The sequence below is a fragment of the Myxine glutinosa genome, chromosome 7, assembly GCF_964187855.1.
Source record: "Myxine glutinosa chromosome 7, kmMyxGlut1.1, whole genome shotgun sequence".
Lineage (NCBI taxonomy): Eukaryota > Metazoa > Chordata > Myxini > Myxiniformes > Myxinidae > Myxine > Myxine glutinosa.
In genome coordinates this window covers 114,973,834-115,045,922 of record NC_136267.1, presented here as the reverse complement: position 1 = coordinate 115,045,922, position 72,089 = coordinate 114,973,834, and the positions used below count along the sequence as shown (strand labels likewise).

At 44.9% G+C, this 72,089-nt stretch overlaps 2 protein-coding genes across 4 annotated transcripts in view; one reads left to right on the top strand and one right to left on the bottom strand.

Annotated features, from left to right (window-relative positions):
- Positions 1-18,404: 18,404 nt before the first annotated feature.
- Positions 18,405-36,746, bottom strand: LOC144893083 (protein FAM200C-like). The gene is made up of 4 exons (XM_078782723.1): positions 36,669-36,746; positions 20,038-20,160; positions 19,272-19,943; positions 18,405-18,968 (listed from the first exon to the last, which is right to left on the bottom strand). The coding sequence occupies exons 1-4, from the start codon at positions 36,744-36,746 to the stop codon at positions 18,405-18,407; spliced, it is 1,437 nt and encodes a 478-aa protein (XP_078638849.1).
- Positions 36,747-63,980: 27,234 nt separating this feature from the next.
- The window catches only part of LOC137431539 (ADAMTS-like protein 1), a 322,494-nt gene continuing 314,385 nt past the window's right edge, over positions 63,981-72,089 (top strand). For 2 of the 3 annotated variants that reach the window (XM_068122959.2, XM_068122957.2), the window contains exon 1: positions 64,013-64,273. The gene's annotated coding sequence lies outside the window, so the exon portion shown is untranslated. Of the gene's footprint in view, positions 64,274-72,089 lie in introns of all 3 variants that reach the window. The other variant, XM_078782172.1, reaches the window with a different exon arrangement.

Sequence of the window (72,089 nt, the reverse complement as noted above, 5' to 3'; positions counted from 1 at the left end):
CCAGAAGTTGAAAAGCCAGCTGGCACTCTTCCCATAACTTATCAGATTAAGCTTGTAGAAAGGTTATAAGGAGTAGTTCATCTTCCCTGCAGACAGCCTGCAGCATGGAAGGAAATATAGTTGACACGCTACAAGAGATGGTTGCTGTAGGGCACATCACAAAGGTAGACTGCCCGACTGAGTGGGTGTGTTCCATGGTAGCAGCTTTCGCAACGACAAAGTCTGCATTTGTATAGACCCCAAGGATGTAAACAAGTGCAGAAAGCGTGAGCTCTATCCAATGATAACTGTTTGTTTTTTTGCATACCGAGTCAAAGCTCATGTAAGAGCTAGAACACTGAATGGATCAGGATTTTAAAGGAGGTGGGGGTTAACAGGGTTAGAAAAGATCATGGTTTTGAATGGGGGGTGAACAACTGTCTTGAAGACTTGGAGAGAAAAATGAAATTGAAGAGGATGTGGAAGTTGGTTCCACAGGTTGGGAAAAAGAGGAATGAATGAGTGGAGGTGAGCAGTCATTCTGGAATTTAGGAGTTTCACCCGAAGGGGGTTGATGGTGGACCACCTGCACCCTGCTGAAACCTGGGGGGGACAAAGCATGGGAAGAGCAGAGGGTGCAAGACCAGAAAGGCAGTTGAAGACAGAGAGACCACCGACCTGTCTGCGATGGGAAAGTGATACACCCATAGAATCAGCTTCATTGTGGGATATTCCAATCTTTTCTGTGCTTGTGGCCGCAGTGGATTTAAATAAATCCATCTTGTCGAGTCATCATCATTCTACACCATGTTCAATACACCTGTGGGGAGATACCGCTGGTTGAATCTTCCCTATAGTTTGAGGTGCTCACCTGAGATATTCTAGCGAATTATGGACCAGATGCTAGAGCAGATATAAGGGGCAACAGCAGTCATGACATCAAAGTCGCTGGTCGTGACATCATCCAACACGACTATGTCTTGAAGCGAGTTATGCAATGGGCCACAAGTTTTAACCTGCGGCTAAACTTCAGGAAGTACCAAATCCGGCAATATTCTGTTATTTATGTAGAGCACCTGCTCACAGCAGGAGTGCGGCCAAATCGACTCAAGAGAAGGCAGTTGTGAAAATGCCAAGTCCAACAAACAAACAAAGCATCAAGTGTTTCCTTGGGTTTGTACAGTATTTATGGAAGCTTATCCCCAACCTAAGCGACATAAGCAAGCCTCTTCACAATTTCTGGAAGACTGATTTTGGATTCACCTGACAGTTCAGGAGCGGTCCTTTGAAAAGGTGAAGCAAGCGCGTATTTTCTGCCTTAGTCCTCCAGTACTATGATGTACGTCAGCCAGTTAAAAGTCCAACGCCAGCCAAAACGCTGTGGGAGCCTGTTTGCTCCAGAACGGCAACCCCATAGCATTCACATCATGCAGCCTAACTGATAATGAGTGTTGCTATGGCATGATTGAGAAGGAAATACTCTCGATCATCCAAACAACAGAGGCGTTTCACTGCTACATCTTTTGGAAATTAGCAGTAGTATACAATGACCATAAGCCTCTCGAGGAAATCTTCAAGAAACCTCTCCTGTCTTCTATGTGTTTGCAACGCATGTTGCTCAAGTTTCGGCAATATGATTAGGAGGTTAAGTATTGGTGTGGTTCCGAGTTTGTGCTTCCTGACACATTGTCCAGTGCATCTCCACCAGACACCAACTCGGCAGATTGTAAGAACCTTGAGTCTGTCGGCCTATTTCAGTTCCTCGCGATCATGACAGAGAATTGATCATGACAGAGAATTACCGCAAAATCCAGGAAGCTACTCAGAGAATTGAGGCTTCTCTGTGATGTAATTAGGAGTGGAGGTCCCGATACCAGTCCGTCCTTACTTTGAATCCAGAACACAATTGGCATCCGAAGACAGTGGCCCCCTCCCCCTCCCCCTACCCTTCCCCCTCCCTTCTTGCCTCCCCTTCCCTCCTCCTCGCCCTCCACCTCCCCCTCCACCTCCCCCACCCCCCTCGCCCTCCCCCACCCCCTCGCCCTCCCCCTCCACCTCCCCCTCCCCCCCCCCTCGCCCTCCCCCTCCACCTCCCCCTCCCCCCCACCCTCCCCCTCCCCCCCAACCCTCCCCCTCCCCTTTCCCCCTCCTCCTCCCCCCTACCCTTCCCACTCCCTTCTCCCTCCACCCTACCCTCTCCCCTTCCCCACTCCCCTTTCCCCTCCTCTCCCCCTCCCCTCCCCCTCCCTTTCCCCATGCCCCTCCCTTTCCCCTCTACCCCTTCCTTTCTGCCCTACCCCTTCCCCATCCCCCTTCACCCTCCCCTCCCCCTCCCTTTCCCCCATGCTCCTCCCTTTCCCCCCTACCCCTTCCTTTCTGCCCTCCCCTCCCCCCTCCCCTCCCCACTCCCCTCCCCCTCCCCCCTCCCCTCCCCCCTGTTCCCCTCCCCTTCCCCCTTCCCTCCCCTCCCCCGCCCGGCAATGCCGGGTACTTCTGCTAGTCCACTATAAATGGATGAGTTGTGTGTGTGTGTGTGTGTGTGAGGCATACTCTTTGTGTCTATTAATTACGTACAGTGCATTCAGAAAGTATTCAGACCCCTTCACTTTTTTCACATTTTGTTATGTTGCAGCCTTATGCTGAAATCGTTTAAATTCACTTTCCCTCATCAATCTACACTCAATACCCCATAATGACAAAGAGAAAACAGGATTTTAGAAAGTTTTGCAAATTTATTAAAAAGAAAAAACAGAAATATCACATTGACATAAGTATTCATACCCTTTGCTATGACACTTGAAATTTAGCTCAGGTGCCTCCCATTTCTCTTGATCATCTTTGAGATGTTTCGACACCTTGATTGGAGTCCACCTGTGGTAAATTCAATTGATTGGACATGATTTGGAAAGGCACACACCTGTCTATATAAGGTCTCACAGCTGACAATGCATACCAGAGCAAAAACCAAGCCATGAGGTCGAAGGAACTGCCTGCAGAGCTCAGAGACAGGATTGTGTCGAGGCACAGATCTGGGGAAGCCTACAAGAAAAACATTCTGCTGCATTGAAGGTTCCCAAGAGCACAGTGGCCTCCATAATTCTTAAATGGAAGAAGTTTGGAACAACCAGGACTCTTCCTAGAGCTGGCCGCCCGGCCAAACTGAGCAATCGGGGGAGAAGGGCCTTGGTAAGAGAGGTGACCAAGAACCCGATGGTCACTCTGGCTGAGCTCCAGAGATCCTGTGTGGAGATGGGAGAAACTTCCAGAAGGACAACCATCACTGTAACACTCCACCAATCTGGGCTTTATGGCAGAGTGGCCAGACGGAAGCCTCTCCTCAGTGAAAGACACATGAAAGCCCGCTTGGAGTTTGCAAAAAAGCACCTAAAGGACTCTGACTGTGAGAAACAAGATTCTGTGGTCTGATGAAACCAAGCTTGAACTGTTTGGCCTCAATTCTAAGCGTCATATCTGGAGGAAACCAGCACCGCTCATCATCTGCCCAATACCATCCCAACGGTGAAGCATGGTGGTGGCAGCATCATGCTGTGGGGGTGTTTTTCAGCAGCAGGGACTAGGGGACTGGTCAGGGTTGAGGGAACAATGAACAGAGCAAAGTACAGACATATCCTTAATGAAAACCTAAAACAGAGTGCTCAGGACCTCAGACTGGGCCGAAGGTTCACCTTCCAACAGGACAATGACCCGAAGCAGACAGCCAAGACAACGCAGGAGTTGCTTCGGGACAACTCTGTGAAGGTCCTTGAGTGGCCCAGCCAGAGCCCTGACTTGAACCCAATCGAACATCTCTGGAGAGACCTGAAAATGGCTGTCCACCGACGGTCTCCATCCAACCTGACAGAGCTTGAGAGGATCTGCAGAGAATGGCAGAAAATCCCCAAATCCAGGTGTACAAAGCTTGTCGCGTCATACCCAATAAAATTCGAGGCTGTAATCGCTGCCAAAGGTGCTTCAACTAAGTACTGAGTTAAGGGTCTGAATACTTATGTCAACGTGATATTTCAGTTTTTCTTTTTAATAAATTTGCAAAACTTTCTAAAATCCTGTTTTCTGTTTGTCATTATGGGGTATTGAGTGTAGATTGATGAGGGGAAGTGAATTTAAACGATTTCAACATAAGGCTGCAACATAACAAAATGTGAAAAAAGTGAAGGGGTCTGAATACTTTCTGAATGCACTGTATGTCCATTAATTAGTTATGTACCATTGAAATGTATCTTTTAACCCTTTATACTGCTGAGATCCCTTCGACTTTTGAAGACCCTTAAAACAAATATAATCCAGTTTTGTAGTTTTAATTAATATTCTGAAATTTGTAGAATTTGTTTTTCACTTGGAAGTTGTGGGTTCCGATGTGTAAATAAAGGTGGGGAAAAGTCTGATTTAATGCAATTTAATTCCAGGCTATAAGGCAACAAAAGGTGAAAAATTTGAAAGGGGGTGTAGGCTTTCTATCGGCATTGTATGTCAGGTCTGCCACCACTTCAGCCCCATTATACTGATGGCTGGCTATGTGTTGAGAACCTAAATTGTTACCATGCTGGAATGACTTGTAGTAGTTGTTGACTGGTAGAAATTTCAATATTGAAAACAGTGTCAGTTGCTAAGAAATCAAACGCCAATGTCCCACGATGACATATCATGGCTTAAATTGGAACAAAGACAAGGGAATTCTGGAAGTGACAGGCATTTACATGTGATTAGGGAGGACGTTTTCAGAAAAGTTCAACTGGTGCAACAAATTCGAGTTCATGACCGATGAAATACAGACATCTATTTCAACAAGAACAATGCACATGGACAAGAAAGAGAGTAGGCGTAGCCCCTTCATCAAGACACTTGCCTTAACTGCACACAAAAACGAGGGTTTTCAATGGGACCTATGGGAGTGTCGGGCATTGAAACGAATCACAATAACACTGCCGTGGACAGAATAAATGTACGAAAGGGTGAAAACTTGTAGACAACCCCGTGAGGTTATATTATGGACATGCTTCGCTTTATTTCATTTTATTATCTATGATGATCTATTAATTACGGAAAACTGTGCAGAGCATATACTTCGATCCTCTACTACGAATTATTTCCCAGTTGATATACTTATTTGGCTACTAGGTCATCTACCATATAAAACACAATGTCAGTTTGTGTGTTTGTACAGATGTCTGCCCCCCTTCATAAGGGTAGATGTTAAAGGCCAATCTTTTAACACGAATGTGTGTTCACTGCGGTCTATGTTTGAGGATAAAACAAACTTGAAAAACATTTTCTATAAAAGCGTAATTATGTCTCTTTAATTGGAATTGTAGAAGATGGCTTACAAACTGAGCCTCAAGGGCGGTGTACAGAAATGTTTTTTATATATATATATATATATATATATATATATATATATATATATATATAACAATAAATACAAGGCGAAGGAAGGTGAAATTCGCTGAACGTGATGTGCAATGCACGCAAAGTAAAACGTGTGTTAATTTGCATCCGTATGATGTCTAATAAATAAAGATAATAGCACACCTGACACTCAGGGTGACCAGGTCCGAGGAAAAAAATACGGGACACTCGGGCATGGGTCATGCGGGCTGCCGTAGACCCTGTTGCCCATTGTACCATCCTCGGCACCAATGTGAATGCACAGGTTATTGTGGGAAACGTACAAACAATATTACTTTGTTTTAAAATAGATTCAAACTTTTGAGGGTGAAACTCTTTAATCTATCTATAATTCCAGTAATCTCTGTGTGTGTGTCTGTGTGTGTGTCTGTGTGTGTGTATGCGACCGCTGTTTCTCGACAACTACCGGTCCGATATACTTGAAACTTGCCAGGTATATTGCTGGGGACCCGAGGATGTGCCTTTTCAAGGTTTTAAATTAATCGGACAAGTAGTTACCGAGCTATGGCGATTTCTTTACCAAACTCCGCAAGCCGTTCGCTTTGGACCAAACCATTTCATGTAAATAGAGGGGGGGGATTGTCACCGTATTCGCAAGCCGTTCGCTTTGGACCAAACCATTCCATGTAAATAGAGGGGGGGGGGGGGGGATTGTCACCGTACTCGCAAGCCGTTCGCTTTGGACCAAACCATTTCATGTAAATAGAGGGGGGGGGGGGGGGGATTGTCACCGTACTCGCAAGCCGTCCGCTTTGGCTTTGCGAATGGACCAAACCATTTCATGTAAATAGAGGGGGGGGGGGGGGATATAATTTTAGATATATATATAGTACGGGCATGCCCTAGTTAAAAACAATTACAGCTTGAAGTACATTTTTAGCTTTTTGACAAAATGCAGAGCAAGACCACCATGCTTCACAATTTTCTGGAGGTTTCAGAGTGGAATTGGAATATGACAAAAAATTCAAGCACAACTTGTAACCATACCAAAAGGTAAATTGAACATTGCTCAAGCATAACACACTGCATGTCTATCAGATGGTTTGTGCAGGGCTTGTGTGTGTTTGTGTATGCGACCAGGCTTAGATTTGGCCAAGGCCATGAAATCACTACATGGCATATGGACATTGCATGTTACCTGCAGTTCAGCTTTCATGAGATCAACACAACACTACAACCATCCCACTTTTGTCCCATTAGCGAGAACACTCGTTCAACATGAACATTTGGTGGGGGTATGCTCAAGGCAAATTAAATCAGAGTGTACAGGTTTTTCAACTCAGTGCTTGCTGCAAATACCCGGCTGCTTCCATTTCTCTGAAACCATTTGATCTTGATCAACACCCTTCAACAGCATTGGTAAGCAAATGCAATATTCATCATAGAGACTATGGGAAATGGATAACTCCACGAGCATACTGTACGGTGTACAGTAAGCTCCATGACAATTTTCAGTATCCTTCATCAACCAGTCATAACTGGTGGAAAGCAGCCATTCGTCATGAAAGATACACATCCTTTTTGTGGTCGCCTTTCTCTTTTTCAGTGAAATTTGGCCCTTCAACATATCTGTACCAAGTTTGAATTAGATCACTTCAGCCATTCTCAAGTTATAGACATATTACAGACTTTGACCTTTTGACCGCAAAATCTAATCAGTTCATCTTTACATCATTCTACATAACTGTACCAAATTTGGTCAGAATCCCATTGCTGGTTCACAAGTTATCGCAGTAACAGGATTTTTACCTAACATGACCTCTTTTAACAGGATTTTTTTTACCTAAGCCTGGTGTTGGCTTAGCGGTTAGGGTGCCGGCTTGGGATCCTTGGATCCTGGGTTTGAATCCCGGTCGATTGCTAAATTAACACCAGGGGGGTTGACTCAGCCTGTCATCCTTCCGAGGTCGGCAAATCGAGTACCAGCTTGCTGGGATGAATTATCCCGGTGTGTACCCCGGCTTAGAATAGGTACACCGTATCCCTGCGCATCGTAAGAGGCGACCAAGGGTTGGCGCCAGGAAGGGCATCCAGCCATAAAAACATTGCCTCAAACAGGGAACCATGATTGTCATGGGGCCCGCAAGGCTAACCCCTGCTCTAGCGGGGAAAATGGCCTTAAAACGATCATTCATTCATTCATTCATTTGGCCCTTCAAAGTTTGATCACTCCCAGTCCTATGTAATCAGTCCCATGACGCAATGACAGGATTGGCAGTGTTTCGTTTCTGGCTGCTGCTTGCCCTTATTGATAGCATATTGTTGCATGATGGAAGCGTATGCGCCGGGAAGCTTTGAAACGGGGCGCGGGACATTTAAGTAAAAAACAGGACGATCCCGTAAAATACGGGACACCTAATAGTCAGCCTGCTGACATTTTAGGTCGAGGCATCACATAGTTATTTCCATAATATACTGTTGCGGATCCCGGGTCTGTCGACGTACTAAAGGGGGCGGGGGGGGGGGTGAAGTCCCCGGTTCCCTCAGACCCCGGGTCCATGGGGTCGTCGGCTGCGACGAAGCTCGTGCCCAGTGGGTTGCGAGGCAACTTCAATTGCCAATCTCCCAATCGCGGGTGAAGGGTTATCGACCATAATCCGAATACCTTCAAAACCACGTGGCCGGGAAGACCGGGAATTGAACCCCTCGCGATTCCACAGCTTTTTCAATCAGGCGCGCTGAGCGAGTCGTGCGGTGTGAATCGCGGTTTTATATTGCATGATCTACAGACCTAATCGAGCAGCCGAATTTGGTTCAAACGATGCTGGGCCAATGGATTAAAGAACGTACACAAGCAGGTCGAAAGGAAACAAAATGTACACGTCTTTTATTCACAATAGCACAGGAAAAAGGCCGAGAAGCGGACTTAACAATCCTTACCTACCCTAATCCAACATAGTCGCCTGGCACACTCACACATGGGGTGAATCACACACCGGTTAGACTCGTACCGGTGGACGGGCCGACGATGACTTGGGTTCGGCAGTTCCCGCGCGTGGCGCACGGATTGATCTGGCAGACAGCATGAAGGAGGATCCACTCGGAGGACGATCCGGCACTTGAAGGTCAGATCAGCACGGACGACGAACCAGCACGGATAACGAACCAGCTTGAGGACTAAGGAGAAGCGCAGCACGGATGAACCAGCTCGGAGGACAACCAGCTTGAAGGACGAACGAGGAGGGAGAGCTCGAAGCACGATTGGTACGGGCCTTTATCGGATGGAATTTCCTTCTAGAAGTTTCCACGGCCTCCCATTGGCCGAGGTTGGTCACGTGCGGTCATTGCGCTCACATCCCCCCTGGAAGGTTTCATTCCCCGCTTCCTTTTGGAAGGTTTCATTCCACACCTACCACTGTCGCGGTTGATCACGTGGACTGTTTCTCCCTGCCCACAAACCAACGTCTTCGTTCAACCATAGGACGGGTTGGAATCCTGCCTAACTCAACGCATATCTGCTTTAATCACTACACAACGGGAAGGGAGCTAATCTTTACATTTAATAAGAAATAACCGACTAATGCAGGCTACATGTTGTCGTGTATTAACTATAGGGGGTGTCTTTTATTGCAAAACCATAACAATATGATTAGAGTAGTTCCTTCTTTTTGTGTAATGGGTTAGTCTGTGATATGCATTGGTGAAGGGTTAGAGAAGTTTTCCCCTTTTCTCCCCATTTCCTTGGGGTTAATTGTAAATCCTATACGAGCTTCGTGGTGCGTGCTGTGCAGTGCGGGCGCTAATTTGCATATCGCGCCTAAAGCTGGTTTGAATCGTGCGCCGGAACCCAATGGCCACTTTCCCTTATCCCCACATAATCTTCTTTTACTAGACACCATAATTACACAACATTTACCAATAATTAATACACGTTTTTATTTGCTAGGGTTTTATTCACACGTGATGTTCCATTGCATTAAGACATTGTACACGCCATTCATTACCACCCGACCCGAAAGCCTCAGCACTCCACTCGCCACAACCTTTGCTTTGACCACACATGACCAACCCACATTATGTCATCAACTTCACCTCATCCACTAACCACAGACGCCACTATAGCTCGGAAGCACCGAGAGGAGATCACAAGCGGCAGAAGCGCCTTCATTCACCGGACTGTATTACCCCTCAGAACAGACAGGTGCTAATTTGCCATTAGCGACCCATGGAGATTTAATCGATCCTATCATCCTTAAAAACAATTACGTGCTCCAAATATTCTCCCAGTGCCGACAACACAAAGAACACATCGTTAGCCCCCACTCATGTTAATCGCAGAGCTCTGTCCCGTGAAGGTGAAGCCGGAGTTGTGCTTCTGCATCTGCGAGTCTGCGAACATTCACTGGTTGCGCCCACAGACGTCCGCATGGGTGTTTGCCAACGTACTTGCACGTAACGTAAACGCGTGCACTACGGAGCAGTGTCGCATTTACTAAAACTAAAGCATGTACAGAAAACGAAGAAGAACCCAGAAACGGAAACCCGTTTTCACCCACGGTAAAAGTGTAAACAAAGAGACATGCTAGTTGCATTGTAGTGGATCAATTTCTGGAGCCTACAGAAATGGATAGGAGAAGGATATTGAATGCCTTAAGGAAGAATTTATTTGGCTATGCTGTGCTTGAGGATCAGTTGTGGCAATATTATGCTGAAATCTACACTTAAACCCATGGAAGAAGGCGCAAAAGGAGATGGTCTGTGAGGCCTCTGCACATATCCAGGTCAGATGAGGTGTCATACAAATGTTTGTATTTGCTGACCTCATCTGAGAGTCGCTCCTCAAACTGCTCCATTGCTATTCTCTGTTTGAATGCTTTGGTTCTTTGTTTTAGGTCCGTTTTGGGTCTGGGCCCAACCTCCAATGCTACCGGATATACTTCTCTGCTCAACCAATCAGCGTTTGTTTTGACACACATGACCACAACTATGCGCGACGTGTTGTTGAGACTTTGGAGGTGTGCGTGTCGACCCCTCTGCGAGCCTTTGCAGGCTACGGTTACCCATAAACCCCTTCTCTGCGTAGCTACGCAGAGACGTTTACATGTGTCTTCACAGAAGCATAACTCCGGCTTGACACGGCTGAAGGACCGTCTGGAGGGATTCGGTTGCGAAGGTCTGGTGAGGGCAGGGATAAGTGGGGATCCACCAATCTGCATCCCCGGATTTTGTCAAGCAAATTCTAGATCCACTTTCTGGCCCCGCCCTCGCTAAGGTATTATAAAAGAGCTACAGGGCAGTACTTCGGCGTGTTGTTTCTTGGCTTTGGTCCTGCACGTTGTTTCTTGGCTTTGGTCCTGCACGTTGTTTCTTGGCTTTGGTCCTGCATATTGGTTCTAGGCTTTGGTCCTGCATGTTGGTTCTAGGCTTTGGTCCTGCATGTTGGTTCTAGGCTTTGGTCCTGCATTGGCTTGGGGTCGGTACTTGTCCTGTGGTGTTTTGCAAGCAGCAATTGAGACTGGAGAGGTGGCATTGACGTTGGTGGGGTCGAGCTGGGAGGCAAAGCATTGGGACGGATGGAATGAGCGCATTGTCAGGCGTATGTTAGGGCCGAAGCCAATCCACACTTGCACATATCTTTTGGGCTCTTCACACAGTTGGTTATTGATCTCATGCATTATTTTCTCAACTATTTTTATGCCTCCGCCGACGAAGTCGGCATTATGTTTTCAGCTTGTCCGTCCATCTGTCCGTCCGTCCGTCTGTCCGTCCTTCCATCCATGATAGGTTTTCGTTACTGCGATAACTTCAGAACAGCTGAAGGGATCTTAGTCAAATTTGGTGCAGGTATGTATAATGAGGTAAAGATTAACTGATTAGATTTTGGGGTCACGAGGTCATAGGCCAAATGTCAGAGGGTATAAATCCTGTTACCGCAATATCTTGTGAACCAGTGATGGGATTCTGACCAAATTTGGTACAATTATGTTGAATGATGTAAAGATGAACTGATTAGATTTTGGGGTCAAGAGGTCAAAGTCTGTAATAGGTCTCTCACTTGAGAATGGCTGAAGTTATCGAATTCAAACTTGGTACAGGTATGTATAATGATGTAAAGATTAACTGATTAGACATTGGGGCCCTGAGGTCAAAGGTCAGAGGTCATGTCAGGTGAAAATGTGATGACTTGTGAACGGCTGAAGAGATTTAAATAGAAACTTGGTACAGGTATGTATAATGATGTAAGCATGAACTGATTAAATGTTGGAGCAAGAGGTCAAATGTCAGAGGTCATGTCAGGTAAAAATTTGATAACTTGAGAACAGGTGAATGGATTTAAAGCAAACCTGGTACATGTATTATAATGATGTAATAATGTGGGCGGAGGCATATCAGTTGACGTCGTGACGTCAAAGAGTGTCGTCCAGTTATTTATCGTTCTCCCTTAAACGCAGACTCACCATCAAATTCAGAGGGCATCAACGATTGGCAGCGTTGCTGTAGCCCCCTCCTCTGGAGTGACTGACCACCACTGATAAAGCACCTTCGCAGTTTCTCTTGCACCACATGCATTTACAAGCATGACACACATGACACCCTGCACTCTCTATGGCCACGCATCCTTGACACCACAAATATTGGTCCCCTCCTTATCCCCTCCTTTAGTGTCTGGGTCATGGAAGCATGACTGCTTTCATCTGGTAAGCAAGAGGCAGTTGAACATCGTACTTGCTCTATCTACTGTTCCTTTCTGCCTCCGCGGATGGTCTGATGGGTACCCTGTATTGTGTATAGCCGGTAGGTAAGGCATATGATTAAGTCTGCATCTCTTCCATTTACTTGGCTTTGTAAATATTGCTGCACTCCCCATTGCCTGCGATCGCTTGTACATTTTGGATCTGCATTCCCCCATTGTACCGTTTGTGTAAACCCTTTCTCCTCCCCCCTCCCACCACCCCGGACATTAAAGCCCTTGAGTTTCATCCCCCCCTTCTTTTTGCATAATTAACCCTGTTTTTATATACAATAAATCCCTTGTTGATGTTCTTTCCAATCTGTCCGTGTTCGTCATTTCCTCCATTGATCTAGCACTGTTCGCAAATTAGGTTAGACTGGAAGATTATAATTCCCCAATTAATTGGTTTGTTCAATCCGGCATGCACCAGCGGCAAAGCTCTGCTGCCTTAATTAAAATCCAATTTAGAGAAGAGTGATGCATAGCAGTGCGTTCCCCGTTTGGAAAGCCATGTGGCACAGGTAAACGGTGGTAAGAAGGAGAACCCTGGGGCCACATGGTGGACCAATTGGCATTCGCGGTTGGCTAGCAACCTGCCGTGGTACGAAGTTATTTTTGCTGGGTAGCCTCAGGCATTGTAGGCTCGAGGAGAACTCGGGATTCCTCCTCGTAGTATTGTGACTTCACAGGAGACATCTCAGTGTGTCGAATGGTTCATCGAGACGAGATCCGACACGGAAGTTCAGCGTAATTTCCATACAAAGTATGGAAGGAATCCGTCACTGTGGACTAGTATTAGAGAGTGGTACAAGAGGTTTAAAGAGACTGGAAGTTGTCAGAAACAGAAAAGTACCGATCGACCAAACACAAGTGCAGCAGACGTTGAATGAGTGGGTGAATCATTTCATCAAAGGCCCAGAAAATCAATCCGATGCACATCCATAGAAGTAGCGCTCCCAATCACCAATGTACACATGATTTTTACCCTGCGCTCGCGAAGCGAAAGGCAGGGTTAAGCATTCGGGTCCGTCCGTACGTGCGTGTCTGCATTAAAAAAAAAATCATTTTCTTGGCAACCGTTGGTCCGATTGACATGAAATTTTCACCATAGGAGGGCCTCCTCCTGTATAATTTTTTAATGATAATTATGGCATCACAGGTCACGTGGTACAGGCGCCATCTTGGAAAAACCAAAAAACTTTGCATCTCTATATCTCAAAAACCACTGCAGAGAAATAATTGAGACAGGTCTCATTGCCAAGAACTCTCCAGGCGGAATAGCATATGTGAATGATGATGTCACAGGTGCCGCCATTATGATGTCATAATTCGACAAGTAAAAAACGTTATCTGATCGGGATGAAATTTCTTGAGCATCTTCTCGGTATAAATTGATGCAGAAATAAAATTATAATGACGTTGTAGGTCACGTGGTTGTGGCCTGCCGGCTTGTGAGTGTTCATTAAAGCATGGCTTACTTGCCGCTCGGCAATGTCCGGGTACTGTCTGCCTTTGTGGTGGTTTAATGGAGGTTTTGCATGGCCGGCCTTGTAAATGTAAAACGTAAAGGAAAGCGACAAAGGGAAATCACATACTGGGGAAAACTAACCTTAATCCCTAACTAGTTAGCACAGCTTCACCCCTCGTGTGAAGACACATAACCAATCTTAAGCTACAGTTTCCCTACTTAAATGCATCGAGATGTCTCCTACGTGTCCACGATCCATGCTATAACTATACAATCCCATCTTTACTATGGGATTGCTCTATCTACCCCCACAAACATAGCATTATTTTAGAGCATTCAGTGAAATTTTTAATTATCTACATTTAAAAGGTTTTGCCATCCAAATGCCACAAAGCCGTAAGTAATGCAAAATAAAATTAAAATTGTACATGATACTTTCTTAGCTTTCTGTTTCTCAATCCATGCTGTCAATATCATCACAACAGAAATTCCTGAAACATGCAGCGACATTGCTGAACGGTGATCCTGTGGTGGTGCCAGTCCAAGCACCAGCAATGCTTCACTGAGTCTGGCATGCTTGGAATGAGCACGACGATGCTGCCAAGGCGAGAGGAGGGGGCTTTCACCTTCCTTCGCACACAGACAAACAAGACAGGCTGTTCTTTAGTAATGGTTTCTTTCTATTACATGTGAACTATTTGTTTCATGCTCAGCTTGGCTGCAGATAGGTCCACCTCAAAGCCTTGCATTAGTCTCATGTCCCAGGTGATAGCATCCCACCTGTGATAAATACATTTGTTGGTATCGCCAGGGTAACAAGTCACGTGGGTGGCTTTTTTGAGTTTGGTTTGTGTTGGTCAGCGCCTACTGTTACAATGAAAAGGGTTGTGTGATGTTGGGCCGAACAAACGGTAGGTAGCATTGTCAATCATCAGGGGTGTAGGCTTATTTATGTCAACAATCACAGTATCACTTTGCAGGTCATGAGAAAAGTTTGAATTTGATTCAATAATGCATTATCATGATTTCATTCAATAATTAATTCCTAATTCAATAATTCATTCATAATTAATTCAATAATTAATTCAATAATTCACTAATGAACTCATTAATGCATTCAATAATTTAATTCATAGTTCATTTAGTAATTCATTCATTCATTATTGTGCAGCTTGTGGCTGCTGGGATGCAAAATTACTGCAAGCATGGCTTTGCCTTTATGCAGTGCCTACCCTCCCTCCCCCCCACCCTCTCCCCCAAATACAGACGAGAAAGCTCAAAGGAAAGAGCACCAACTCTGCACCATCCTTTCAGAATTACCGAATAGCAATAACAACACAAGAAAGTATCTCAAAACGCAAAGCCTGTCCATGTACTCTTTGTACTCAAACTAAGCGTGACGAAAACAACAGCTTAAAAAAGAAGAAAATTATTAATTAGTGTTTTCCATTTTCTCATAATGAACGTTTGTTGGAAATTTTATGATCGAAGTTTGATTCGTAAACTAGAGCAGTGCGACTGTCGCCAATATGTCTCTGCATAGTCCCACAATGGGTAGATGCCCTCGTTCACTGTCCTAAAAATAAACAAGTTTGATTTTATTTCCTTCAGCTGTTTTCAAGTGTCAAATTTTCACCAATCATGACAGGTTTCGCATTGATCGGTGAAGTGGTAGCAGAGAAGGGATTTTAAAAATATATATCGGCTTTCAAGCTAATATGGCTGCCACACTACGTGATATATGACCTTAAAAATGTACAGTCTGCATATGTATGGGTAGGGGATCATGTTTGTGAAGTTTCATGTTGATCGGATAAGGTTAGTTTTTCTTTCCAAGATGGCTGCCAAACCACATGACGTATGACATCATCATTTTCAAACCATATGCAACAATGGTGATAGATGACATTTGTTAAATTTCGCATCGATAGGGTAAGCGGTTTCAGAGATATAATTACGAGTATTTAATATTTTCCTTCAATCCAATATAGGAGCCAAGCCTGGTGTTGGCTTACTGGTTAGGGTGCCGGCTTGGGAGCCTAGGATACTGAGTTTGAATCCCGGTTGATCGCTGAATTAACACCAGGGGGGTTGACTCAGCCTGTCATGCTTCCGAGGTTGGGCACATTGAGTACCAGTTCACTGGTAATTCCCTGTGTGTCGCAAGAGGCGACTAACAGGTTTGGCGGCAGGAAGGGCATCCAGCCATAAAACATTGCCTCAAAACGGGGACCACGGTGCCCGAAAAAGGCCAAACCCCTACTCTGCGGGGAAAAAATGACCTCTAAAGGTGGTTGTAATCCAATATAGGAGCCACACCATGCGCCCAATGATATTTTCGTGATCATCTTTTGATTGCTATGCCTGGTCAATGACACATGTAAAGTTTCGAGTCAATCGATTTGGTGGTTTGGGAGGAGATTTTTAAATAGGTTTTAAGTTAAATCCAATATGGCTGTCAAACCATTCTACCTATGATGTCATAAATATAATACTGTATATTTTAATAAAAATGAGTCATAGATCTTGTACATGCAATTTCAGATTTTTAGGATAAGGAATTCGATTAAAACATTTTTGGCTGGTATACCACTTCACCTATGACGTCATCATTATCATGCTTTTGTTCCCAAATGGGACCACTTGACAATGTGCCAAGTATAACATTTTTCCATTCAGCAGTTTCCGAGAAATAATTTTTTACTTATTTGCGTTTAATCCAAGATGGCTGCCATACCACGTGAGCTATGACGTCGCAATTATCATAAAAACATTCTGCATGGGTGTCACTCCTACCCTGAAAGTTTCGTCTCAATCGGACATGTGGTTGCTGAGAAAAATGAGGTTTAGCCCGTAGGGACGGATGGATGGACGGACCGACAACCCGAAAACATAATGCCTCCGCCACCTTCGGGGGCGGAGGCATAATGATGATATTTTACTGTTAATCATGTTGGGGAGGGCGTTGTGAGGACTGTTATAAAATATTTTTTTTGTTTGGTTCTGGGGCCACGAGATAAATTATGCTCAATTTTTGCATCTATTTTTAAGTGTGTGTGTGTGTGTGTGTGTGTGTGTGTGTGTGTGTGTGTGTGTGTGTGTGTGTGTGTGTGTGTGCGCGCGCGTGCGCACAACTCGAGAACCCTTGATAATGCTCCAGCTGCCATCTCCTCAGTTGTTTCGAGCAGAGCGGCAATCTGACCCGTGGTCGAAGATCGCTGCCTTCACTCGACCCAACTACGCTGAATACTGATATTGCTTTGATGGGTTGACTGACTTCGTGAATGCAACTGAGGTTGTGGATCACCTGATGTGGGTAATGTACAAATGTGGATCCGTGACCGAAGTTGTGGATCCACTATTTGGAGAGGTTCTGGGCTGAAAGGATCGAAACCTCGAGGAAGAACGATGCCCAGCTGATGATATCCATGTGGTTAAGAAACCAGTAAATTGCTCACAGGTTGAGGTTCTTACTTCAGGTAAGGGAATTTTGTTTTGAAGTTTACAATTTAAATAAAGTTCAATATAGGATGTTGTGAAATTCTCCTAATCTACAGCAATCTTTCTTATATAATATTTTAGGAATAGCTGATACTGTACAATTAATTGAGAGTGTGTGTGTGTGTGTGTGTGTGTGTATGTGTGTGTGTGTGTGTGTGTGTGTGTGTGTGTGTGTGTGTGTGTGTGTGTGTGTGTGTGTGTGTGTGACTGGTGTGACTGCCACCGCGCACTTGTATTAACAGGAAATGGTATGAACTCGACACCTCATATCCACGGATATTTCTCGTATTTTCTGTATTTCCTGAGTCTGATTTGCATCCTGGGACACAACACTCATGTTTAACCATTTTTGGAAGTGACACTCTCTTTCGTTTAAATCAGGGGTTCTTAACCTTTTTCCCTGTCAAGACCCCCAATGGGATTGCCCACGATGTCCCCATACCCCCTTCGCTAGACTGTTGACTGACCAAGGCGCACTTAAGGTGCGGTGCGCATGGCTTGGGGGGACTGGGGGCATGTCTCCCTATAATTTTTTTGATTTCTAGGTGCTCTGTGGTGCATTCTGAGGGGTGTTTTTTTTACTTTAATTGCCTATTTTTTTGGATGAAAATTGGTAACTTATTACCCAGAAAATGGGCCAAGTCCGGGGATCCGCGCCTGATTACCAGTCCCATTAGGTTCCAGTGTGACTTCAAAATTTCTCAATAGCTTAGTTTTACATCTATCTATAATTCCAGTAATCTCTGTGTGTATGTGTGTGTGTATGTGTGTGTGTCTGTGTGTCTGTGACCGCTGTTTCTCGACAACCACGGGTCCGATATACTTGAAACTTGCCAGGTATATTGCTGGGGACCCGAGGATGTGCCTTTTCAAGGTTTGAAATTAATCGGACAAGTGGTTCCCAAGGTATGGTCACCGTACTCGCAAGCCGTTCGCTTTGGCTTTGCGAATGGACCAAACCATTTCATGTAAATAGAGGGGGGGGGGGGGGGTTCTACCGTACTCGCAAGCCGTTCGCTTTGGCTTTGCGAATGGACCAAACCATTTCATGTAAATAGAGGGGGGGGTTCTGTGGTCGTTACTGCCACGTGGTTTCAAAGTTTTTTTTTGTTGTTGTTGTTTGCACGCATGTTTTTTTGCACCCACGTACGGGCACGCCCTAGTATGGATAATTAGGAACAGAACAGGAAAGAAAATCATTAGGATTTATCCCTATTTATTTATTTGCTTGTTAACAAAGAAACAATACAAACTAAAAAAACTAAAACATGCAAGTTTTATGCAAGCCGTTTTACTAATCTAGTGAGATTGTTGCTACTGTTTTCATGAAATCAGAATATGGAATCTGGGCACAGTTCATTACAATGCCACTCGCATATCATCGGACACATCAAGTCGATTTCTCCACTTTGATTTCAGGTTCAATAATGCAGAGAAACCTGTTTCACAGAGATACGTAGTTGTGAAGGGAACCAACGCATTCATTGCCCTCTTTGCCAAACTAGGGTAAGCTGCTATCTGCTCACACCAAAACTGCTTAAAATCCAGCCCAGCCTTTCTGAAATCAGCTTTCTTTCTTTGCTCTTCTTGGAACTCGATCAAATCATCCTTCACTAAATCGTTGTCACTCATCGTAGAAATATCAAACGAGTAAGGGTTCTGGAAACAAACGGATCCCGTGCTAAGATCATCAATATCTGAGGAATAACCCTCAAAATTGGTACTTGGGACTTTCAAATGGTCCTTAACTTCTTGAAGTATTTTCCCAGGCAATGCCTTTTCATCTTTTCCATCAAGAAGGATATCGCCAAGGATTGGAAAGTTCGCCATGTTTCCGCTTTCAACACGGCGACTCCAAATAGATAATTTCTTCGTGAATGCCACTAACTTTCCCCTGGCTTGAATAATGTCCACATCCCTTCCCTGCATCGACATGTTCAAGTCATTGAGGTGACCGAAAATATCGGCCAAATATCCCAGGCTAACAATAACATGCTCATCTTCAAAACTGTTCGCAAGAGGGGATTGTTGATGCCTGAGAAATTCGACAATTTCTTCCTGAAGTTCCACTACATGTGTGAAAACACGACCATGAGATAGCCAATGTACCTCTGTGTTTTACAGTAAAACACAATGTTCCGCCCCAATCTCATCACAGAATTTTTGAAATAGCCGATGATTTAATGCCCGTCCACGAATAAAGTTGACTGTCTGCACGACTATTACCATCACTTCATTCAGTTTCTTTAACAACGTTTTGGACGTCAAGGCTTTGTGATGTAGAACACAGTGTGTGGTCAACACATGTGGAACTTTCTCCTTGACCAGAGCGACGAACCCAGATATCTTGCCAATCATGGCAGGAGCTCCGTCCGTGCAAATAGACCCAACCAAATCCCATGTTAATTCATGGCGATCAAAGAACAGTTCGATCAACTTGAACACATCAGCTCCTTTAGTTGTTGTTTCGAGTCGTTCGCATAATAAAAATTCTTCCTTGAGTTTCATCTCATGAACGTAGCGGACGAATACGAGCAATTGACAGTGGTTTGTAACGTCAGTCGATTCATCGAGCTGCATGCTAACTTTTGCAGGACTGTTTTTAATCTCGCTGACAACTTGTGTTGCTATGTCCTGACTCGTGTCTCCAATTCTCTGGCGTACAGTGTCGTTGGACAAGGACGCCTGACTCAATCGCTTCACAGCATCCTTCCCCAGCACGATTTTAACCATCTCCAATGCACACGGCTTCACTAGGCTTTCTCCGATTGTGTGGGGCTTCTTTTCCTTGGCAATCATATACGAAACTTTGGAGGAGGCTTCCAGAAAAGGCTTCTCAGTGGTAACAAACCCATTCGATGAAAGAGTTCCTTTCTGATCATAACGAAGTCTTTTCACCTTGAAAGCATCAATGGAGGTGTCAACATGATCCGTGTTTGCTTTGGAGGTGCTCTCTCAGTCCTGATGGCTTCAAATTTCCATTGCTCATTACCAAATTGCAAAGCATGCATTGGGGTTTATCAGTTCCATCTCCTTCTTTCACACAGGTGAAGCCAAAGTGAACATAGTCGTCATTCCAATTCCGTTTTTTGACGGACAACATCTTGCAACAAATCTGTGAAAGAACAAGCATTCTGAGTATTGCGCTGCAATACATGTCCCCTACCGTAGTTCAAAGTGCCATAACTTTGTCAAAAATGATCGAATATGCAAATTTATGCACGGTTGATGCTGGTTTTCAAACTTGATCTGAGGTATGCTGAGACACGTGTGTCATGCCTTGCCTCGTTGATAAGCCCCCAAGGTCGCTCCGTGGAGCGGCCTGCACGTATTGCACTGTGTGAATTATATAAATTATTACCAACTCACGGTCTGAGGTACTAGCGATTCAAGAGATATCCATTAATTTTTAAAAATATTTTCGTTTAATTAACGATATCTGCCAAACCACATGCCCTATCGCAAATTCCAAAATGACATTTTAGTAGACTGAAATGCTGAACAGATTTGTGAAGTTTCCCCTCGATTGGATCAAAAATGAGGGAGGGGCTCGGTTTTAAAGGTTCATGCTCAAAAACGTCATAACTCTGAAACCATCAGTAATTTATTATATTTTCCGGTTCACGATCAATGATCGATGTGTATATATATATGTTGCTCAGTTTGGCCCCGCCCCTCCCGAAAGCACGCGCTGTGTCGCGCTGTTGACGTTCACGAGACGAGGCTGAGGACGCGTGTGCGGCTTGAGGAGAACTCGAGAATAAACAAGAGATATCCATTTTTAAAAACATTTTTGTTTAATTAACGATATCTGCCAAACCACGTGCCCTATCGCAAATTCCAAAAGGACATTTTAGTGCTGAACAGATCTGTGAAGTTTCCCGTCGATTGGATCACAAATGAGCGAGAGGCTCGGTTTTAAAGGTTCATGCTTTAAAACGTCGTAACTCTGAAACCATGTGACGCATGATGTCATGCTCGCTGACTTTTTTGCTCGTCATGGGTATGCGATTCTGCCTACAAAGGTTGGCCTCGATCTGTTCAGCCGTTGCAGAGAAAAAGGGGTTTTCGTGCTTTCACGAAAAACAATATGGCGGCCGAACCATGTGACCTGTGACGTCATAATTACCATTAAAATATTCTACAGACCGAGTCCATCATATGGTGAAAATTTTTATCTCAATCGGCCCTATTATTGCAGAGAAATTGGTTTTTAAAGGAAATTAAAACTTAAAATGGCACTGAGTTAAGGATCATCAGAATTATCAAATTCCCAAAGTTCAAAGTGCCATAATAGTGTAGGCTGTTATGTCATTTCGTGTTTTTTTTTTGTTAAAAGCAAAATTCCACTTGATTCCTTGTCTTTGGGGTGTCACATGTTCGAAAAAATAGGTTGTTAATTTTTTAAAACGGATTAAGTGTGTCAAATCCAAGATGGCCGCCAAAATATATAAATTCCATTAAAACTGGTATTCTGAACACAGTATGAGGTCCAAATTAATGATAATACCCATAATTTCAATACCAAGGAGTTCAAAAACAATTGATTTCAATATGGCAGTCAAATTCAAAATGGTGGAAAAATCCAAGATGGCCGCCACTTCTTAAATAACCACAGTACAAAAACTTAATGTTCTTGATAACACAAATTGTGAATGATGAAATAGGTCCATTTTGGTGGTAATGCCCACATAAGTAATGCTAGGCCGTTGGGGAAACATGTTACTGATTCGTTGAAATCGGTGGATGCCAGCCATAGTGAGAAATAGTGAGAAAATCCAATATGGCTACCACTGTTTTACACAAAGGTCCACATTGCTATAACAATGATAGCGTAATGTAATTTCCTGTTTGACCATATTTAAATATTCCTGTCTCACAATCATCCGTTTTAACTTACAAGTCCTCGTGTTCATCTCCCACAATGTTCTGAGCTGATTGTTCATTGTTGCTACAGCCGTAGTTCAAACAGCTACAGACCTCTGTGCATGGGAGTTTATTGCTGCGGCAACTACAGGAGTTTCCTTTGCATCCTGATTTGCAGCCACATTTTACCAGCTTAGTCACGGCCTCTGGTGCTGGAGGGTTCAAACACATCACCGGAAGAAATCTATTTTCCTCTGACTTCCATCCGTAGTCAGTGGGAGAAGGAAGGGACGGTTGACTTTCGCATGCCTGCATCCATATCATTGCAATATAATGTGCTCGCAGAATGTGTGGTGTCAATGATCCAGAGGTTGGAGGCAGACTCTCTCCCTCGGCCTGTCGATTTGACTACAAGAACCATCGTAGTGCATTTACTTTGGTGTGTGTTTTGGATCTGTACAACAAGCAAACGAACCTTTCCAGTTGGTCAATTGCGTTTGGAGAGGGTGTAGCAGCAGATTTGCCAAGTGAAGCAAGTGAATCCAGTATCATATCATCGCAGGACATGAACACCTTCATACACCAGTCCTTTGTCCTGCCGGCGAACCTGCCACACATATCTGATCCTGTGAAAGAATGAAACCCGAGAATAGCTGAGGCGCGGTTAACTCCTAACTTTTCAAAGATAGGTTTGACTGCAATTTTCCTATTCAGTTTTCCTTTTCCGGTAAGGAAATATGTCTCAGCAGGTAGCTGTGGATACATGTGGATCATCAGCAAGAAGACCGGTATCTGGAGAGTCTATTACAAGTTCTACATCGCCGTTAACTGTTAGGGCATGGAGCAAGAGTAACGTATCCGCTTCTTCATGACCGTGTTTTACCAATTCATCAGGCACACTTACATTGCCTTTTGTCTCAGTGCCGAAGGTTACCATGAACTTCTTCAATTTGTTGGCAGAGTTGTTGCTGTGATCCAGAGTCTTTGCAGCTAAATACTCTACAAGTTCTGCCTTGGTTTTGACACTTGAAAGGAAGTCCTTCAAGGAAATATTCTGGATCAGTGTACTATCTTGGATGTGATAGTAGGTCGAGTTTCCCTTTGTTCTCTTTTTTCTCATTTGCTCTTTCAGAGAACTTTCGACGTATCTGTCAAATACCAGTCTTACTTCGTCGTAGTTAGCTGCAATCCTGATAAGCTTTTCAAGAAATGACATGGCAAAATCACTGCATGTTTTCATTTTGTCTGTCTTGGAGATGGAGTTAACGAGGGCCATGCCATCTATGACTACAACTTTAAATTTCTCAGACATGTCGGACATGTCAGTTGAAGCTTCTTGCTCAGGCTGCGCTTCTTATACTTCAGGCGCCTCGGCTTGGGGTGGTACTTCAGTTTGGGAGTTTTCACTCAATACTTGGTCGCCAGAAACACTCGGTATGGCATTAGCTGGATCGCTTGTGGCTTCTGTTGGGCTAGGTTGCTCCTTGGTAACTAGCGCTTCAAGATGATGAAGGACCTTAGCCTTGTCATATGCTAGGAGAAGTGACCCATCCGAAGCGAAAAGGGCACGTGGAACAATTCCAAATTCATACTTCCCAATACAGTCCTTTAGATCAAGGTCTGGATGGCTTCTTGATGCTACTATAAACCTCTGTAGGAGTCCTCGTTCTTCTTTGACTTTAATGAGTTTGTCACCTGCTTTCACTTTGTTCACTGTGTTGGCACTTTTGAAAGTGCCTATGTTCTTTCTCTTCATTGGATCCCACACTGAAAGTTTTCCTTCTGTAAGGCATTCTTTGACAAATGTCTGGAACAACTGTTGTCCGATGGCATCGGGGCCTACTATGTCCTTTGTTACCTTTTCATCAATTACTTTCTTGGTAAGAAGGTTACACAGGTCACTCTCATCGGTTACGAATGGGTCTCCATGAACAACAAATACCTCTGTCAATCTAGCGGAATTTCTCATTACTCGGGTGGACTTTTCCCCTGTGATCTCGTGGTGTTGGTCTCTGGTATCAGCACCTTCCATGCCATATTCTCTTTGAAACTCCTCTACTAGATTAGACAAGTCAGGTGCAATCAGGAAGAAACGGTCTAGAGCTCTCTCAATTTGGGTTATTCCAGTAATGCGTCCAATGACCTTGAGTTTGCGGTTCTCCTGCTCAATTCCGTGATCTGGACCTATTGAAGTGAATGCAGCAATCCCCTTCGTCACACAGAAATTTCCTTTCAGGAGTTCTGCCCAGACATCTGGAAAAACTTGTTCTGTTTGCTGCATTGTTGACAGGTACAAAGGAAGCAAACGTGTGTAGTTTGGGCTTCATGAAAAGCGCTATACAAAATAAATGAATTATTATTATTATTATTAGTTCAGGTGGTCGTGAGCAAAGAAGTACTTGATAAGAGCTTCAGTAAGATAAGCTTGATAAGAGCTTGATGTTTTGAATTTGACTGCCATATTGAAATTAATTGTTTTTGAACTCCTTGGTATTGAAATTATGGGTATTATCATTAATTTGGACCTCATACTGTGTTCAGAATACCAGTTTTAATGGAATTTATATATTTTGGCGGCTATCTTGGATTTGACACCCTTAATCCGTTTTAAAAAATTAACAACCTATTTTTTCGAACATGTGACACCCCAAAGACAAGGAATCAAGTGGCATTTTGCTTTTAACAAAAACAAAACACGACAGCCATTTTAAAGACATAGCAGCCTACACTATAACTTTGTCAAAAATGATCGAAACGTCGTGAAGTTCGAACTTGACCTGTAACTTATCATGAGGAAGCCATGTGCCAAGTTTGAAATCATTAGCATTAAGCGTTTAGAAAAAAAGTCCGGAAAACTGTTCTTTGCGTGACGGACTGACAGACTGACAGACTGACGGACTGACGGACTGACGGACGGAGGGACGGAGTGCAAACCTATAGTCCCCTCCGGTGTACACCGGTAGGGGACTAATAATAAGAAAACTATTAACAAACGCCACAGAAGATAAAACATTAGTCCACGTGAAATAAAGTGTTGGCCACTAACACCGAAAACAACAGAAAGAGATGTACAGAAGATTAAGAAATTCCTCACACTATACTACTTCAACGTACCCAATCAATCAACTTTCGCAGCTGAATCAATTTTCACGGACCGGGTGTTTACGGACACGGATATCCGGCCGCCACATTTATGTTATTGCATTATAATGAATGTGGATGCCCTATTTATCTATATTATAATAGCCGTAGATGATTCTGTCTGTCTGTCTGTCTATCTGTTGGGTGTCTGTCCGGGGTGTGGCTTACTCGGTTTGCAGAGTAGCTCCACCCATAGCTCCACCCATTCTGGGAGTGGCTATAAACAAATATCCACCATTTTATTAACTCGCATAGCTTTGAGTCCTGTTTTGTAGGCCCGTGGTGTCTTGCTCTCCCCCAGTTTTATTTCAAATCAAATTCGATAAATCATTTCATTTTTCACAGTCGCTAACATAGTTTTAGACTCGGTTGAAAAAAAACGGGAAGAAAATCCGATGAAAGTTGCCGTTTATAGAACGAAATGAATTCTCAAAGGCCTGTAACTTCAAGGCCATTGAGTCTCTCTCACGCCTTTATCTCCAATCTAACTCACCATATGATTTCATTTTTATCGATGGTTTTACTTTTAGACTCGGTGTCAGCAATAATTGAGAACAATCCACACACGCGGGAAAATGCAGAGATATATTTTTTAAAATTGCGTCATGGTGTATCATACACCGCCCAACATGACACCGCCGGCAATGTGTCGATATATATTAAAAATTCGCTTTTGCTTTTCCGTTATGATATATTACTATTTCGTTTGATGATAGTCGTCACAAAAACGACAACAATGATGCCGACATATATTTCTTCGTTTTTATTTCATTCAACATATTAGCCGGAAGTAAAATATGTTTCAGGAAATTACCGAGAGATATTTCTTCGTTTTTTTTATTAGTTATGTGCGCATACACTTTAAATAGGTTTATTTGAAATCTTTAATTTTCCACAAACATTCCACACACGCGGGAAAATGCAGAGATATATTTTTTAAAATCGCGTCATGGTGTATCATACACCGCCCAACATGACACCGACGGCAATGTGTCGATATCTATTTTAAATTCGATATATCATTTCATTTTTCACAGTCGCTAACATAGTTTTAGACTCGGTTGAAAAAAAACGAGAAGAAAATCCGATGAAAGTTGCCGTTTATAGAACGAAATGAATTCTCAAATGCCTGTAACTTCAAGGCCATTGAGTCTCTCTCACGCCTTTATCTCCAATATAACTCACCATCATGGTTTTCGACTCGGTGTCAGCAACGCGGGAAAACGCAGAGATATATTTTTAAAAATACACCATATCACCGCCCAACAGCCAACAAGTATCATACACCGCCCAACATGACACAGACGTCAACATTTCGACATTATCGCTTTTTCTTTAAACCGAGCCGAACCGAATAAACCGAGTGAATTCACCGTTTACCTTTGATGCCAGTCGTCACAAAACGACATATATTTCTTCGTTTTTATTTCATTCAACATTTTTAGCCGGAAGTAAAATTACCGAGAAATTACCGAGTTCAGGAAATTACCGAGACATATTTCTTCGTTTTTTTATTTACTAGCGGGGTCACCCGTGGGAATCCCACGGGCATGGATGTGTGTGACATTTCGACATATTGAGTTAGATGCTGCACATTCATTTTTACAAAATGGTTACTGGCAAGTCATCAGATCCAGAAATGGTGTGATGAACACTTTATTTATTTCACATAATATGTGACCCCTCACTCCTCTCCACCTGACACTCTCCTGTCTCCACCTAGCACTCCTCTCCTCTCCAAACCCTCACATCCCTCTCCTTTCCAATCCCTCACCTCTCCAATCCCTCACACTCCTCTCCTCTCCAATCCCTCACACGCCTCTCCAATCGCGCCTCACACTCCTCTCCAATCGCGCCTCACACTCCTCTCCAATTAGTTATTTGCGCATACACTTTAAATAGGTCTATTTGAAATATTAAATTTTCACAATGTAATTTACTTGCCATTTGTCATTTGATAATTATGAGACACTTCCTATTGAGGATCGTGACAATTCATGCGGTGCGTGGAAACTTCCATTTCCAAAATGGATGAGACGATCGATGAAGAACGCAGACTTGAACAGGATGTAGCAAGAAAACGAATGAGACGGGCGAACGAGTCCATCGACGAACGTCAATGCAAACTTGCGGGGTCACCCGTGGGAATCCCACGGGCATGGATGTGTGTGACATTTCGACATATTGAGTTAGATGCTGCACATTCATTTTTACAAAATGGTTACTGGCAAGTCATCAGATCCAGAAATGGTGTCATGAACACAATTTATTTACGCGCAAGCACGAAAGCAAGACGGGCCGATTTCCGATTCCGACGGGCCGACGGGCGAGATGGGCCGATTTGGAGCAAGAAAAAGAACGAGACGGGAGAAAAACGAGAGAAACGAGACGGGGAAAGCCGATTGGAGAGGCGAGTGAGGCGCGATTGGAGAGGAGTGTGAGGCGCGATTGGAGAGGAGTGTGAGGCGCGATTGGCGAGGAGTGTGAGGCGCGATTGGAGAGGAGTGTGAGGCACGATTGGAGAGGAGTGATTGGAGGGGAGTGTGAGGCGCGATTGGAGAGGAGTGTGAGGTGCGATTGGAGAGGAGTGTGAGGCGTGATTGGAGAGGAGTGTGAGGCGCGATTGGAGAGGAGTGTGAGGCGCGATTGGAGAGGCGTGTGAGGGATTGGAGAGGAGAGGAGTGTGAGGGATTGGAGAGGTGAGGGATTGGAAAGGAGAGGGATGTGAGGGTTTGGAGAGGAGAGGAGTGCTAGGTGGAGACAGGAGAGTGTCAGGTGGAGAGGAGTGAGGGGTCACATATTATGTGAAATAAATAAAGTGTTCATCACACCATTTCTGGATCTGATGACTTGCCAGTAACCATTTTGTAAAAATGAATGTGCAGCATCTAACTCAATATGTCGAAATGTCACACACATCCATGCCCGTGGGATTCCCACGGGTGACCCCGCTAGTATTTAAATATACTTTGAAAACTTTGAATATCTTCAGATAAGTAGGCTTACTACTCACTTGTTTTGCAAATGTTTTCACCGGAATCAAATTGAGAATGAGGTCGTAATTGCCGTAATTTACGATATTCGGTTCTTCACCTGATGACCTAATGGCCTACAATCTCAAGTAATGTAGGGCCTACATAACGTGACAGCACATTGGCTCAGTGTGAACTTTGACCCGCCCTAATCGCTATGTAAATGTTCTCATTGTCATGTCAATCATGCATTGTAATCGCATGCATACGCCCGGGGCGTATAGTTGATTTATTCGAATTTTATTAGAAAATTGAATTTATATTTGTTTGAAATATAATTATACAAATATAATTTGTTTTGAAATATATATATATATCTATGTAATTAAATATATATTTATTATATATTTAAAGTTGATATTTCATTGAATCTATTACGATTTATTATTATAATTTATTACGAGTCCCATAACCCCAGATTTTGGTCGCCATACCCCCAAGGGGTATGGATACCCCAGGTTAAGAACCCTAGGTTTAAATGCTGAAATTATGTTAAAAAGACTATTTGACTTACAGATTTCACCCTAGCAATGGCAGGTTAAAGGTGCCCCACCTGGCGGAAGTGAATCACTGCAAAGTCATGCATAAAAAGGCATTAATGTCATTTCAAAAGTCCCGTATTGTCAAAGACTCAAAATCTCAAACAGTCTTCCTGAACTTGTCTTGTGCATTCAACACAACCTGGCACCATGTGCTGCTTCTCAAGCGATCTGTCCATAGCAAACAAGGCCACCTTCATGCTTAGTTTTCTGACTTCCGCTGCTCACACAGTAACTACACTGCTATCCATGGAACCCACTACTCTTGTTTACAGTGGAGGCTGGGACTCCCTAAGGTAGCGTGTTTGGTTCACTCTAGTTCATCATGTGCATATGTAAATGACCTCTGTGATGCTCTACAAAGCTTTTTCTTCCTTTGTGCAGGTAACTCCACCTTATTTCACACAGTATCCCCATCCCACTGACTGCCAACCCCTGGGAGAGCTTCAGTGCCTTGAACCCCTAGGCATCTCCATCATCTCAGTAACCATATATCAAAACTAGCATGCCAGGCCAGCTGCAGATCCTTCATCATTCCAAGCCATTTCTTGGAAAATTTGAACTACTCAGCCTACAGGACCTTTGTAGATTGCTCAATGAAGTATATATTCTCCTTTGTGCTGGGATGCCAGCATGACATATGTGTTTCCTGGAATCTGAGGAATCTCAGGCTTTCAACATTACTGGCATCTCCTGTAAAAATGAATCCAAATTACAAGGCTTGTTGCTCTAACATCATAGACAGGTCGGTGGCCTATTTTGTTTTTTATCACCTCCCATCCGGTCTAGTTACCTCCGCTACCGAACATGCGCGAAGGTTATGTTTTCACTCCTATTTGTCTGTCAGCAGCATTATGGACGGATTCAGATGAAACTTGGTGGACAGGTTGGGTGTGTGGCATGAAGCAATTGTTTTGAATTGAGAAATGGCTCATTGTAAAGAACTCTCCATGGGGAATAAAATATGTTAATGATGATGTCATAGGTGCCTCCATTATGACGTCATAATTGGACATGTACAAAACTTCATCCGACCAATATGAAATTTATTGAGTCATGTAGGCATAAATTGGTGGAGAAAAAGAATAATGGTGACGTCATCGGTCACGTGGTTCGGCCGCCATATTTGTTTTAACACAAAAGCCTTAAAAAAAACACTGAAAATACATCCTGACGAGGGTTTGCAATCTCTGATTGCTCTTTCTTGTTTGTTGTCTTTAATATGCAGGAAAACAAACATGACTTAATGAAAATAACACCGAAGCTTTTTGTGCTGTACTCTTCAAGGCGATTCACAGCAAAGAGACCGGAAGAGATGAAAACTAGTGCATTGAATCTGCTGGTTCCAGTACAATGCAGATATGTTAAAGATATTGATCCGAGGTCGGAGTACGTTACATCTACGTATGTTAGAAGCAACTGTTATCCATTACACGGACCCTACATTGTGTCGTCAAAAAGAATTTGTACATTCTCTTTCAACACGGAAAGATTAAAGGTATTTCCCCGACCGATGTCCAAGGTAATGATGCAAATGGTGTCATCGCTGACAACTCCGCTCCAGCCAATCGGAGCCCAGGACAGTGGTGACTGAGTCAACCAATGGGCGTCGAGAACACCAATGACGTCATGACTGAAGAACCAATCGGTGTCAAGGTTACATAGACATCCTTATAAATGCACTATAAATCCTGATAAATCTCACACTCTTACGATGTCTCTCCGAAAAGACCGACTGGAAAACCCTCCCATCCACTTTCTGAATAATCCTCTCCAAGAAGTTCTGCCACTCAAGCTTTTGGGTCTCACTATTTGCCATGATCTTTCCTGGGAAAACCACATTTCAAATCTGGCCTCCAAAGCCAGTCTCCGACTGGGCATCCTCCGTCGTGCGAAGTCCTTCCTTGGCACACCTGAGCTCCTCACCACATACAAGGCTTTCATCCGCAGCTCTATGGAATACTGCTCTCCCCTCTGGTCTGGTGCTCCTGCCTCACACCTAGCCCGTCTTCACGCTGTTGAAACCAAAGCGTTCAGAATCATTGGAATCTCCCACGATGAAGCTAACTCCAAGGGCCTTTCACTCACTCACCGCAGGCAGGTTGGTGGTCTTTCCGTCTTCTACCGTCTCCTCTCTGGCCTTGCCCCCCCAGCCCTCTCTGGGCTCTGTCCCCCAAATATTCCTACAGGTCGCACAAGATCTGCCTGCAACCCTCTTATGGTTAAACTGCCAAAATCAAGACTTTCTGCTCACCTTCACTCCTTCATTCCTCTTTTCTCCCGCCTCTGGAACAAACTCCCTCACTCTCTTCAATCCCACTCCACCCTCCAGGTCTTTAAAACAGCTGTTCACCACCATCTCTTATACTCCCCCATCCAAAACCTTGATCTTTTCTACCCCCGCTAATTTCGGTCCCCTTGTGTTTTATACCTCTCCTCCCCCCCCCCCCCCCCCCCTCCCACGCCTCCTGACCCCAAGCCCTCTCCCTCCCACACTTCTCCCTGCTCTCAAATGTTGCGGTTGTGTGCTTCCCCTTCTCTCCCCATCTTGTCTTCCGCTCCCTCTTTTTGTATATTTTGTTTGTCTGGTTTGTTTTGTTTGTTTGTTTGTGAAATAAATGTTAGCTCTTTCAAGAGCCTCGATTCAGTATACAAAAAAAACAAAAAAAACAAAAAACTAGTTCTCATCTCTTCCGGTCTCTTTGCTGTGAATCACCTTGAAGAGTACAGCACGAAAAGCTTAGGTGTTATTGTCATTATGTCATGTTTGTTTTCCTATATATTAAAGTTCTGCAGTACCAAACATCTGTTTATTTTGTTATCTTATCGTTCTCAGAGTTTCATAGCCTTTATATCAAAAGAATCAGAGTTATGAGTCCAAGAAAATGACCAAAAAAGTATTTTTGACACAGTTGTCCAACTTTGAATCCCTACAGAGCATCCTTGGGTGGAGCTGTCATGGAGAACTTTTTACCTGGAGTCCACGTTACAGTTGTGTATCAAATCTGAAGGGTTCAGGTAGCACCTCTTTTTCGAAACTCCATTCAGTTTTTAGCCATTTATTACAAATGTTACTCACTGCCAAAGGATGGAAAAGGGGTTAACGATGGTAGAGTTGCCATTCATTTGAAATAGGACAAGAGCATCTTATTCACATTAGGATGGCAGCATAAAAGGAGGCAAAACTCACTCTTGTGTTGATTCTGTGTCAAGTATCATTGTAATGTGTTGTAAAGGTTTCAAATGTTTAAAAAAAACTTATTTTCATTCTCCAGTTGCTAGTTGCAATATAACCTCAGTCTGCTTTGAATCATTCATGCATCTCAGAATCCATTTTGTTTGGCTTACCTCTTGTAAAGTAAAGCTCAAGTTTAAATTAGCACCAAGTGAAGAACTTACAGAATGCTGGTCGCCTTCCACACATCCTTCATTTCCATTCTTCTGTGTCCTGCACCAGCTGTAGCGACTGACCAGACAGGGTCGATAATGCACGCTGGAGTACACAAGGATAAAGGTGCAAGAGAATGTTGGAGTAAAAGGCTTGCTTGTAATGGAACACGCTTGGATTCCCATAATGGATAGCTGGGACATTGCTCACCTGCCAATCCTTTCTCATCCCACCAATCTTCTATGCATCACTGGAAAAGCCATGGTGCTGAGAGATCATGCCTTTGTTACACCACAAGTCTCAATATCAGTGTGAATAAGTCAGGCATGCAGTGCCAATATTGCAGTTAGTTCCAGCATCTTTTCACAGACGCAGATCGCACTTTCCTACGAACCCAGACGAGATCATACCACTCAATCCACATGCATTGATGTGCTCAAAACAGCCACATCCTCTGCAAACATGCATGTTACAGATACAGCTTAAACTGCATATTATAACTTGGGGATAATGTTCTGTGTTTTCATTCAAGGGTAATGGTTTGATTATTTTAATTAATTTCCATGGGTCCCTGCCATTATGCTGTCAGAAGACATTCTTGTCAAACTCCCAAAATATTCCACACTCTATTGGAAACTAATTCACTTCCAACAGCTTGGTGGAACCGGGTTATCTGGTAGTGATAAATAAAAACTAGAACGCCACTCAGTAGAGCGCATACTCCCGCCGTGGGTCAAGTTGTAATAATACGTTTTGTTTAACATCCCCTCTCCCCAAAACAATAAATACCAAACATGCATAATCCCCTTTTCCTAGACCCTTTAAGCCATCTTTTGTGTTTCTAGAGTACAGAAATTTCTTGTATAGGCTTCCATCTGTCTTGTTTCCTTAACAATGCACTGTAGCATGTCTTTAACAATGTTTACAAACATGACTCCACTACATGTCTTTAATCACAGCCCTGACCCAAATAAAAGAGTAGAGAGGCTGCATGTGTGTTGACCCACATCAACTGTGTTCTTTGTGTGTGGCTGTGTTTAAATCACCTTGTGACTCCACATAAATGAGTTAATTACATACAATCTGGGCTCAGCTAGACAACATTGTGTGGTCAGCAATGAAGACGAGAGTCTGAATTACATGTATGCAAAAGACCTTGTGAACCAGTGAAGCAAATACACGGGTAAGCATGAATTAAATCTAGGGCATGATATAATTTCCATGATGTTTACCTCTACACTCAATGGTGGAAGGAGGTAATGTTTTGATCCCAGCTTGTCTGTATGTCTGTTTGTCTGTTAGTCCACAAAATTCCAGACAAAGCTTGTAGTAGTGGTAGTTGTAGTGGTAGTGGTGATAACAGAAATTGTTATATAGAACTGAACTTATATTATTATTATATGCAGAAAATAACTTCATTTCTATATGCCCTGCAGTGGACAGGTTAATTGGTTTATGCACTGAAGGGGTCACCCTGGTGTGCACTGCTGTGTTCTGCCTCACTGAGTTGTTCAGGTATGATGTACTCAGCACAAGCTTACCTGATACACATGTGTGCTGGCTAAAACCACTTGTCTGGTGGGCACGACAGAGGCAGGTTGTCTAATAGCCAACCTGGTCTTACTTTTTTGGGGTTTATCTGAAATTCTTACTATAAGGCTTTAAATTAGAAATGTTTTATATAAAGTAGTATTTTGAGTGAAGTGTGTATTCCACACTGACAGTTTTGACATGTTCTGAATTTAACACGAAGGCTGTAATTAACAGAACGGGGTATGTCTGGAAAATGTACTGTCCAACCTAATAAGAGTTTAGACTGATTTATATTTAAATCTTGGCTGTGTAAATATTGTAAGAATTGGCAGTGGACGCACCCATTCCTCGTAACAAGCTGAAGGTGTTCAGCACTTCCACTCCAAGAAGCCAGAGCAAAGGTCAGCAACAGCTCGCCTCCATCAAGAATGACCGTGAACTCTTCGCACGCCTGTACATTGGCTGCCAGACGAGGGATGGAAACCTTGAGGAGTTCTTTTGTCACGAGAATCAGGCATGTCCTCCTGCATTGTCTGATGGTGGAAGCCTCTGCACTGGTACCAAGAGTGATCTCCTCACATGCTTGGAAGAAGTCTCCGACGCAAAGACAGAGACTCCTGTCACGACCTGTATTGTGCTTGATGGAGCAGCCATCGTCCAGATGCTGAAGCCGGCTGCATCAAAGACCTTTGAAGAGTATGCACAACAGATCTTCATCCCATATATGTCCACGAAGCTGCAAACAGTGTCACGCCTGGATCTGGTCTGGGATACTTACCTTGCTGATTCACTGAAAGGTAGTACACGTGCAAAGCGGGGACAAGGTGTGCGGAGACGTGTGGTGGCTGCCGCAGCCATACCAGGAAACTGGCAGAACTTCCTACGAGTGGACAGCAACAAGACCGAGCTGTTCAGGTTCCTCTCAGCAGCTCTCATGGAATGGTTTGACCAGGAGGACAAGCAACTCGTCATTACTGATGGAGAGGCAGTGCTCAGCAAGCCACTACTGCCAGATCTGACCTCACTCGCCCCATGTAACCATGAAGAGGCTGACAGTCGGATGTTGCTGCATGCATCTCACGCAGTCCAGCATGGACACCATGCAATACTCATCCGGACTGTAGACACCGATGTTGTGGTGCTGGCAGTGTCCCTGGCACAGGAGTTGCAACCAGAAGACAAACTGTGGCTGGCATTCGGAACAGGCCAGAGTTTCCGATACCTAGCAGCACACGAAATAGCAGCTGGATTGGGACGAGAGAAGGCTCGTGCACTGCCAATGTTCCACGCTCTAACTGGATGCGACACTGTGTCTAGTTTTCATAGACATGGCAAGAACACTGCGTGGGCAGTCTGGACGGTACTGCCAGAACTCACTGAGGCGCTGCTGCTGCTGTCCTCTGCACCTCGTGACATACCAGACGATGCAATGCGCATCATCGAGAGGTTCGTGATCCTGTTGTATGATCGAACCAGCAAATGCACAGACATTGACAAGGCCAGGAGGAAACTCTTCGCAAGGAAGAACAATGTGCAGCTCATCCCTCCAACGAAGGCAGCTCTGGAGGAACATGTCAAGAGGGCAGTGTATCAAGGTGGACATGTGTGGGGTCAGATACTGCTGCCAGCACCAGAGCTCCCTCCACCAACCAACTGGGGTTGGTCAAGGACTGGAGAAGGACAGTACACACCTTACTGGACCAGGCTAACTGAGGCAGCTCACAGCTGCATTGAGCTGGTTTCTTGCAAGTGCAAGAAAGGGTGTGTGAGGCGCTGCAAGTGCAAAAAGGCTGCCCTTCAGTGCACAGCCCTCTGTGTGTGTGAAGGGGACTGCACATGACGATGAGTCAACAACATACATGTACTTGTGGCAATGCTGAACTTGTTAACATGACACTGTTTATGTACACGTATCTTCAGTACCGGTATATACCTAGCCTCAGATACCAGTACACCTAGCCTCAAATACTAGACCATGTAGCATGTCAGTATTATACCTAAGACATTTACAGAACTAAGACATTCTTTTCAAAGTATTGTGTTGAATCCAATATTTGCCTAGATAATTTCCAAATAAAATTATATAACAGACTGTGATAGATAATATTAAGTTGAAATTGGTACCATTGGATTCCTTGCCCCCAAAAACATACATTTAGATACCAGAATCAAGTCAATAGCTGCATTACGTCCAGAGATAATAGCAAATGTAGATTTCAAGTGGCGGCCATTTTGAAATCCAATATGGCGGACATAAAGAGAGAATTTCAAGTGGCCCAATATCTGAAAATGTTCGCAACATATTAATGTACATTTGTGCCAAATTTGGTGCTTGTATCACAAAATGCACAACAGGTTTGCTATGCTGCTACACTAAAAAGCTTCAATGCAGTAAAACAGAAAAAATCTTTCCCCAAAAAAATTCCTGGATCCGGAATAATATCCTGAGCTTCACCAAAAAACGAATCAATTCTTCCTTATCGCAAGGGCAGTCATCCCACCAACTTTCATCCAAATCCGTTCAGAACTTTTCCAGATATCTTGTTCACAAACACGAACACACACACGGACGGACGCGATCGAATGCATTACTCCCTGGCGGGAGTAACAATGCCCAGTTATCATTGGCTCAGCTGAAAGATGATCTGGGAGGAGAACTTACCTTGTATTTTATTTCTCGTCCCCAACCAAGCATCAGCCAGGCTGATGGCATATATTTTGGGTACTGTCAGTCTGTCCATCCATCCATCCGGGCGTGCGTCAGTCCAGAGTCTTCACTCGAAGATGACCCGACGCATTTCTGGCATATTCGAAAAATGTATGCAATAATATCCGGGCATCAGGCTAATCAAATGATTTTGGGATCGGAGCCAAAAGTTATGGGACAAACGATATTATTTCCGAAATCTGGCAGTTATTTAAAAAAAACAAGAACGGCACTCGGTAGAGTGCATACCTCTGCCAGGCTGAACAGTCTCCCTGCTGCTGAAACTCCGCAAATCCAGAATCAATGCTCACCACAGTCTGTTCCATCTCATTATTTCCTCTAGGACTTCAAAAACAGTTGTTCACCACCATCCACCATGGAGAACCTTGATCTTTTTTTCCCCCTGTTAACCCTCACCAAGTCCACCTCTTTCCAAGTTTCCAGTTTTTCCTTCCTCATAGTTTTGAGGCTGGATCCACTATCCATCTTGTTCATCCCGCGCATCCCTCCCCCAAGCCCTTATTCTACCCCTCATCCCTTATTTCTCCAAGTTTCCCTCTATTTTATCCCTCATTCCTGCTGGTGGTGTATTGTTTCCCACCTCTCTTTCTACTCTTCCTCTTGTTGTATCACATGCTGATCCGTTCTATTTTATAGCGGCCTCCATGAGCCTCGACATTGTATCTTTATATTATAAATTCACCAAATGTCCGTCCGTCCGTTCGAAGGTACCGCCAAAACGGCTCAACCAATCGCAACGATATTTTGGGTGGGTATACCTGGTACCCCTGGGAGTAAAATAGGCTGTATTGTTTTTCCAAGTTTTCCAATTTTCCAGTTTTTCCTTTAAACACGATGGAATACTATTTACCGATATGAACAGTGATGTGGCTTTTGTTGAAATTCTTCAAATACTGTTTATTCTACATACCAAGAGAGAGTAGATCGACTCCTGATGAACTCTTCCTATATAAACGTGCGGCTCTGAAGTAACAGGGCAGCGTGTGCAAAGCGACTGAGAAACACGTGTAGCGGCCGCTTCCGTGTTACAGATTCGGCGCGCACTCTTCACACATAAACATGCGACTGCGAAAGACGTGTAGCGGCCGCTTCCTTGTTACAGATTCGGCGCGCACTCTTCACACATAAACATGCGACTGAGAAAGACGTGTAGCGGCCGCTTCCTTGTTACAGATTCGGCGCGCACTCTTCACACAAAAACGTGCGATTGCGAAAGACGTGTAGCGGCCGCTTCCGTTTTGCAGAATTCAATCTTTTTTCAAAATGGGCGCCATGTACTGTTTAGATTTTGGTGATTTGCGTGTGATATGATTCAACGGATGTTTATATGAATCGTTTAAAATAAAAAAAGCCTTCAATTTCTGATATTTTGCCTTTTCATTTGGGCTTCTCAATTGAAGCCCCGCCCTTAGGGCGGGTACCGTTGCTAGTACAAAAAATGTACTTTACCATCACCATGACCGACATTGCAAATTTCATTTCTTCTTTATTTATATGTCTTTCACCATTCTACAACTTAGATACTCCCTTGGATTCTTTATTTATATACACTTTATCACCACTACCTACATATACCACCTTGACCTTGTGGCGGACACGAAAGCCCACTGGCGTGGTGACATCATTCCGTGCACCAAGTGGGCGGCGGCCACGCCCGAGGGGTAGGCGTGGCCTCAGGATATACACTGGGCGCGCAGCCCGGAGCGCGCCAGTGCTACAGTGGCCTCTTGTCAATAAAGACACTTTTGTTTAACCGCGTTGTCCGCTTCCTCCTTGGTAGCAAGTCGCGCGCGTAGCACCGCACTTCATTGGTGACTCCGACGTTTTGGTCAGCCGTCACTGACCACCCGAACCCGCCACAGCCATGGCAACCAACGCGGTAGCGATAAAGCTCCCCGAGTTCTGGGAAGCTCAGGCGGAGATCTGGTTCCTGCAGGCCAAAGCCTAGTTCAGGCTTCGACGCATCACGGCGGATGAGACACGCTACTGCCACGTGGTCGCCTCCCTCGGGGCCGGCGCGGCCGCCCGCGTCGTGTCGGTCCTGAGGAACCCACCGGCCCACGACAGGTACGGGGCGATCAAGTGTCTCCTCCTCGCCACGTTCGGCCTCACCGTGGACGCACGGGCCGATCGCCTCTTGGACCTCCCCGAGCTCGGTGACACGCGACCGTCGGTCCGAATGGACCATATGCTGTCGCTCATGGGTGACGAAACCCCGAACGCTCTATTCCGGGCGTTATTTCGACGCCAGCTGCCGGCACGAGTCCGCCTCACGTTGGCCGGTTCCGCGACAACGGAACCCCGTGCGTTCGCGGCCGAGGCCGACAAGTACTACGCGGCTTTGGACACGCGGGCGAGTTTCGGTGTGGCCGTAATGGCTCCCGAGCCCGAACCTCCTGCGGGTGCCCACCCCTGCTCCGAGGGGCGCCTCGTGGCGGCCGCCACGCCCCGCCCACCACCACCGCGGAAACCGCGGCCTCCGGCTTCGCCGCAAACCTGGTGCCATTTCCACGCTAGGTTCGGCCACGAGGCTCGGCAATGTCGCCCGCCGTGCTCATTCGGCAGGTCGGGAAACGCCAGGGCCGGCCCTCGGTAGTGGCACTGAGCGCCGGCCGATTAAACAGCCTCCTATACATAACGGACACCTTATCCGGGCGCCGTTACCTGTGCGACACGGGAGCGCAGGTGAGTGTCGTTCCCGACGGTACGTCCGACAAGCAGTCCGCGGGCTGGGGCCCCGCGCTGCTTGCTGCCAACAGTACGCCCATTCGCACGTACGGAAAACGCTGCCTTTCTCTGCGGTTCGGAGGGCAGGTTTTCCGGTGGTCGTTCGTCACTGCCGACGTGCCTATGGCACTGCTCGGTGCGGACTTCCTCTGTGCCAATGGCCTGTTGGTCGACGTCAAGCACAGAAGGCTTGTCCAGGCTGAGACGTTCAGCTCACTCGCGTGCGCGCTGCCCGCCTCGTTGAGCAGCTCACTGAGCGGCTCATCGAGCGGCTCACCGAGCGGCTTGCTGAGCGGTTCCGTTCCGGCCAGGTTCATCTGCACGCTTCCGGCAGCGAACGAATTCACCCGCCTCCTCGCGGGTTTCCCGGCCCTCACGAGGCCCACCTTCTCGGCTGGGACCGTCAAGCACGGGGTGGAACACCACATCCCCACCGCCGGGCCACCGGTCTACGCCCGGGCACGCCGCCTCGAGCCGACGAAGCTCGCCGTAGCTAAAGCGGTGTTTGCTACGCTGGAGCGGCTCGGCATCGTGCGGCGCTCCGAGAGCGCGTGGGCGTCGCCGCTCCACATCGTGTCCAAGCCCGGCGGGGGATGGCGACCGTGCAGGGACTACCGCCGTCTCAACGACGCCACCACCCCCGACCGCTACCCCGTCCCCCATATTCAGGACTTTTCCGCCCGCTTGGCGAATATGTCCTTCTTCTCGAAGGTGGACCTCATACGCGGTTACCACCAGGTCCCCGTCAGGCCGGAGGACATCCCGAAGACGGCGGTCATCACGCCGTTCGGTCTTTTCGAATTTCTTCGGATGCCCTTCGGTTTGAAGAATGCGGCTCAGGCGTTCCAGCGCCTCATGGACAGCGTCTTACGCGACTTAGATTTTGTGTACGTATACCTGGACGACATCCTCGTTGCAAGCGCGTCCCGCGAAGAGCACCTACACCATCTCCGCATGCTCTTCGAACGTCTGGGCCAGCATGGCCTGATCGTGAACCCCGCCAAGTGCCGGTTCGGTGTCGCCGAAATCGACTTTTTGGGGCACCGTGTCACCAGGCACGGGGCTGTCCCCCTACCGGCCAAGGTGGAGGCGGTGAAAGGGTTTCCGCACCCCCGCACGATCAGGGGGCTCCAGGAGTTCCTGGGCATGGTAAACTTTTACCACCGTTTCCTGCCCCGCATCGCCGAGCTCCTGCGCCCCTTGCACGAGGCCCTCCGGGGGCAGCCGGGCAAAGGTGACGTCACCTGGACCGAGCAGATGGATGCGGCGTTCGTGGGTGCGAAGCTCACCTTGGCTAATGCCACCATGCTCGCGCACCCGGTGCCCGATGCACCGATCACCCTCACCACCGACGCCTTGGACTACACAGTGGGTGTGGTGCACGAGCAATGGGTGCGTGGAGCTTGGCAACCGCTGGCGTTCTTCAGCCGGCAGCTTCGCCCGCCCGAACGCCGGTACAGTACCTTCGACCGCGAGTTGCTTGGGCTCCACCTGGCGGTCAGGCACTTCCGCCATCTGCTCGAGGGCCGTGCGTTCATGGCCTTCGTCGACCACAAGCCACTGGTGTTCACGATGGGCAAGGTCGCCGAGCCGTGGTCGGCCCGGCAGCAGCGTCACCTCTCGGCCGTGTCCGAATACACGACGGACATCCGGCACGTCGCGGGGAAGGACAACCCGGTGGCGGATTGCCTTTCCCGGTCCGTTGCCCACGCGGTCCACCTCGGCATCAACTATGCCCGGATGGTGGCGGACCAGGCCGCCGACCCCGATGTCCAGGCCTTGCGGACCGCCGTTACGGGCCTCCGCGTCACCGAGGTGCCGTTAAACGGCGCGGGAACGGCCCTCTGGTGCGACGTCTCCCTCGGGCGGCCTCGCCCCATCGTGCCCGCGGGCTGGCAGTGCCGGATTTTCGACTCCATCCACGGCCTGTCCCACCCGGGCACGAGGGCCTCCCAGAGGTTGATCACCAACAAGTTTGTCTGGCATGGCCTCCGGAAGGCCGTCCGCGGCTGGGCCAGGACGTGCCTCGCGTGCCAGCGCGCGAAGGTGCACCGACACACCCAGGCCCCATTGGCCCCATTTGCGGTGCCGGAATGTCGGTTTGACCACGTTCACGTGGACCTGGTGGGACCTCTGCCCCCCTCGCGGGGTTTCACCCACGTCCTGACCATGATGGACCGCACCACCCGGTGGCCGGAGGCCGTGCCTTTGGCGTCAACGACGGCGGCGGACGTTGCGCAGGCGTTCATCGCCACCTGGGTCGCCTGGTTCGGCGCCCCCTCGGACATCTCGTCCGACCGCGGCCCCCAGTTCACCTCGGAGCTCTGGGGGGCGGTCGCGCGGGGGCTCACGGTCCAGCTGCACCGCACCACGGCCTACCACCCCCAGGCTAACGGCCTGTGCGAGCGGTTCCACCGCTCGTTGAAGGCCGCGTTCCGCGCCACCCTCCGCGACGGCGGCTGGGTCGACAGGCTCCCCTGGGTCCTGCTGGGCCTCTGGACGGCGCCCAAGGAGGACCTGCGCGCATCCGCTGGCGGAGTTGGTCTTTGGACAACCGCTGCGGGTGCCGGGTGAGTTCCTCCCCGACCCCACGGCACCTTGGTCCGCGGTGCAGGAGCGCTCCGCGCTGCAGGAGACCACCCGGAGGTTCGCCCCGGTGCCGACGGTGCACCACAGGCACCCACCCACGCACGTCGCCCCAGAGCTTCGCACCGCGGAGTATGTCTTCGTCCGGCACGACGCCCACCGGACACCACTGCGGCCCCCGTACGACGGGCCTTTCCGCGTGCTGGAGACCGGGGTGAAATTCTTCACCTTGGACATCGTCGGTACTCCCGACCGCGTCTCGGTGGATCGACTCAAGCCGGCCCACCTCGACGTGGACCACCCACCGCCGGTGGCTCGGCCCCCGCGTCGGGGCCGCCCCCCGGCGGGCGGACCCCCGGCACCGCCCAGCACCGCCGGCACGCCACCCCCCGGTCCGGCACCCATCCCGGGTACAGCCGGGGGCATCCCAGCTGGCATCCCTGCACCCCGGACGCCGCCGGTCGCCAGAGGGCGCTTCGGCCGGGTCATCCGTTTGCCCCGCAAACTGGCCCTCCAGGTGCGCGGGAATTCTGGGGGGGGGCGCGTGTGGTGGACATGAAAGCCCACTGGCGTGGTGACATCATTCCGCGCACCAAGTGGGCGGCGGCCACGCCCGAGGGGTAGGCGTGGCCTCAGGATATACACTGGGCGCGCAGCCCGGAGCGCGCCAGTGCTACAGTGACCTCTTGTCAATAAAGACACTTGTTTAACCGCGTTGTCCGCTTCCTCCTTGGTAGCAAGTCGCGCGCGTAGCACCGCGCTTCAACCTATTTATTAAGCTTGCCATGAAGGGAATGTGAGGCTATTGCAACGCTGTGTGTGTGTGTGTGTGTGTGTGTGTGTGTGTGTGTGTGTGTGTGTGCGTGTCAACATCCATATATTTTCGCTTTGAATTTTTTTTCTCTGCAACTTCTTGTCTGATTGATGCAAAAATTTTAAGATAGCAGGGACTCCCCAAAAGAATATTTTATTGTGAACTCTGATGTCATAGGTCACATGGTATGGCAGCCATATTGGATTAAAGGACAAAATTGGGCGTCATTTTCTCCAAAACCCCTCAGTGAAAAAAATTTAAACTTGGCATATGTCATAAACTACCGATGGGGTATATAGGGTGAAAACGATGACGTCATGGGAAAAGTGGTATCACAGTCGTAATTGGTTGAATATAAATCTTCATCCGAAAAATCTGAAACTTCATATATCTGATCTTTGACCCAATGTGAGGGAAGAATTAAATTTATGATGTTCATAACCCATGCCAAGATACTATGTGACAATATGGTGCATGGATGACATGGGTTTATATGGGCCATAACAGTAGCGTGTTCAGTTAACAATGGTATTTTTGTTCAGGATGAACACGCTAGGAGAGATTATGCACTCTATGAGTGCTGTTCTACTTTATATATGCTTTAACATCACCACTACCTACATTCTACCTTTAATTATTTATTTATTCTTATGTAATATGTACTTCACCATCTCCACTGCCAACGCACACCTTTGAATTACTTATTTATTTAGATACTCTTCACCATCTCCACTGCCAAAACACACCTTTGAATTACTTATTTATTTAGATATTCTTTACCATCTCCACTGCCAACACACACCTTTGAATTACTTATTTATTTAGATACTCTTTACCATCTCCACTGCCAACACACACCTTTGAATTACTTATTTATTTAGATACTCTTTACCATCTCCACTGCCAACACACACCTTTGAATTACTTATTTATTTAGATATTCTTTACCATCTCCACGGCCAACACACACCTTTGAATTACTTATTTATTTAGATATTCTTTACCATCTCCACTGCCAACACACACCTTTGAATTACTTATTTATTTAGATACTCTTTACCATCTCCACGGCCAACACACACCTTTGAATTACTTATTTATTTAGATATTCTTTACCATCTCCACTGCCAACACACACCTTTGAATTACTTATTTATTTAGATACTCTTTACCATCTCCACGGCCTATATATTTACTTTATTTCGATATTTAGATGTAAAATATACACGTTCCTGTTTAAAGATGCAGTTATGGCCTGTGTTCTTGGCGTGGACATGCATCCTTGTTTTCTGAATATTTTCCGGGATCGATTGCATGAGATATTGGAAGGTATCATCAATGACCATGTTGTAAAGTACTTGAAATCAAATGGTCTCCCGAATGATAACCAGTTTGGATTCAGATCAGGCAGGTATTGCAACCTTTAAGGAGTTGATTGTGTGGAACACTGATCCAAGCTGTTTGATGAAGGCTATTCATATGACATACTTTACCATGATTTTGAAAAAACATCGTACAGCATCCCACAACAACCACTACTCCTAAGGTTGAGGACTGTTGGAATAACTGGCAAGGTACTGCAATGGATAGTCTCTTATTCTGTGGAAGTTCTGTAGAGTCCTGGATCAGGGATCTGCATGAACTTGGGAGTGTCTGCAGTGGCATACCATAAGGAAGTGTTCTTGAGCCAGATTGTGATATTTGTCAATGACATTTCAATGAGGGTCCCATGCAAGACTAAACTATTCACATATGATGCTAAGTGTTTGAATGAGGTCGAAAACCAGAATGATGTCCAGAAGCAGAGAGACGGTCTGGTGGAACTTTCTACGTGATCACAAACCTGGTAACTCGAATTTAGCAGCAATAGGTTATGTGTTGTGCAGCTTGGAAGGAACAACCAGACACCAGTGTCTGATGCCCAAAAATATGAAGCTCTCAGCTTGGGAGTAGTCGATGAAGAAATGGATCTCGGAGTCAATTTTGCTCAGACCCGAAGGTCACAGAGAGTGTTCATTTTGTCATGACAAAAGCTAACAGACTGTGAGAGAGAGCGAGAGAGAGCGAGAGAGAGAGCGAGAGAGAGCGAGAGAGAGAGAGCGAGAGCGAGAGAGAGAGAGCGAGAGAGACTTTGACTTTTTAGTCCTTTTATTACAAAAATATAAAATATAAAAGTAACAATATACACGTTTTGCAATGAAATCAATAATGCCAATAAAAAGAAAAAGAAGAAGCACCCAATGATCATCAAATAAGAAACAATCAGTATCTCACAACAGTATTCTAAATTCGTTTTCTTTAACCTCACAAAACCCACCAACACACCAAGTATCAACAAAGTTTTGAAAATTTCCGGCCTCGTTGGAAAGGGTAAATTCCAGTTTCAATCTTGCTGAAACTAATGCATTCAAACACAACATGATATTGCAGTGCTCTATCGGTTTGCCAGATAGTTTGTCTTTTCTTGTCAAATAAACAGCAAGTTTCGCAGTTGCTATTAGGAAACTAAACAGTTTAGACGCAGGATTCTGTTTAGGAGCAAAACCAAAGACGAAATTCCTCAAAGAAAAAGTAACATGCATTTCGTGTGCAATGTAATTCAACCAATGAAACAAAGGAAATAATCGGATACAGTCTATGAATGCATGAAACAAGTCCTCATTGACTGTACAGAAGGGACAACAAACAGATACAGGAGAAAAGTGTCTAATAAACGTGTTGGAGGGAACAATCCAGTGGGCCAAACGCCACTGGAGATCACCTGTTCTTTTGGATGTGGGCTCACTATACATGGCTTCCCAGATAGGTTCGGAGGGGGGTCCTCCGGGTAACAATCCTTTCCATCGGGTAACTCCATTTAACGAAGGGTTCCCATTTAACAGCTTGAGGCACATCTTGTAGATGCCCTTGCTGTCCATTGTCTGGAAAAGCTTTGACCCATCGCTAACAGGGGGCAAATCGTTTTGAATGGGTTCAACAATCAATTTAGGCACTGTCGGCTCATTTAGATCTTCTTCTGTACCTCGAGTCCAAGTTAGGCCAAGTTGCCGTCCCACCTGAATCATTTTCCTCAAAATTTTTGCAATCATCCTATGGGACCAAATCCCTGTCAGGTCGGCGATTTCACTTACGGATTTCCAACCATACCCTGAGTCATGTCGGAGATGCCGCACCTGCACGATACCAGCTGCTATAAAGTGTTGGCAAAAATCTCGACTCTTTGGAATGTCGGGAAAGAGAGGGTTATAGAACAAAGGCTCGTGTGCCAGCATTTTCGTTACATATGTGTCCGCCTGACGACTCACAGAAAGACTCTGCCAGGCATTTAAGAGGCTTTGGTAAAAAGCAGGGAGAACCGATATGTCGACATGTTGGAGGTTCATTTGAAAAAGTTCAAACCCGTACCCGAGCCTACCCGCTCGCTGCAGTACAAGGCGTGCAGGGAGCCGGCCTGGCAGATGTTCCATGTAGAGGAGACGTTGAATGGACCGCAGCCGGAAGGCCATTAGGCGGGCTTTGATGTCGACGAGGTTGTGGCCACCCTCAGCCGAGGGGCGACATATCACATCGGGTCGTAGCCAGTGGTAGCCTCCCCAGAAGAAGTCCACCAGTTTGCCCTGGAGTGCTTTGAGTAGGGCGTCCGGTGGTTGCAGGCAGATGAACCTATGCCACAACATTGTGGCAACTAAGTTGTTGATCACTAGCACACGGCCCTTGAAGGACAAATGAGGTAAAACCCTTTTCCATCGGTTCAATCTTTCTCCCACTTGCTCAATTACCCCGTCCCAATTTCTCTGAGCATACTGTGGGGAACCAAGGAATATGCCCAAGTACTTAATTCCCTCACTTCCCCACAGCAACCCTGCGGGGAGGGATGGGGGCGGCTGTGGTACAGGCTGAAGAAGGTTGCGATAAAGGGAGGGTATCCATAACGTCTTGCTCTTGTTCCAATTGATTTTTAAAGAGGAGGCAGCGTGAAACTTTGATAGGCAGTAGGCACTCAACAAGGATATCAATATCATCCTTATCTTTTACAAAGATGCAGACGTCATCCGCATAAGCACATAGGGTTAGTGGTGCACTCATGGGAGAAAGTGCTATTCCAGAAATCTTCTTTCTCAGTAGATTGAGAAGAGGCTCTAAAGAAAGAGCAAACAATAAACCAGAGACTGGGCACCCTTGCCGAACCCCTCTCCGAACCTTGATGGGGGGAGCCAGCACATTATTAATCTTAATTAAACTAAATACATCTGTGTATAGCAAGGAAATGTAGGAACGAAAGTTTGCTCCGAGGCCGCATGCCTGTAACACATGATGCATAAACTTATGGTCGATACTGTCAAATGCCTTTTCAAGATCAAGCGACATCATTCCAAAGTCTTCTTTAACACGGTTACCATCAATGAGATCTCTGATTAAAGAAATATTATCATGGATGGATCTTCCAGGAACACAGTAACTCTGTTCTGGCAGTACTAGATCGCCAATAACCTTTTTTAGTCGATTAGCTAGTACTTTTGAAAAAAGCTTGTAGTCCGTGCACAGCAGGGAGATCGGTCGCCAGTTCACCAAAAGTCGGGGATCTTCAGTTTTTGGGAGCAAGCACACTACGGCTCTTCTTAGACTCAGCGGCATTATACCAGTCTGTATAGAAGTGTCCAAAACATTCAGCAACTCAGGGCCTAAAAGGTCCCAAAATGTCAGAAAGAATTCGGGAGGTAGACCGTCAATACCCGGAGCTTTCCCTGAATCCATGGCAGCAAGAGCACAGGTTAGCTCAAGGAGGGTGATTGGTAGGTCAAGCTCCAACCGTTGAGCCTCAGTTAGGGAGGGGAGGTGAGAGGTTAAATCCATCATTGTATCATTACAAACAGTCTGCTCCTCAAAAAGTTTTGTATAGAATTCAATAATGTTTAGTCTAACATCATCCTCGTTGACAACAACGTTGCCTCTTGAGTCCAAAACAGAAGAGATTAGCCGTGATGGCTTGCTTAAGGATTCTAAATGAAAGAAAGACTTGTTTGGGGTGTCTGATAATTTTACATTCTGTATTCTAAGTCTAATTAATGTACCGGCTGCTTTCTCTTGAACTAACTCCCTTAAAAGAGCTTTCTTTACAAGCAATAACCGGTAATTGGCATCATTGTTTTCATGAGCCAATTTACTCTCCAATTGTAGAATATCCAATATTCCAACCGGGCCATTGTAAAGTGCTTGTCGTTTGTGCTGTGTGATTGGAAACATTGACAAAAAACTCGAATTTGAGATTTCATGTTATCCCACCATATGCTGGATGAAGAACTAGACTTGCCCAGAAAACACGAAAGGCTTCTTTAAACACACTGTCTTCTAGAAGTCTAACATTAAACTTCCAATAAGCGCTCCTATTTGCGGGTTGAGGAAAGGAAAGGTTTAGGGTTACCAAATGATGGTCTGAAAACACGGAAGGAAAAAGATTTGAAGAAACTGCAGTATTTTTAAAGGGTACGTTGATGTACCATCTGTCAAGCCTTGCCAAGGATACTCGACTATTGGCGCATCGACACCAGGTGTACTGGGATGTGTTTGGGTGGTGCAACCGCCAAACATCAACGAGGCCCATTGTGCTAAAAAAAATTGGATAAGTGTACATGGGACTCAGGATGGGGTTCGACAGAGTTTCTGTCAACCGATGGGTCGAAGGTGCAATTGAAATCACCTCCGACACACACACAATGATCAAAATCAACCGATCTTAAGTGATTTATCATTGAGGTGAAAAAGGACTTACGCTCTACGCTATCACTTGGCGCATACACATTAAAAATGGTGTAATGGAAGTTATGGCTTACTAGTTTGAGAGAGCTAAGCCGACCATTTATTACCTCCTGAAAATGGCATGACTCACACACGAGGCCTGGTTTCAGCAAGAAGCCGATTCCAGCAGATGAAGCTGATAAATTGCTGAAATAGCATTGGCTCTTAAAAAGTTGATGCCAGTTATGTTCCACATTTGGTGTGATGTGAGTTTCTTGAAGTAAGATCACATCCACCTTTTTCCGTTGAAATATGTTTTTTACTTGAACCTGGCGGAGGTGGCTAGCACCACCACCGTTAATATTTAAAGTTGCAAGTTTTATAGTTTTCATCCTGTATTGATGAAATCAGCCTGTGGCTGGGAACACTCTACACCTGCACGTGTGATGAATTTTCTTAACCTGTGGTATTGTGACTTATTCAGGTCAAATTGTTCAGGCGTTTTAATTATGGATTTTGCAGTGTGGATGAATGCAACCAAATCGGCAAAATAGTCTTTAATGACTATGTTACGCTGTCTGTACGTTTCGGCTAGAAACGACACGATGTGTTGGGGGGGTATCTGTGACTGAGATGCTGATGACTGTGACAGCTCAGTCACTTCCACCTCGTCCTCAGACTCTGACAGGTCTGATAATGTCCCACCTGGATCTTGGGCTTTACTTGTAGCTCTCACGAGCTCCTCTGGATGCATCTCCTGAGATTTCGTTGGGTACTCTGGTACACACTCACGAGCAGACTGGTGCTTACTTTCTTTATGCGTGCTTTGGCAAATGGCTGCAGATCTCTGCGTAGCCGGGGTTACGATTTCTGTTTGTAAGACAGAGCAATTTGTTTGGTCACCAGTCCGCTCAGCTACTGGAGGGGGGACCGGTAGGGCTTCGCGTTCAGGCTCAAAAATGGCCGCATTGTTCGGATCAATGTAGGCTTTATTCTCAGAGCCTGGGAAATCAGTAACATCCTCTTTTCCACTTTGGCGTTCGATATTTTCGTTTGCTGTAAACGTTTTGCCCTCTTTTGCAGAGACAGTGTCTCTGCCCAAGACAGCCTTCTTTATCGCACCATCGGGGCTATTTGTTAGTGGTGCTTTCCGTTTTTTGGTCAGTATGACAAGTTCTTCATTCATGGGTTCGCCAGCAGTACTAGCATCACCAAGTGCCATCTCACTGGGTTTGGGTAGCACCGGGGCGTCGGGAAGCACGGTTGGGGCGTCGGGAAGCACAGTCGTGGCGTCGGGAAGCACAGTCGTGGCGTCGGGAAGCACAGTCGTGGCGTCGGGAAGCACAGTCGGGGCTTCGGGAAGCACGGTTGGGGCTTCGGGTAGCACAGTTGGGGCTTCAGGTAGCACGGTTGGGGCTTCGGGAAGCGTAGTCGGGACCTCGGGAAGCACAGTTGGGACATCAGGAAGCACAGTCGGGGCGTCGGGAAGCACGGTCGGGGCTTCAGGTAGCACGGTTTGAGCGCCAGGAAGCACGGTTTGAGCGTCGGGGAGCACGGTTTGAGCGTCGGGGAGCACGGTCGAGGCGTGAGGAAGCACGGTCGAGGCGTGAGGAAGCACGGTCGAGGCGTGAGGAAGCACGGTCGAGGCGTGAGGAAGCACGGTCGATGCGTGAGGAAGCACGGTCGAGGCATGAGGAAGCACGGTCGGGGTGTTTTCTTTTTTACAGCCCACATTGGTGTGTCCCAATTTGCCGCACTTCGTACAAGATGCTTTGGGACAAAACCTTTTAACGTGTCCGAAGGCTCCACAAAGGAAGCACGTTAAGGTGCCTGACGAAGCGTACATTTGATATTGACGATCATTTACCGAAATTTTAAACGAGATGTTTAGTCCTGTATCGTCGCCGCGATCAGGAAGCACCATGAATACTTGTCTCCGGAAACTCATAACATGTTTCATTCGTTCATCCCGACATCCCAGGGGAATCATCGAGATTCGGGAAACAACAGTTCCATACCGGGTCAGAACAGCCATTAACTTATCATCTGTGATAAACGGAGCGACATTTGAAATAATAACTTTAATCGCCGGTGTGTCCATCGGGGAAACCATGACGAACTGCCCACCTTTCAATGACAGACCGGTACTAACAACATCATGCACGAACTTCTCGTCCGACACGAAAACAACAAACTTTTGGTTCATCCGCGACGCGGCGCGGACATTTTCATCGCCGATAACATTCCCTGCAGCTAGGATAATGTCCTCGGTAGGAACACCTTCGGGAGGGACACACACGAAAGCATGCCTCCTTGTTAGGGTTTCAAACCCTTCCTGCCGTGCACGAACACTCGCCATAACGGCGATGTCTCACCTTTCCACCTTGACCAGGCGGAAAGGACACAAAATAAATAAAGTCGAAATGAAATAATGAATAATAAAGTTCACACGACGCGAGTAAGGTAAACAGCACCGACGGAGCAGGTAAACTGAACCGAACGGGTCTGCTCTCACCTTTGGGCTCTTCTCTCACTCTCTCTGTCTCGAGGGAGGGAAAGGGGCACAGGTGGTAAAGAAGGACACGACAAAGGCGCGATGGGAAAGGAAGGAAATGGGGGGGGGGGGGGGGGACCACACAACACAAGCACGGAGCTACAGCACACGAACACCAGTGCACGCCATCTTGCCACGCCCAACACACGAACGGCCAGCAGGGGGCGCGAGAGAGCGAGAGCGAGAGAGAGAGGGAGAGAGACTTTTGACTTTTTAGACTTTTTATTACAAAAATATAAAAATACAAGCCAGTTGGTGAAGATACTATTCAATACAGGCACAATAATCAAAAATACAGAAAAGAAAAAGAGATAATGACAGGAAATCAAAACAGTCCAATGAACTAGAAAAGAAAAACAACAACAGAAAAACCGACCACACACTGATTCAATCCCAACAAACCTACAAATATATCAATAATTCATTCTCCTGCACCATGCAGATCCCATCAAAACACCAGATGTTCATAAACTCATCAATACATTTCTTTCTTCCAGAATCACAAAATTCAAGTTTGAGTCTTGCAGATATCAAGGCATTAAAAAAGAACAAGACATCACATTGCCCAATCGGCTTTCCTTTCAGTTTTTCCTTCCTCGATAAATAAATTGCCATTTTCGCCGTGGCCACTAAAAACAAAAACAACATATGTACATGTTCTTTCATATCATTGAAACCAAAAATAAATGATCGCAGAGAAAAAGTGATCTTCATTTTCCAGCCATGTAGTTCAGCCATTGAAATAAAGGCACAAGCCTTGCACAATCAACGTATGCATGGAACACATCCTCTGTGTAAACACAGAACGGGCAACACGTAGATATGGACGCGAAATGACTCACTAATTTATTAGATGGAATGATCCAGTGTATCATTCGCCACTGGAGATCACCTGTCCTTTTGCTTACCAGCTTACTGTATACTGATTCCCATGCAGGCTCAGATGGGAGTCCTTCCGGCATTAGCCCTTTCCACCTGGCCACTCCATTTAACGGTGAGTTCCCAAGCAGAACTGCAGTGCATAACCGATACAGGTCTTTACTACTGCATTTCTGAAAAATGTTTTGTCCCTCACTAATTGGGGGCAAGTCTCCGTGACTAGGCTGTACCAATAAACCAGGAAAATGCCAGTCATTGGATGTCACCAAAACTTCCTGGGTCCATCTTAGTCCAAGTTGGAAGCTTTTCTTTACTATTCCCTTTAGTATTCTTCCGATTATTCTGTTTGACCATATTCCAGTCATATCGACTATCTCTTGCACCGACTTCCACCCCCAACCAGAATCATGGCGGAGGTCCAACACTTTGATTATGCCCGCTGTAATAAAGTGTTGATAAAAGTCTCGGCTTCTTGGAATTGCAGGAAACAGTAGGTTGTAAAAAAGGGGTTCTTCCACAAACATGCTTGTCGCATAGGTTTCTTGCTGGCGACTAGTCGAAAGGCTTTGCCAGGCATTCAGAAGGCTCTGATAGAATGATGGTAGATGAGATGTGTCGACATGTTGGAGTTGGACTAAGAAAAGTTCAAGGCCATATCCGAGCCCGCTTGCTTTTCGCAGCACGTGATAGGCCAGAAGTCGGCTTGGCAGTCGTTCCTTGTACAGCAACTGCTGTATGGTACACAGCCGAAAAGCCATGATACGACTTTTTATGTCGATCAGTCCCTGGCCACCTTCAGACAAGGGGCTACATATGACATTTGGTAGTAACCAATGGTGACCACTCCAAAAAAAATCCACGAGTAGCCTCTGCACTGCCTTTAGTAGTGCCTCTGGCGGCTGAAGGCAGATAAACCTATGCCACAGGGAAGAAGCCACCAAATTATTCACCACTAGAACCCTGCCTTTGTAGGAAAGGTGGGGCAGAGCTCGTTTCCACAGTCCCAGTCTTTTTTTGACATGCTCAACAATCCCGTCCCAATTTTTGAGGACGTAATGTGGAGATCCCAGGAAAACCCCAAGGTATTTGACTCCGTCTTCCACCCATTTTAACTTTGTTGGTAGATGCACAGGTGGTACCAGCACTCTTCCAGGTGGAATGTTCTTGAGACAGGGAATCCATAAGGCCTTACTCTTGTCCCAGTTACACTTCAAAGAAGAAGCGAGGCAAAAAAGATTTAAACATTCAACAAGTGCTGGGATATCACTCTCCTTCTTAACAACCACACAGACATCATCTGCATAAGCCGATACAACTACTGAAGGACTCCCAGGGGATACAGTCACTCCTGAAATATTTTTCCTAAATAAAATTAGGAGTGATTCCATTACCAAGGAAAATAATAACCCAGAAACCGGGCATCCTTGTCTCACCCCTCTTTGAACCTGTACCGGAGAGCTGAGTTCGTTATTTATTTTAAATAAACTAAATATATTGTTGTACAACAAAGTCACGTAGGCCCTAAAATTGACACCAAAGCCACATGCTTCTAGCACCCGATACAAAAAAACATGATCCACACTGTCAAAAGCCCTTTCCAAATCCAGGAATATTATCCCAAAATCTTTTTCCAAGCAATCACATTCCATTAAGTCTCTAATCAAAAAAATATTATCATAAATAGATCTGTTTGGGATGCAGTAACTCTGATCATGGTGGACTAGATCACCGATTACCGTCTTCATCCGACTGGCCAACACTTTTGACAATATTTTATAGTCCGTACATAATAACGAGACCGGCCGCCAATTCTTTATCTGTCGTAGATCCCCAGTCTTTGGAATCAGCGACACCACTGCTCTTCTGAAGCTTAGTGGGAGTTCTCCAAGCACCAAGGATGATTCCAGGACATTCAATAATTCAGGGCCCAAAAGGTCCCAAAAAGCCAAGAAAAATTCTGCCGGTAGGCCGTCAATCCCAGGAGCTTTCCCCGAGTCCATTTCACTTAGGGCCTGCGTTAGCTCAGGCAAAGTAATTGTTGAATCCAGGCCCAGGCACTGAGGCTCAGTTAGGGATGAAAGGTGAGAAGTTAAAAATTCCATGGTTTGCTCACAAACATTTTGTTTTGCATAGACTTTTGAAAAGAACTCTCTAATGCACAACCTTACATCTCCAGGGTTGGCAACCATGTTTCCCCTAAAGTCTTGTACAGAGAAAAGGGTTTTGGGTGACTTATTGACAAAATCCATTTGGAAAAAAGATTTACTCGGGGTGTCTGATACCTTTAAATTGTTTATTCTTAATCTAATTAACAGGCCTGCTGCTTTCTCCTGAATCAGCTCTCTCAGTTGAGCCTTCTTTTCAACCAATAACCTGTGGTCTCTTCTGATATTATCTTTAGCCAGTTTACACTCTAACCGTATAATATCAGCTTCTAAACAAGCCATTGTTATATTTTTTATGTCAGTTCCATTTGAAACAAACTGCTGACAAAACACTCTAATCTGAGCTTTTGTATTATCCCACCATAATGCTAAAGAAGAGAAAGAGGGCTTTCTTGAAAGTTGGATGACCCAAAAAGCACGGAAGGCGTCTTTAAACAAAGCATCTTCGAGAAGACTGGTATTGAATTTCCAGTATGCACTTTTGCGTAAGGGTTGAGGGAAAAAGAGGCCCATGGTAACTAAATGATGATCAGAAAACAAAGATGGAAAATGATTTGGAGAGATAACCGCATTCCTGAACTGTGAGTTTATGTACCAACGGTCAAGTCTAGCGAAGGTCATTCTCCCATTGGCACATCGTCCCCAAGTATACTCAGATTTGTTGGGGTAATGCAGTCTCCATGCATCTAGCACACCCACTGCCGAAAAATAATTTAACAAATCAGTACTACCTTCGGGATGAGGTTCTGCTGTATTTCGGTCTATACTGGGTTTAAAGGTGCAATTAAAGTCACCCCCCATGCAAATACAATTATTGAGATCTATCGACTGCATGTGTCGAATTAAAGATGAAAAGAAAGCTCTTCGTTCCACACTCTCACTTGGTGCATAAACGTTGAATAGTGTAAACCGAAAATTATTAATGACCAGTTCCAATGAAATAAACCGGCCTTTAATCACCTCCTGGAAGAGGCATGACTCAGGTACCAGGCCTGGTCTGAGTAAAAAGGCTACACCAGCAGAAGAAGAAGACATGTTACTAAAAAAGCATTGTCCTTTAAAGAGGCGACACCAGTCGTACTCCCCATTTTGAATTATATGGGTTTCCTGGAGTAAGAGCACATCAATTTTCTTGCGCTCAAATAAACTTTTCACCTGAACCTGGCGGTTTTGGCTTGCACCTCCGCCATTCATATTTAAGGTTCCAAAGGTGATTTTTTTCATGGATTATCAAAAGGCGTGAGCGGTTGCTGGGAAATCTCGCTCCCTGCTTTTGTAACAGCCTTTCTAAGCCGATGAAACAGCGACCTTGTTAAATGCAATTCATCGGGCCTCCTAATTATGTCCTTTGCAGCCTGGATGAATGAAATTAAATCAGGAAAATGATCTTTTACAATCACATTTCGGTGTCGGTAGGTGTCATTCAGAAAAGAAATAACGAGTTGAGGGGCTATGGATGACTGATCAGATGAAGATTGAGACAACTCAGTCATCTCAACTTCATCCTCTGAATCTGACAAATCAGAAACAGCTCCACCCGGGTCACATATATCAGTCTGCACAGTCACCATTTTGATTCCAGCCAAGTCCGAAGATTTGCTGGAATGTTCTATGGTAGAGTCATCCTCACTCTGGTACCCGGGACATTCAGCAGGAGCTGAAATCTCGGCTTCACCCTCCTGCAGGGAGATGTTCACTGGCTCAGTTGACGAACCAGTGTCATGATTTAGATCTTGCAGGGGTAAAGAGGAGCTTGGGGCTGAGACATTCCCAATCCGCTCGGTCTCAGCAGGTAGTGAAGGTGGCGGCTCACTAATGGGCTCACCATCATCTTTAGTCTCACCATCTACTTTTTCTCCCAGGTTTTCGGTGCTGCCTGATAATGTTTCAGAATTAATTAATTCATGTTCCTTCTCCCTGGTGTCAACACAGCTTGTGGACACCTGAGAAAGACGTTCCAGGGCGTCTGCACCCACACTGTCTTTATCCAACACTACCTTTTTCAAAGTAATGTTGGAGTTACAAGCACCAGGTGCTCTTCGTTTCTTTGTCACCACAATGGGATTTTCTTCCATCTCCTCACTGCACGTAGCATCTGCCACCACAGGTGGGTTATCTGGGGTTATTTCATTATTTACCGAATCAGCGGTGTTGTCGTTTACACTAAGACGAACAGGAGTATTATCCCTACTCCTCGAGTGCGAGGGAGCGTCGCTAGGAACCGTTCGGGTATTTCGGTTTACGTTGTTTCGCACGTTAGAGACCGGGGTGTTATTTCTTTTACAATCAGCGTCACTATGACCTGCTTCACCACACCTTACACACGATACCTTCGGACAAAACCTTTTCACATGGCCAAAAGCTCCGCACTGAAAACATGTTAATGAGGCCGATGACGCATACATCTGATACTCATGGTTGTTCACCTTTACCTTGAACGTGATGTTTAACCCCGTGTCATCGCCTCGATCCGGAAGCACCATATACACCTGCCGTCTGAAGCTCATCACGTGTTTAACACGTTCATCCTGAGACCGGAGCGGAATCATTGTGATTTTTGACACAGCTGTTCCGTATCGGGACAAAACGGACATCAGCTGGTTGCAGGTTATAAATGGGGGTACGTTAGATATGACGACCCTCATCGACGGAGTGTCCATAGGCGACGCCAAGACAAAGAGACCTGTCTCTGTGGTTAAACCCGCACTTACAACATCGTGAACGAATTTTTCATCGGACACAAATACAACAACTTTTTGATTCATTCTCGACGCTGCTCGTACATTTTCACAACCGATTATTTTCCCCACCGACAAAACAATGTCCTCAGTGGAAGTTCCTTCGGGTGGAACACACACAAATGCATGCTTCCTTGTTAAGTTGTCGAACGCCTCTAACCGAGAGCGTGCATTCGCCATCCCAGCGAATTAACACCCCCCCCCCCACTTGTCCGAACCGGACAAGTAGGTACCAAAACGAAATAAATCAAACTAGAATAAATAATAAACGTGCAGTATAAGCACAAAAAGGCTTACAAAGCGTCGTCGAAGCCGGTAGGCCGCACCCAAAATGGGTCCGCTCTCAAACCTCTCTCTCTTGAAGACAAAGGTATAGGAAGGATGAAAAACAAAATGCCAAAGTACACAGGATGGAAAGGAGAGGGAGGGGGGGGGGCAGGGGAGGGCAGGAGAGGAGGAAAACTCACAAAGAACTCGCTACACCACAGAGCAGTTGCTCACAGCCGCCATGACGCCACGCCCAACACACGAACGGCCAGCAGGGGGCGCGAGAGGGAGAGAGAGAGCGAGAGAGAGAGAGAGCGCGAGAGAGAGAGCGAGAGAGAGAGAGAGAGCGCGAGAGAGAGAGCGAGAGAGAAAAAATATAATCCAAATTTGCAAAATCTTATCCAGTATTGATGATTATGATACAAGTTTTTCAACTTTATTCAGAATCCCACAATTGCTAAATCTCTAGAGTCTACACCGAGATTCCATGAGATGAGATAGATTAAGACAAGTAAAGCGTCGACATTATTTCAATCTCTACAATATAATCAACACATGGAACAATCTTCCAGCAGATGTCATATGTACTGGCTTAGTTAACTCATTCAAAACAAAACCGAATGATCACTGAAAGAATAAGGAAAACAAGTTCACACCAGATGTCTTATATTAACGTGGAACGAATGATGCTTGAACAACACAGAAATGAAGAAAGTAAGAGTCATTCATGACAAGGCAGGAGGGAAAACCCATGGCCCCTGATCAGGGTGTCATCCAACAAGCAAGTACCAAGAGGAATTTGCAAGTACCAAAAAAAGCAAGTACCAACAAGAGCGTCACAAATTAGTCTGCCATGGTTCATCTGGTTTATATTTATTATCTGCGAAAATCGAACATTTTGCAAGTATATTGGTTGGTCTGGTGCATTATTCTGTTTTTCTGTTTGTCTGTTTGTTGATGTTTGTCTGTCTGTTGTTCTATTTGTCTGTTTGTCTGTCTGGTTGTCTGTCTATTTGTCTCTCTGTCTGTCTGTTTATCTATCTGTCTGTTTATCTCTCTGTCTGTTTGTCCGTCTGTTTGTCCATCTGTTTGTCCATCTGTTTGTCCATCTGTTTGTCCATCTGTTTGTCCGTCTGTTTGTCCATCTGTTTGTCTGTTTGTCTGTCTGTCTGTTTGTTTGTCTGTTTGTTTGTCTGTCTCGTTGTCTGTCTATCTGTTTGTCTATTTGTCTGTCTTGTTTGTTTGTCTGTCTTGTTACTCCCGCCAGGGAGTAATGCATTCATTCGTGTCCGTGTGTGTGTGTGTGTGTGTTCGTGTGTTTGTGAACAAGATATCTGGAAAAGTTCTGAACGGATTTGGATGAAAGTTGGTGGGATGATTGTCCTTGGGATAAGGAAGAATTGATTAGTTTTTGGTGAAGCTCAGGATATTATTCCCAATCCAGGAATTTTTTGAAGGATTTTTTTTACCATTGGAAGATAGGGCTCATTTTTTAAAGCATTATCTTCTATATATTCTATATTTAACATTGTGATATGAAAATAGTTTTCATATTTGTTGTAAATGTAGTTTAAACTCGTGGTTATGCATTAGAGCGGTGTATTTTTTTTAGCAGCGTCGTCTTCAATGTTCATTTTTTTTTCCAATAAAGACATATTCTGTCATTTTAAAACCACCAAAGTGTGTATTAGGTTTCCCGTTTCATAAAATGTATCGTTTGATACGCATAATGCTTTAAAACTGTTTTTTTTTTTTTTTTTTTTTTTTTTTTTTTACCTCAGAAGAGATAAGATATCAACATTTAGCTCAGCGAATGTCATTCACGGTGTCAGTATTTGATGAACTTATAAAGACTTAGTTCCAGATTTGTCAATGGCTAAGGTATATTAACAAACGAATAAAACAGATTTGGCAAAATTCCAACTTTTTTTTAAAAGATCGCATATTCACCCAGGATTGTGAGAGGCTGAAGAAGAAACCTCGCATGGGCTTCCCAGACCAAAAAATAATTCTGGTTCTGGCTCTGAGATTTTCAGGTTTATTACTCCCCCCCAGGGAGTAACGCATTCGATCGTGTCCGTCCGTGTGTGTGTGTGTGTGTTCGTATGTTCGTGTGTTCGTGTGTTTGTGAACAAGATATCTGGAAAAGTTCTGAAAGGATTTGGATGAAAGTTGGTGGGATGATTGCCCTTGGGATAAGGAAGAATTGATTAGATTTTGGTGAAGCTCAGGATATTATTCCGGATCCAGGAATTTTTTTGGGAAATTTTTTTGGGAAAGATTTTTTCTGTTTTACTGCATGAAAGCTATTATTCTTATTCTTAAATGACGTTTGTCTCCTCTAATTCCGAGATATATCAAAATTAATTCTCTGACAGTTAGGGCCTACTTTCTTTTTCATTTATTGTTTTGGGGAGAGGGGATGTGTAAACAAAACGTATTATTCCAACTAAACCCACGGTGGGAGTATGCGCTCGACTGAGTGGCGTTCTAGTTTGTTTGTGTGTTTGTTTGCGTGTCTGTTGTCTGTTTGTCTGTTTCTCTGTTTGTCTATATGTTTATCACCTACCTGCAGGTCACAATTTTAAACCAATCTTGACAAAACCTAACCAAATGGTATAGTTGGTCATAAGGAAGAAGCCTATTGATTTTGAGGTCAAAATATCAAAAGGTCAACTTAGGCCAAAGGTCACCAACTTTTTTCATATTTCTAAAATCCTCAATTTTCATCTGATTGACTTGAAATTTGAAAAGGATTTGGATATCAGATCACTGAATTCAACCACTAATTATGTTTGAGGTCAATGTAAGCTACAAGTTCAACATAGGCCAAAGGTCAACAACTTAAGGTGGACTTTCTAAAATCCTAAATTTTCATCTGATTGACTTAAATTTGAAAAGGATTTGGATATCAGATCACTGAATTCAACCACTAATTATGTTTGAGGTCAATGTAGGCTACAAGTTCAACATAGGCCAAAGGTCAACAACTTAAGGTGGACTTTCTAAAATCCTCAATTTTCATCTGATTGACTTGAAATTTGAAAAGGATTTGGATATCAGATCACTGAATTCAACCACTACTTATGTTTGAGGTCAATGTAGGCTACAAGTTCAACATAGGCCAAAGGTCAACAACTTAAGGTGGACTTTCTAAAATCCTCAATTTTCATCTGATTGACTTGAAATTTGAAAAGGATTTGGATATCAGATCACTGAATTCAACCACTAATTATGTTTGAGGTCAATGTAGGCTACAAGTTCAACATAGGCCAAAGGTCAACAACTTAAGGTGGACTTTCTAAAATCCTAAATTTTCATCTGATTGACTTGAAATTTGAAAAGGATTTGGATATCAGATCACTGAATTCAACCACTAATTATGTTTGAGGTCAATGTAGGCTACAAGTTCAACATAGGCCAAAGGTCAACAACTTAAGGTGGACTTTCTAAAATCCTCAATTTTCATCTGATTGACTTGAAATTTGAAAAGGATTTGGATATCAGATCACTGAATTCAACCACTAATTATGTTTGAGGTCAATGTAGGCTACAAGTTCAACATAGGCCAAAGGTCAACAACTTAAGGTGGACTTTCTAAAATCCTAAATTTTCATCTGATTGACTTGAAATTTGAAAAGGATTTGGATATCAGATCACTGAATTCAACCACTAATTATGTTTGAGGTCAATGTAGGCTACAAGTTCAACATAGGCCAAAGGTCAACAACTTAAGGTGGACTTTCTAAAATCCTCAATTTTCATCTGATTGACTTGAAATTTGAAAAGGATTTGGATATCAGATCACTGAATTCAACCACTAATTAATGTTTGAGGTCAATGTAGGCTACAAGTTCAACATAGGCCAAAGGTCAACAACTTAAGGTGGACTTTCTAAAATCCTAAATTTTCATCTGATTGACTTGAAATTTGAAAAGGATTTGGATATCAGATCACTGAATTCAACCACTAATTATGTTTGAGGTCAATGTAGGCTACAAGTTCAACATAGGCCAAAGGTCAACAACTTAAGGTGGACTTTCTAAAATCCTAAATTTTCATCTGATTGACTTGAAATTTGAAAAGGATTTGGATATCAGATCACTGAATTCAACCACTAATTATGTTTGAGGTCAATGTAGGCTACAAGTTCAACATAGGCCAAAGGTCAACAACTTAAGGTGGACTTTCTAAAATCCGAAATTTTCATCTGATTGACTTGAAATTTGAAAAGGATTTGGATATCAGATCACTGAATTCAACCACTAATTATGTTTGAGGTCAATGTAGGCTACAAGTTCAACATAGGCCAAAGGTCAACAACTTAAGGTGGACTTTCTAAAATCCTAAATTTTCATCTGATTGACTTGAAATTTGAAAAGGATTTGGATATCAGATCACTGAATTCAACCACTAATTATGTTTGAGGTCAATGTAGGCTACAAGTTCAACATAGGCCAAAGGTCAACAACTTAAGGTGGACTTTCTAAAATCCTCAATTTTCATCTGATTGACTTGAAATTTGAAAAGGATTTGGATATCAGATCACTGAATTCAACCACTAATTATGTTTGAGGTCAATGTAGGCTACAAGTTCAACATAGGCCAAAGGTCAACAACTTAAGGTGGACTTTCTAAAATCCTAAATTTTCATCTGATTGACTTGAAATTTGAAAAGGATTTGGATATCAGATCACTGAATTCAACCACTAATTATGTTTGAGGTCAATGTAGGCTACAAGTTCAACATAGGCCAAAGGTCAACAACTTAAGGTGGACTTTCTAAAATCCTCAATTTTCATCTGATTGACTTGAAATTTGAAAAGGATTTGGATATCAGATCACTGAATTCAACCACTAATTATGTTTGAGGTCAATGTAGGCTACAAATTCAACATAGGCCAGAGGTCAACAACTTAAGGCGGACTTTCTAAAATCCTCAATTTTCATCTGATTGACTTGAAATTTGAAGAGGATTTGCATATCAGATCACTGAATTCAACCACCAATTATTTTTGAGGTCAACATAGGCCAAAGGTCACTAACGTACTTTAGGGATTTCGCAAGTATCGTGCTATGCACGACATATTTCTTGTTTATGTATTTGCATGCAGCCTGTGTTCTGCTTGGCTGTATCATTTTCTGTGGGCGTGGCTGTGCCACTGATGCAGTGCCCCCTTGCCAGCCAACTGGTATTCATTGTGCTAACCTTGGAAGGATGACAGGCTGAGTTGACCCACCTGGTGTTCATTTAATGGTTTGGCAGAGCCTTGAACTCAGGACCAGAGGATCTTAAGCCAGCCACCTTAACGTTAAGCCAAAACCAAACTTGTTTATTTGCTAATATCCATGTATTTTTCCATTTGAGGCCTTCCTCTCCCACTTGAAGCAGGATCAGTGGCACCTGGTTGCTCCCCGTAATACCTCCAACTTCAATATACAGCTCCAATTGCTAGCTATATATTTTGAAAGCCGCCTCTAAGGTTGGCACCGCACCCTGGCATTCCCTTTTTTTTTTTGACCAAACCACACTCTTCCGGTCAAATGAACACAAAGTAAAAACAGCAAACTAATGTAATACCATTACACTAGGAACGTATGAAACTGGACACTGGGCATTTTGGTTAAAGACGGGACGAACCTGTAAAATACGGGACACCTGGTCAGTCTGCATGTATTTATGGTTTAACACAATACTTGTTTTGTGATGTACTTCCTTTCCTATGTTTATATTTCATACATTACTCGCCCCTGCATGTTTAGTCGATGTAATGGTGATCTAACATCATCTTCGATGCATCTGCATAGACCTGCATCCTACAGTGTCATCTGCTACTGATATTATTTAATGCACATTTTATAATGCGAAGTGTGGTGTCTGTCTGTGCGTTCGCACGTTTGTCTGTCTCCCGTTTACGGCGGCCACTTCCTGCACTACATTTGAAAACCTCAACATTCACTTTTGAAATGACGGGAGAACAAGCATGAACAATGTTGATGGCAAATTTTATTTCACAACCGGAATATTTTGCCCTCTTTTTAGACAAATTGAACCTCTGCCACCCGATGTTGCACCACCATTTAGCAGTGGGCGGTATAAGGAGCTCTGATCTTTGGCTCTGAGTGAAACCAGGAGTGCAACACAAGTATAACCTTTTTCAAATCCACTAAATATTGTTCAAATTGATTGATTAACTTTTGCCGGTCACTGGGGACGGATATACTCTTCTTCGTCGGAATATAACCAAAGTACGTACTTCAACACATGATTTCAACATGCCAATTGGATGGCATTTACCACATTTACCACACAATTGAACGGCAATTCACGGCATTTACCACATTAAACCTTTTAAGACAACCACCCATAATTCTCCCCCTCTCTTCCCAAAAAACAAAAAAGTTTTTTTTTGTAAAGTTTGTAAAGTTTTTTTCTTCTTTTTTTCTTCCCCAAAAACAAGTAAGAAAAAATAAATAAATAATAAGAAACATGTTGAGATGGGATTCACGGCATTTTGACATTTTTGTCATCAGTGACAATACTAAGGTGGCAATACTAACAATTGTACGATGAAGATGTCCATGTGAGAGGTAGTTGTACATTTGTAGTGTGGATCGGTGTAGTCGTGTATTTTATTTGTTGTGCGAGTGAGATGGAAAATGTCAAAATGTCGTGATGACAAGCCGTAAAAGTCATTCTTTCCTTGTCATTCCTCGGTTGTTTTTTTGGAATTACATCCCAACTTTTTTTTCCATGGTGTTTTTTTCTGACTTGTTTTAATAAGAAACGAATGATGGTGTACCGACCGATGAGCCATCGTGTAAAGATTGGTACTAATGTAAAGTTTGATTGTGATCTCGATAATGGTGCCGTGGACTCGGGTTGTCCTGGTCTGGCGAGCTGTGACCACCCCCGCTTTGAAGACCCTTCGCGTGCACGCTTTCCTATGAGAGAGACAGAGAGAGACAGAGAGAGAGAGACAGACAGAGAGAGAGAGAGAGAGAGACAGAGACTTTGACTTTTGTATCTTTGAGAGAGAGAGATTGAGAGAGACAGAGAGAGACAGAGAGAGACAGACTGAGAGACTGAGAGAGAGATAGAGCGCGCGCGCGCCTCTTAAAACCCAAACTCCTCCTTCCCCTCCATATCCCCGCCCTCGCGGTCTCTCCAATGCCACGCCCCGAGAAACTCGCACGTTAAAAAAAACTTTCTTACCCCTTATAGCCCCGCCCCCTCTTCCGGGCGGTAAAAGACGCGCAAATCGTCTCTCTTAACGCATCTCCGTGCAGCGTGCTTTGCTGAGGCGATCCGGCGACCGGCACGATAGATAGCGGGAGGCCTAAACTACCCTCCCAAATAAGTTATTTTTCTTTTCTTCCTCTCGATCATACTATTACTAGCCCCTCCCGGCCCGTTACAACTGAGCCCGCACGGGAAGGGTTTAAGCTGAGGGCGGATGGCCAGACACCGCGGCTGAACGCGCGCCTGGTGGAGCGGGCAGAGAGAGATCCGGAACCCTGAGGCGGAGTGCGCGGTGAGCTGGGGATGCACGCAGAGTGATGACTGCATGGGTGGGTGGGGGGGACGTCGTGCTGCAATGCGCTTTAACGTGCACATTGATGTGTGGGTCGGTCTCCAAAAGTATCCATTTGACCCCAGTAAAGGTCGCACGGTTCATCGTACTTACGATGGCGCGAGTAATCCGTGCCGCTCCGTACGATTCGTCCGCGGTGTATGTCGACACGGCACGCTCGTGCAGTGCACGCCCCGCGCACCGTGCTGGAGGCGCGCTTGGGAGATGCCGAAGAGCGTCGGTCGCAACTTTGGTTTGCGAGGGCAACGGCGCGAACTTTTGCTCGGACCGGAGAACGTGGAAACAACCTTAACTGGGATTGACGGTGATGCAAACGATATTTAAAAAAAAACTTTTTACATATTTCGAAGTTGTATGACGTCATCATATATGAGCATAATTAATACCTGTCAATCATACAATGAGCAGATCCTGACGAGCTCCATATGGATCACATAATGTGAACATCCTGAACAAAACGAAGTGTTACTTATCGATCACCATCAAGGACGATTATATTTCGGGGAAAAGATGATAACAGTTATAACGATGAGGTTTATTCTGCTCTTTCCTTATTCTAAGTAGCGTGTCCGAGCATCACTGCGGTGTCCCTGCACAAGAACCCTATTACATGTAACTCTTGCTGCAGGTAGAGGCTACTGTAGCGTACGTAAGAAAATGATGAAATAGTGGAATTCGTTGTGAACTCTCCTCCTCTTGTAATGAGTGCCTGGTGATGTTCCTCCTCTCTTTCCTATGCAATGTCGAGGCTCGTGGAAGAGCTCGGTGACAGAGAATGAAAAGGCAAAGTGGTGACTGCAGCTCCAGGAACGAACAGCAAGAAAAGAGGAGTTGGTGGAGGAGGGGAGTGAACCGAAGAACCTACAAGTAAGTGTTTGCTCATTGAGGGTTAATGGAGGTAGGAAAGATTGCGCGTGGCTATGGGGGATGACGTGGAACGGTAGTGCCCGGATGTTGAAATCGTGGATGGAAGAGTGCGATTGAACAGCTCCAGGAAGGTGGTTCCACAAAAATAGGAGGAACAAACAGGTCGAGGTATGCGATGAATTTGGATTTTGGGAGTTTAACCAGAAGGAGATTGGAATGACGCTTGCCTCCTGGAAGAGGTGTGGCGTGTTTGAGACCGGAGCAGAGGCTACTGACCTGTCTGCAACGTGAGGACAACAGGCCTCGTGCCTTGGTCAGAGGCTACTGACCTGTCTGCAACGTGAGGACAACAGGCCTCGTGCCTTGGTCTCACCACGCGGGAGATGCCGATCAATTTGAGAGCTATCTGTTCCACATAAGAAGGAGATACTGTGATACTGGAGCCCCAGCCCATAGGGAAGAGCAGTATTCCAATGAGCTACAGACCAAGGCCATGCAGGCTGACTCTTCCCAAGCTTTTCCTTTTTTACACTTTCCTTCTTTCCTCTCAAATGTATGTCTCATTTTACTTCCCCCAAACTCAATCAATTATTGGCTACATAATATGTGCATGATGTTGGTACCTACTCACTGTAAAGGACAGTTGGCACTATTTCTACATTTTTACCCATTACAATCATTATGGTCCTCAAATGCATATAATTATTTGCGCGAGGAAGAGGAGGAGGAGGAGGACGGATGGGTGAGGAGCCGGAGAGGAGGAGGACGGTTGGTGAGGGCGAGGAGGATGGTTGAGGGGCCATAGGGGTGGAGGAGAGTTGGTGACGGACTGGAGAGGTGGAGGAGGGTTGGTGAGAGGGAGGACGATTGGTGAGGAGCCATAGGGGTGGATGAGAGTTGGTGAGGAGCTGGAAAGGTGAAGGAGGGTTGGTGAGGAGCCGGAGAGGTGGAGGAGGACTGGTGAGAGGGAGGACGATTGGCGAGGAGCCATAGGGGTGGAGGAGAGTTGGTGACGGGCTGGAGAGGTGGAGGAGGATTGGTGAGGAGCCGGAGAGGTGGAGGAGGGTTGGTGAGAGGGAGGACGATTGGCGAGGAGCCATAGGGGTGGAGGAGAGTTGGTGACGGGCTGGAGAGGTGGAGGAGGGTTGATGAGAGGGAGGACGATTGGCGAGGAGCCATAGGGGTAGAGGAGAGTTGGTGACAGGCTGGAGAGGTGGAGGAGGGTTGGTGAGAGGGAGGACGATTGGGGAGGAGCCATAGGGGTGGAGGAGAGGTGGAGGAGGGTTGATGAGAGGGAGGACGATTGGCGAGGAGCCATAGGGGTGGAGTAGAGTTGGTGAGGAGCTGGAGAGGTGGAGGAGGGTTGGTGAGGAGCCGGAGAGGTGGAGGAGGGTTGGTGAGAGGGAGGACGATTGGCGAGGAGCCATAGGGGTGGAGGAGAGTTGGTGACGGGCTGGAGAGGTGGAGGAGGATTGGTGAGGAGCCGAAGAGGTGGAAGAGGACTGGTGAGTTTAGATGTTTTCCCCTTTTTCAAAAGGTTCTGGAGCCTAAAAAACAACTTTTTATTTTTATTTTTTACATTCCGAGGCTCTTCTTCCCTATCCATAAAGGTATTTTCGTGTAAAATATACTTAATATATCCTTCTGGCTGACAGGATGGCATAGAGGTGCGCACACTTTCCTTTAAGCTGTCTAGCCTATGGGTTTGAATCCTGGCCCAGCTATAAACTGTCATCCCGGTGTTTCACAGGAAGGGTGATTCACCATCGTGTGCCGTCCCTCGGATTGACTTAAAACTGGGCGTCTTATCTGTCGGCGTTACTTAGTGGACGTTAAAGATCCCCACGAAGTCCTTCACGAAGACTAGTTAGGTGAGCTATCGCCGGCACCATGACCAAATTACAAATTCCTGCCATAACCAGCAGAGGGCACCGCATCAGCAGGACAGCAGGGCCCTTAGCCAATGATGCCACCCCGCAGCCTTGTGCTGCATTCGAAAGAAGAAGAATGTATCCTTCCACGTCATCACATAAATAATGAATGTTCAGTTCCTGCACAATGGATCGATTTATTGATGCACTCATGTTGCATTTTTTATACAAATCACTCTCACTATTTTGCTTACTCGTATCATTCCTGGTGTACCTATCAAAGTATTTTTTATGTTTTTGTATGTAATTTATGATATTTTAAATCAAAATCAGCTTTTACATGCTATATAAAATGGGTTGGCACAAAATGGCTTTTCACATTTGTGATTTTGGATTTGTGACCCTGATGCAGTATCTCTCAGAGGATGTTGTGTTATTGATGCTAATCCTGGAACAAATGCGTGATGTTGCATTGCTTTATCAAAGTGATAAGTGCATGATGACTATAAAAAAAGAATTTTAAAAAATCCTAATTCTGTGTGATCATAAATCCCACTCTGTGGCCAAATTCCAAATTCCTGTCCTTACTACTGCTGAGAAGGAAAAATCAAAGCATGCGGTGTAATCCTTGCCATGGGGCTGTTTTGGAGTCACTGAACCTGGAGAGAGAGAGAGAGAGAGAGAGAGAGAGAGACTGAGAGAGAGACTGAGAGAGAGACTGAGAGAGAGACTGAGAGAGAGACTGAGAGAGAGACTGAGAGAGAGACTGAGAGAGAGACTGAGAGAGAGACTGAGAGAGAGACTGAGAGAGAGACTGAGACTTTTGTCCTTTTATTATAAAAGTATAAAACCAAAGTATTCCAACTCCACTTCACATACAAATCACAACCTCATTTCCAATGCATTTGCACAAAACACCCCCCATGCCCCATAACTCTTCAAACACAAGAAGGTTCCCCATGTTGACATGATAAGCATGTTCGAGCTTTATACGTGCTGACACCATCCCGATGAAACAAAAAAGTGCATTTTCATTTTTTTCCACTACCTAATCTGGCTTTTCTGGTTTTATAAATTGCAAGCTTAGCAATTCCAAACAAAAAATTCAAAAGAAAAATCACAGAGTTTTTCCTAGTATTACATGCAAGTCCATAAACAAAGATTGTAACAGAAAAAACAATTTTGAATTTACAAAAGATTCGGCTCAGAAACAGAGATGACAATCTCTTGCACTCAATAAACGCATGATACAAATGTTCAACATTACCACAAAAAGGACATAAATTAGACACAGCAGGGTTAAACTTCTGAACTAACACCTGTGTGGCCAGGGCGTGATGGACCAGTCTCCAATTTAGGTCTCCTGTACGTCCTGTGAGAGAGAGAGAGAGAGAGAGAGCGAGAGAGAGAGAGAGAGAGAGAGAGAGAGAGAGAGAGAGAGAGAGAGAGAGAGAGAGAGAGAGAGAGAGAGAGAGAGAGAGAGAGAGAAGAAAAAAAAAAAAAAAAAAAAGACACGGAACATCAATATTTCATTTATAACGTTACGGTGAATTTTTTTTTACCACCACATCAATACTGCTAATGACAAAAGGGAGAAAGCGGAGGTAACATGACCACCACATGAAGTATCGCTCCAGTTCGTAGCTTCATTACAACAAAGGAGAGGAGGCTTTGCCAAGATTGTCATGTACAATTTGTGGCTATTCACGCTAAGTAATTAGGCCAAAAAAATATTAAATAATGTAATAAGCCTGCATGTGTTCCCAAAACGTAATCCGTGATCCAGAAATCTTTCGAATCCTCTCAATTTCCTTCGTTCTTCAACATAACAGTTTCAGTTTGATATAAAACAAGCGTGGATAGCCAAGCGTAAACCTTTTATTATACCCAACATAAACCAACTTTATATAAATTAATCAGTAATACAATATAGGGACTTGATGTTCATAAAGAGGGAATTAATGAAAATCAGCAAGCGTCCAGATTGCTCACTTTAGTGTGGTTCAAGTTGACCATTTTGTGCAATGCAAATGTCCTAACTAGATTCAAGGATCTCATCAAAACCAAAATCTAATCCTTGAAATTGTCAAAGCCTGCTGCACTCTGGTTACAGTACATGGATATGGTGGATATTTTTCGTAAGTTTATCAGAGCCGAATGTACTGGAAATTGGGCACTACATCTTGAAGTGGTCTCGGAAATGCTCCACTTCCTGGAAGCATCTGGGCATAACCTCTCCACAAAATTGGCCCTAGTGTATGTCCAATCTTCAGGTGCAACATCCACTTGTTTACCGACACTTCAAAGAAGGCTACCATGTTATCAGAAGAAGTGATCATTTTTGGGCTGGCCTGTCCTCAGATCTAATCATAGAGCAGTTACTGATTAGAAGTACGGTATGAAAACCAGTGGTGGACTCACAAGAGGACAAGGAATGACAAAACAATGTTTTACATGGCTGATTTCCATGCCAACTTGCTCAGAAGTCAACAATGGCATGTAGGAGCTAACAGGTGTGAACTACAACACAGGGGGAGCAGAACAGGGACATGACACAAGCTAGACAAGCACAAGACATGAAAGACACGCGCACAGTTCTTCGATACCTGCAGGAGAGAAACTCCTTCAGCTCTGATCAAAACTTGTGTAATATCTCCACAGACATACATGCACACAACACAGTCAATGTTAATGCATCAAAAACCATTGGAAACACCATCCTGACCAATATGAATGGAAAAACTGCTGCAGAGTTCCCATTGAAGAGAAATGGTGCTCCAGACTTGTTTGATTCCGCACTACTACTCCAAGAACCACAGAAGCCAGTCCTGGAAGATGCCATCTGGTCTGTTATGGCACCTAACATTCCAGGAATAACAGGTGAAGTCCAGCACATACTGGATGGTGGGGCACTATTCACCCTCTCCTGTGGACACATGTTTCAACGTACGAAGAGATTTGTGCTTGGTACACTAACTATGTAACAAAAATGTATGGAAAAGCCATTGTGGTATTTGATAGCTATAGTAGTATATCCACAAAGGACACACCAGCGATAAGCAAAAAGTTGTGTTGGAGCAACTGTGCCATTCAACGAGGACATGCATTTTATGATGAAGGACAAATTACTGGCAAGCAAAACAAACAAGCAGCGCTTTGTCAAGATGCTTGTTGACAAGTTACAGAATGTGAACTGCAAGACACATCATGCGTCTGGCAATATTGATCTCCTCATTGTGCAGAAAGCAGTGGAGTCAGCGACCATGACCAACACTGAACTGGTAGGCGATGATACAGATCTGCTATACCTACTGATTTACCACACCAGCCTCAAGACATGTGACCTGTTTTTCCAACACGACCTAAAGAATGACATGAATAAAGCACGTGTGTGAAACGTGAAGGCTGTCGAGCAGAAACTAGGCCCTGATCTGTGCAGCAACATTCTCTTCCTACATGCTCTTCTTGGATGTAACACTACCTCCCACCTATATGGCATAGGAAAGGGAACTTCCCTCAAGAAATTCAACTGCAGCAGCAACTTCTGTGAGCAAGCCAAGGTATTTGACACACAATGAGCTTCAACTCAGGATGTTGTAACCGTGGGAGAGAATACTCTGTTGTGTCTCTATGACACGAAGCCCACAGAAGACCTGAATTCACTGCGATACGAGCGTTTTTAGGTTGCTACCAGAACTTCTCGTGTTTAGCCACAAAGTCTGCCACCCACATCAGCAGCAGCAAAATACCTAATACAGACTTCGCGTCTACTACCAGCAACAACAGTAGAAGGGAAAAGTAAATGAGTTTCAGCCGGAAGAGTGGGAGTGGATGGAAAGTGATGGAAGACTTGTTCCAGTATGGCTCCAGCTCCTAAAGAACTCCTTTGGCTGATCAGATGTAACTGCCAGGCAGATTGCATAAGTATGAGGTGTACATTCAGCACACATGACATGGAGTGTTCCTCTGCTTGTGGCAATTGCAGAGGGTTTGCATGTACGAATTTGATGCAGTTTGCATGTTTTGAAGATGAAGATGTGGCTGAATATGCAGACTGATTTATACAAGTAATAGAAAATCTTTAAACTTATGATGTGTTAGGGTGGTGGCGTTAGGGTAGTGGTTGAGGGGAGGGGGGAGGGGAGAGGGGAGGAGGAAATGTAGGGGTCACAGATGCAATGTGCAGTTTTAACTGTGTAGTTATCATGATAACGAAAAATAAATTGGTCATTTGCAATTAAATTTTCGCTCGGAATATGCTTTAGCATTTTAAACATTTTCCGCAACTTGGATCGCTGAAGAGTTTTTATATGTTATATAAGACACATTTATCTGCATAAAACAGTTGGAGACGTTTGTTACAATTTTGGCTAGGTTTGCTCTTTATTTTGCATAAAATTCCTGTACTATATAGTATATACATACTGCAATATTTTAAATTTGTAATTGACTGCTATACCACATCAGCTAGAGAGCCCTCTGGTGTGGACTTTCAGGATAGCGAGCATAACTTGTTCCACCTTTCCTGCCATGGGAATCTTTCCCCACCATATTCTCCATGTTACATCTTTCATTTGTTTTCCATTAAGATTGGGGCTTAACATCCCCTGCAAATGATGGTGTGCCCTGCACTGTAGTGCGTCTTTCATGGCACAGCACCAGATGAAAGTTTTATTTGGACTATACACCAAGGAGAAGCCGAGCTGCTCAAAAGCGAGAACGTGACTGCTGAACTGTCAAATTAGTTTAGGTTGGTTTTTCATTTAACAGCATCTTAGCAGACATATAACTTCCTATACTGTTACTGCAGACTGTCCGCTAATTTGCCTTTCAATGTTTGATGAAGTGTGTGAACGAGGAATAGAATTAAAATATTTTTTGGGAATGGTATGCAGAGAGGAAGTGAAGATCAGTCTTCTTTTCTTGTATTAAAGACTTCCTTTTCCTGAGAAACTTTAAAAGTCTGTGTTGTATGGCAGTAGGAGGGCCTTGGCCAAATAAATTGGGAAGGTAATGGA

Excerpts from the sequence above, each read along its gene's own strand:
- LOC144893083 (XM_078782723.1), bottom strand. The coding sequence starts at position 36,746 with ATGAACAAGATGGATAGTGGATCCAGCCTCAAAACTATGAGGAAGGAA. Across the intron at positions 20,161-36,668 it reads CTTGGAAAGAGGTGGACTTG|ATTTGTTGCAAGATGTTGTC; the intron begins GTGAGGGTTAAC and ends GTTCTTTCACAG. Across the intron at positions 19,944-20,037 it reads AATGCATGCTTTGCAATTTG|GTGAAAAGACTTCGTTATGA; the intron begins GTAATGAGCAAT and ends GATGCTTTCAAG.